Source organism: Quercus lobata, chromosome 10 (assembly GCF_001633185.2).
Source record: "Quercus lobata isolate SW786 chromosome 10, ValleyOak3.0 Primary Assembly, whole genome shotgun sequence".
Lineage (NCBI taxonomy): Eukaryota > Viridiplantae > Streptophyta > Magnoliopsida > Fagales > Fagaceae > Quercus > Quercus lobata.
In genome coordinates this window covers 46,516,509-46,588,597 of record NC_044913.1, presented here as the reverse complement: position 1 = coordinate 46,588,597, position 72,089 = coordinate 46,516,509, and the positions used below count along the sequence as shown (strand labels likewise).

The 72,089-nt window shown below is 34.1% G+C and overlaps 3 protein-coding genes across 10 annotated transcripts in view; all 3 read right to left on the bottom strand.

Annotated features, from left to right (window-relative positions):
• Nucleotides 1–14,803: 14,803 nt before the first annotated feature.
• LOC115963574 (sn1-specific diacylglycerol lipase beta) lies at nt 14,804–39,579 on the bottom strand. 6 transcript variants are annotated; one of them, XM_031082626.1, is made up of 14 exons: nt 39,074–39,579; nt 38,833–38,982; nt 34,660–34,796; nt 34,448–34,548; nt 31,168–31,289; nt 31,000–31,091; nt 30,629–30,734; nt 25,758–25,912; nt 24,048–24,175; nt 18,979–19,100; nt 16,788–16,885; nt 16,411–16,685; nt 15,690–16,062; nt 14,804–15,581 (listed from the first exon to the last, which is right to left on the bottom strand). In XM_031082626.1, the coding sequence occupies exons 1-14, from the start codon at nt 39,341–39,343 to the stop codon at nt 15,527–15,529; spliced, it is 2,184 nt and encodes a 727-aa protein (XP_030938486.1). In that variant the 5' UTR covers nt 39,344–39,579; the 3' UTR covers nt 14,804–15,526. The 6 variants fall into 6 exon arrangements, with proteins under 6 accessions (XP_030938486.1, XP_030938484.1, XP_030938485.1 ...); XM_031082624.1 differs by having other exon boundaries at nt 34,660–34,879; nt 38,838–38,982; XM_031082625.1 differs by having other exon boundaries at nt 18,979–19,094; nt 34,660–34,879; nt 38,838–38,982.
• A 10,560-nt stretch (nt 39,580–50,139) lies between these two features.
• On the bottom strand, nt 50,140–51,661 carry LOC115964010. Its single transcript, XM_031083297.1, has 2 exons — nt 51,145–51,661; nt 50,140–50,775 (listed from the first exon to the last, which is right to left on the bottom strand). The coding sequence occupies exons 1-2, from the start codon at nt 51,355–51,357 to the stop codon at nt 50,434–50,436; spliced, it is 555 nt and encodes a 184-aa protein (XP_030939157.1). The 5' UTR covers nt 51,358–51,661; the 3' UTR covers nt 50,140–50,433.
• Nucleotides 51,662–68,015: 16,354 nt separating this feature from the next.
• The window catches only part of LOC115965491 (vesicle transport protein GOT1), a 6,407-nt gene continuing 2,333 nt past the window's right edge, over nt 68,016–72,089 (bottom strand). For 2 of the 3 annotated variants that reach the window (XM_031084727.1, XM_031084728.1), the window contains exons 3-7: nt 70,204–70,295; nt 70,035–70,115; nt 69,012–69,109; nt 68,850–68,925; nt 68,016–68,378 (exon numbers count right to left, since the gene is read on the bottom strand). In XM_031084727.1, coding sequence (XP_030940587.1) covers nt 68,346–68,378; nt 68,850–68,925; nt 69,012–69,109; nt 70,035–70,115; nt 70,204–70,295 — 380 coding nt within the window. In that variant the 3' untranslated portion in view covers nt 68,016–68,345. The remainder of the gene's footprint in view (nt 68,379–68,849; nt 68,926–69,011; nt 69,110–70,034; nt 70,116–70,203; nt 70,296–72,089) is intronic. The other variant, XM_031084729.1, reaches the window with a different exon arrangement.

Genomic DNA, 72,089 nt, shown 5'->3' with positions numbered 1-72,089 from the left:
ATTTTTGTAAAGGGCTTTTCTTTGTAAACTTTGAGCTTTTAGTTGTGTTTTGTCATGGATTGCCAAAAGGGGAGTTTGTTAGGTTCTAAAAACTTAGGATTTTATGTATTTTGAACTCTAATGTGTATTGTTGGCAAATCATGATCAAAACAAGTTGGTTATTCGTGTTTAGACTTGCTCAAAGTTGGTTCATTTATGTGAAGTTGGAATAAGCTGATACAGAATTTATTTATGCTTCTTGGCCTAGTTCGATCAATCGAAGCTTAGGCTCGATCAATCAAAAATCGGGTCAGATGTGTTTTTCTACAGAATTCCAACTCAGTCCTAGTTTGTTTTAAAACATTTAGGGTTTTCTAATTTTCCCTAGGTATAAAAGGCAAACCCTAGCCACGTTTTAATGTTGTTCATATTGCTGTTTGTGTAAATCTCTTGTGAGATCTGTGAAGAGCTTTCCTTTACACAAGTTTAGGATTATCAAGAATGAGATTTCTTTAAGAGCTTGATGATCATTCAGTTGCTGCCATAAGAACTTAAAGAAACACAAGTGGGTGTGCTTGCACTTGCTGGAGAATCCAAGAAAGAAAGAGTCTGTGGTTTCGGAGCTTGCACATGGTCATGTCAGTAAGTTTCTACTAGTAGGTAGTGATAGAATGTTAGTGGTCTAAGTCCTGTTGAACAATTTCGATTCTTTCATAGTGGTTCAGGTTTATCTTGAAGATAGTTAGGTTAAATCCTCTCTAGGTTTTTACTGGTTTGGTTTCCTGGATGATCATATTTTTATGTTATTTATCTTTCCACTACTTTGCATGATATGATTGTTTTGATTGTGATAACCTAGATTTGTTAATTTGGACTAAGTAACAACTTGGCTAATTACCTAGGTTAATCCAATTGTGTTTTTAAGGGGTCTAAAACCTATCACAAAGTTTTCTAAACTTTGTATCATTTATAACTTAGATGAGCATCTCTATGCACAACTAAGCAAGTGAGCTTTGTAGCTCTTGTTAGTGATGAGTAAGATTAAGTTATCCCTTGTACTTAACACTCGTATCACTCTTTTTGACAGGAATGACTAAAAAATCGTGAGAGAAAGGCATTAATAACCATCTTACCACAGTTGCCCGCTAATCATAATATGACACATGTATGCTTCGGCATAGCAAAAGTGCAGTGTCAATGACATTAATGTGTTTAGGCATAGCAAAATTGGAATATCAAATATCATTGGGTATTTCTTTTCTCTCTCTAATATGCCCATGTATGATATGCTTAAAAGAAAAATATGCATAAGAAAAATCAAAAGCAAAAAGATTAAAAATGTTTTAACAATGATTGCAAGTGTGTATTCTAAGAGATGTGGGAGTTATAGGATGTACCTCAAATGTGATAGTACCCATCAATCAGTTATGATTGTGTGTGAATTAAAGTGATTTTCTCATATCTCAAATCGTCATAACTTGTATACACGTATGCAATCTTACGATGTTTTTCACATACAACACTCAATATTCTTTGCTATTCTTGATACATGTGCAGGTTCAATGTGATTTGGCCATCACGAGGTTTTACATGTGTAAATGTATGCTCACTAAACTGTCTTGACTTGTTTTTGAAAAATAAAATTGGTTAGATTTGTTTAGTGTGTGTGTGTGTGTGTGTGTGTTTTAGGATCCATGTGCTTAAAATTTTTATTGAGAGATGATTTTGAGAGCTTAATATGTTGATTGGATCACTGGTTGAGTTGCATGTTGGATTGCATCCATATCTGTGTTTTTCACATTTGGAAAAACTAGTTTTAAAAGCTTCCTTGACACCTCCTCAATACCTCCTCGATACCTTGCTGTCTATTGAGCTTCTTCAGCTTTTTCCTATCGCAATCCCGACAACTCCTTGACACCTGGTGGATCGATCGAGAATGCTTCTGCCTCCTCGATAGCTTCTCGACACCTGCTAGATCAATCGAGATTCTGATCTGGTATCTGATGATGTGTTTGTCGACACCTCCTTGATACCTGTATCTGTCGATGACCATTTCCTCGACACCTTCCTCAACAGATGTCTTGACACCTCTAGACACCTTCATTTGTCGAGATTTACTGGTACTCTATTTAAGCTCCCTATACAATCCGGAACTCATTTCACTCGATCTCTCTCTTAATACTTCTCTGATTTCTCTCCCAAACTCTCTCATCTCACTCCAATAATTGTTCCTTAAGGTTTCTTCAAGCTTTTTCAAGTTTTTCTTCACTTGGTAAGCTTCTAATCCTCTCACATTCATACATTTCATGTTTTGAAACCTAGGTTTTGGTTTTTTAAAAAAATTTTGGGGTTTTTATTGAAATTTTGGGGTTTTCACTTAAATGAGTTTAAAACCTCATACATTGCATCATATTAGCATTATAATAGTATTGTCATGCATTTAGATATCTGCTATCTGTTTGTGTGCTGATAGGTTTGGATTGGGCTGAGCCCATGATGAAGTTTCTTTTGCATGTCACATGTTCATGCATTTCCCATGTATACATACTCTCTTTTCAATATAATTGTTATATTTGATATTGCTTGGGACTTTTCTGATTGTCTTTCTTTTTCTCCCTCTCTTTCTATTTACGTTAGTCATGTCTATGGCACATCGATGTAAATCCACTCTAGCCCGGAACCCTTTTCGTTCCGAAGCTTCTTCATCCTCTGATCCTACTCTATCTCATATTTGGTTCCATGATGATGATGCCTTCAAGGCATTTTGGAGAATTTTTCTAGACGAGGCATTCATTCGGAACGCCAAGTCATTCTGTCAGACTTTGCCAACACCGACCTTCCCTTTGTCATTCATAGTAGGGGATAAGAGTCATTATGTGATGTCTTGGTTACCTGTCTACGGAGTTGAATCAGGTGAATGTTCGTGTTGGTCGTATTGCACGGCGACAGGTGTCCATGGGTGGTTTTGCTCTAGAGGCTACTCCTTCACCACCTTCTCCTGTGGCTTCTGATTCTGAGAATGAGGATGAGGATGATGATGATGGTGATGACGATGATGCTTCTGCTGATGGAGATGCTAGCTTTACCGATGAAATGTCTACTTGACACTCTTACCCTTTATCACTCATGACAAAAAAGGGAAGTAGTTTTGATATGAGAGTAGTCATTCTTAGGGGGAGAGTTAATATAGGACCATTTTGTTAGGGGGAGTGTTGATATTTTTTGAGGGATGTAGTGAAGATAGTATGTATCTTTTCTTTTCTTTCTTTTTAGATACATTATTCTTGTACATGAGGTCTTGTAACCATTTATTGACATACGTTGTACTTTACTCCTATTTATATTGATGTATGTTTTTTTCTTTCACCTACCCTTCATGTGTTGTTTCTTTTCTCCCTTTATACACATGCTTCTTATTACTTGTATGCAATCTATTATTTCTGTTTCACACAAAGATGCCTTGATAAGTTTTGTTTAAAGTGTTTCAGAAATACAGGTTGTCAAAGTCTACTTGCCATAAGCTCTCTTCTTGCAAAGTTTTTCAAGAGTTTGTGTTAGGATAGATTTTATTGTATTCAACAAGTGAATATGAGTTGAGTGATTTATGACTTCTCTCATATGTTCATTTGTTTGTTGTGGTTTTGTCACGGATTGCCAAAGGAGGAGATTGTTAAGACATATGTGTTTCACTTGTTAGGAACACATATCACTACTTTACGTAATTGGCTTATCCTTTGACAAAACGCATTTTACTTGTATTTGGGTAGAATTAGAATGTGTTTAAATATTTCAAGAAACCATGTTTCAAGTTGATAGTGCAAATTCATTAAAGCTCGGCAGCTGCATCTATCGAGCTTAAGAAATCTGTTCAAAGACTGGTGTGCTCAACACCTACTCGACAACTGCTCGACACCTTCTATCTGTCGAGGTTTAAGAATTTCAGAATTCAAATATGATTTTCTTGGGATCCGTGAATATGTTTTTGGGCCATCTTTTCTTCTAACCCTAGACATATAAAATGATTGTTTTAAGGGCCGTCAAACAATTCACAAATTGCACAAGCATTGAGCAAACTCTGTTCAAGCAAATTGTGACCGGAGACGAAGTTCTTGCCATAGTTCATCTCTTTCTCTTGAAGAAGTTGCTGTGTATATGCACCATAGGGTTTTGTGACCAAGCATCTTCTTGTTCTTCATCGTGTGGATGAACTGAAGAACTTTGCAACCAACAACCTTCTTAGTTGGTGATTGAAGTCGTGTACTGGAATCCACGCAATTTGTTAGTCACATACTTGGAAGTCGTGCATCAGAAAGGGGAACTATCACTACAGAACAAGTCCAATTAGATATTGGGGTAAAGGTTCAACTGTAGGTTGGTAGGGTACTTGGGATTCCTTTACTTGTAACCGCTTGTTGTGATAATAATGGAGTTTCGAGAGTGGTGACCTGAAAATCACCCGATGGGGTTTTTGCCGTTAGATTTTCTCCATTCGTAAACAAATCACTGTGTTTTTTATTTTTCGCTGCATAATTAGTTTATTGGTGATTTGTTTGTACTACCACGCGTTTTCATGATAAATTGATTAATTAATAACTTGGCTAATTAATTAATTAATTTCTATCACAATGGGTCATTCAGTTTGTGGCTTATCAAATTTATGGTAAGACCCGCAATTCATATGAGAGGGAGGAGTACGCATTTATGATACTACCGTAGTATTCAATAATTTTCCCTTTATTGAGTACTCTCGGAGTACAATAAATGCATACTCCCCCCTCTCACATAACTGTAGATCTCACTAATTAAATTTATGATAAGACCCACAATTTATGTGAGAGAAAGGAGTACGCATTTATGGTACTGCCAGAGTATTCAATAATTTTCCATGATTGTATTAGAATCAGAAAATATTGTTTCAGTTATGAAATTTAATAGTGAGATCTAAAGGGATATTTCTAATGTGATTTTATATATACGACTCAACTAACACTTGTTTTAATTTTAGAAATCAATTACCTTGCGGAAAAATCAGTTACATAAATTTGACTTATTTGTCATGAGATTTAATTTGGCCAAGCAGATAACATAATTAAATACTATCATAATTCATAATCAAAAGCATCTATTCACATGATTTAACCATAGTGCCATCTATTCAACTTTTAAAATTTGAGGTATGTAATGCCATTTTAACTTTTAAAATTTGAGGTCGAGAAGGGAAATGAATTTCTCATTAAGACATACTGAAAGTTCAATAAGTGTACAAAACACCTTAAATGTCTAGACCCCCAATTTACAAATTACCAATTCAAGCTTAATATCAAACAATTAATGTGCGGAAAATAAACGTAAGCTTAATATAGAATTGATAAACAATTTAAACCAAATAAATTCACATTCACAACAAAAATTAAATGGAAAAGATTAAGGGAAGAGAGATGCAAACACAAGGACAACACTCGATGTATTATCGAAGAGGAAACCGAAGCCCTCGGCGTAAAACCTCTCCACCGCCCTCCAAGTGATAAACAATCCACTAAAGAATGTAGTTGTGATACATGAACAATAGAAGACCTTCTAAGTCTAATCTATCCAATGTACCTAAGCCCTCCAAGCTCCTACTCCAACGAGGTTACGCCGAACCTATTTCTTCTTTAGCTTGCTGAATTCCGCTACTTGACCATAGCATCTAGCAATATGAAATTGGTCCCTTCTTAACTACTTCCCAAACACCAAATGGCCTCCTCACAGATATGGTTATGGTGAGAAAAGGTTTTGGTAATGTACCTCTCAAGGATATGACAATGGAGAGGAAGAGAGTAGAGGAATTTGAAGAGTCTCTATGTGAAGATTGTAAATGAATCAATTTTGTTTTTCTCTAGAGTTTCTCTCTCAAAATTCTCTCTGGAACCTCTCTGAATAGCGTGGGTATAAAGGTATATATATAGTAGGTTGGGCGAGTTCAAGCAGCGAGCTAACGGCTTGGCCAGTCTAGGACTTTTGTCCTGTATTGCAACAGCTGGTGCGACTCTTTAGCTTCTGGCATGCTTGACACGTGTGCACCTTTTTAGCGTCTTGCAAGCCACGAGCCACCCGCGAGATCCAATTATGAGTCCTTGCTTCTTTGCACAATCTTGAGCATTTCTTCACACTCTCTCACACACTACCCTTACATGATTCCCACCTAAATACAGGGTTACTAATTGCTAAAATACAAGTAAATTTAGCACGGAATAAAGCCAACAAGATGGTTGATAAAATTCAACCTTACACATACAACTAATAAAATTCAATATGGCTAAATAGATGGCAAATTTTAAACAAATTTATATTTGAATGCAAGTTTTCATATGATTTTATTTGACTTGGGCAATAACTGTTTCAGTTTTTGAAATAATGACCAAGTAGTTATACGTTTTTGAATGAAAATGGTATTGCTGCCATTAAAGGTTGTCTTAGGCAATAACGATTACACATAAATGCTATTTTTTAACACAAATACAACCAATATTAATTGGAAAAATATATAATGTGTAAATTTAGTGTTTATAGAGAAAATGTATTCATAGTTGCGGTTTGGATCCGACTTTTTGAGAGTCTGCATTTTAAAATCACGTTTCGTTTTTTTTTTTTTTAAGCCGCAACATATGACTTTTCTCTAGTGAACAATGCACCTATGCACTATTTGCAGGAAAAATATATAATGTGTAAATTTAGTGTTTATAGAGAAAATGTATTCATAGTTGCGGTTTGGATCCGACTTTTTGAGAGTCTGCGTTTTAAAATCACGTTTCGTTTTTTTTTTTTTAAGCCGCAACATATGACTTTTCTCTAGTGAACAGTGCACCTATGCACTATTTGCAGGTTCCACAAACTTCACTTTTTAACCACTTTTTCATTAAAAATGGGTTCCACAGTACTATTCACACGTTTAAAAATTATTTTACTACAATGTTTTCAGTTTCAATTTTCAATTTCAATAAAATAAATTATATCCAAATAGACCCAATAATAATTTAATTAATAATGCAGAGGAGCCCCTAAAGCAGCATCAGCATTTGCTCATCATAGAGTGGACGCACGCGTGGGAAGGGCCCCCTTTTGCGCTAAAAACCAAGAATATAGCTTCACGTTTTCAAACATGAATGGAGTGTTCCATTCAATTATCTTGGCCCGCACGTTTGAAAACCCCAGTGGAAAGAAGCAGCTTTGTTATGTTAGAGTACAACAAAATGAAAGCAACTTCTGTAAACAAAATATTAGTTCATTTACCAATTAGTTTACAAAGTAGAAGAAAATATTATAGAATTAAAGAAAGAAAAAATTTAAAACATATCAAATTCCATATTTTCATCTATCTTTTTTTTTCTATATATAATTTATTAAACCTGATGATGCCGAAAAATCAACAATAAGTCACACGATCCTCACATGTTCGAACAACACCTACGCAACACAAAAAGAGAAGACCTAGCAGAAAGCACCGGTGTGATGCCGGCCAAATATCTTCTGAATGTCAAGTTAGAACTTCTCACAACTTTAGAGTGCCAAAGCTGGGATGAATTATATGTACCTTGGTTTATGAGGATTTTGGGGTTTTTATAGTAGTAGAGGGTTGATCTCTCTTCCTTGGTTTAGAATTCCTTTCCTTATAGGAGTCTTTATGAGGGATTTTTACAGAACTCCTTTCCTTGTAGGAGTCTTTTTGGATTAACATGGAACATGAGCCTCAAGATATTTCCTTATATATGCAAACGTGGAAACTAAGCTAGGCTATGCTAGGCTCGTCAGCTTCGCCTGCTCCCTTCAGCTTTATTGGCATCAACTACACATCCTCTTAGGTATTCTTGTCAGCTTCAAGGCACACTTTGCCATCATCATATCGTCGTCACTTGCCAATGGATGCCGACGGATTCGTTTGTGTCGTCGCTTCATGCCTTTGTTTGGGTAAGTATTAACGTTATAATTTTATCCTTACTAAAACCTATAAAAGAAAGGGAAAAAAATCCAAAACATATCAGATTCACATTTCCAAGTGTAATAGATAATAAAATAAACAAACACTTTTTTAATTCCCCCAAAAAGCAATCGCTCTTCATGTGGACCCCTTCTTGATAAGTAGTAGTAGTAGTAGTAGTAGTAGTATGAGTGTGAGTTTGGATAGCATCCTGCGGTAGGCATTTACATTTTTCCTAGATCCCGCGCACTGTTCACGAGACCCATAAATATGGAAAACGCAAAACTGTTCACAGGACCTATAAGTACGGAAAACGCAAAAAAAAAAAAAGCAATAAATTTGGGTCACACGAATACTATTCATAGTTTAAAAATTATTTTACTACAATATTTTCAATAATAAATTTTTAATTTTCAATAATAACCTATATTTAAATAGACCCTCATGCCACCATATTCGGCGGGCTATAAGCCCTACACGAACGGACCCCAAAAATAAAAGACCAAGTAAACACTCCAAAAGTAACAAAGTCAAACCACTGCTGCTACTATTGCGGCTAAATTTTAAATGGGATAGAGAGGGTGGGCTTTGTGGTCCGAGGTTGTAGTTATAGAGCGGGAGACTCAAAGACTCAAACTAATAAGACAGTGAGCGAGTGTGAGAGATAATAATAACTGGACCTCTTCAAAAAGTCCAATACCCAAAAAAAAAAAATCTCAGGTTCACATTTTCAAGTGGTAGATAAAATAAAGAGAAAAATAAAATTAAAAAAAAAAAAAAAAAAAACCCCAACAACATATTAGATTCCACGTCTTCATGTATCTTTTTTAAATATTTTTTAATCAAAATTATCAAACCCGTAAAATAAAGAAGATAAAGAAAAGATAAAAACCAAAACATATCACATTCACGTTCAATTATCTTGGCCCAAAGTATTCATGCCTCTACTTAGAGCCTATACCTTATCAAATAATACTGAGAACTCATAAATAATTTTTTTGATATTTTTTGTTAGTAAAGGAGGACAAATATTTACCTTGTGGATTTGTAATTTTAAATAGATATGACACATATTAAGTATAGAATCTAAAAAATAGTCTCAAAAATGAGGGGATAAAGTCAAATTTGTGAGACCGAAATCAATTTGATTACAAAATGAAAATGAAAATTTTGAGTTTTAGTTTAATATCAAGATAACATTAAAAAGAAACATAACTCAAGCTCCTTCCTAATAGACTTGTGTTTGGGTTGACATTTTTCGGCCCTATTTACCCGGACAAAGATGGACCATATGATATTTGGGGTGTTCATTATGTGTTTTTTTTTTCTACCACATAGACCTAATTGGTCTCCCAAAGTAACCAAATACACTGCCTTGTACTATATACTGTACTGAGTTGCATTGAGCATTAAATCTTTGGGGTGGTTGCTTTGTTTGTTCGGCTTTCGAAAAAGAAATTTTTGCGCGTCTAAGATAGGGAGAGAAGTTAGCAATGGGTGATAATTAACTACTACTAGAGGGAAAGCTAAATAGTCAAGTCCACAGTTTGTTTAATTTGGATTTGGTTTTCTTTTTTCCTTTTATGGCTAAATTAAGGCAATCCTGTTTGGGTCATTTGATATAAGTTTTTTTTTTTTTTTAAATTAATGTTTTTTATTAAATGTTAGCTAAAGGACCAAGTCTTCATTTTATTCTAAGCCTTTTCTATACAAGTTAAAAACTCCAAAGTTGGAAAATTAGAAGGAAAAAAAATACCCTGATGTTAATTAACAAGATCAATATTGTGATTTATTCTTTGTCCCCTTTTTTTAGTCCTTTTCTTTCTTTAAGTAGAACAAAAATGTCGTTGGTGTACCTGATAACATGTTAGATTTTATGAAAGTATGGAAAAAGAGAGTATGGAGAGAAGAAAGAGAACACGAGGATTACGTGATTCGACTTAATGGTCTATATCCACAGAGGCAGAGCCTTGACAGCTACCTCTTCAATACAATCGCAATTCATACTTACAATGAAGCCAATATAGGATATTTATAATAGGCTAAACCCTAAAATAGTTATACAATGACCATGGTTAATTTATAGTACAAATAGTATTCTTGGCTTGAACATCAAAGATTGAGCTTGGACCTAAACTATACTTGGGCTTATGCTCTAACATTGGTAATATAGTAATACTTGCCCACAAGAAGAAGTTAAAATATACTTGGTCCAAACACACTAGCATTACAATAGTTGATAAAACTTCGATTAATACATTCATGTTATGGGTATGGTTTTACATTGGCTGTCAATCTACTAGTACTACTACCCTGAACCCTCATCCTTAAGCTAATTTAAAGACTGTCAAGTAGAGAATATGGTATGTGACATGCACCATAGGAAGAGTTCAACACAAATTAAACCAAAGAGTAAAGATTGTAAAGTGATTAATTAATAGCTTCTCCTAAGGTGCTTGATGAAGACCAAGAAGTTTTCCTGGAACATCTTCCAACCAAAGGACTTACGTTGAACTTTTCGCTTCCCCATAAATGCCCAAATGGTAATGCAAGGAATTATGAGAAAACCACACCCAAAGAAGAAGAGGAATTTCCGCTCGGATGAGAAATGTTGCCTGAAAAGAAGGCAATGGGCATTGTGTAATGCCCATGCTTATTACTAGCCTCAGTATACTCCAATATCTTCCAATGCCAATCAATGCCTAAGTGTCTGATGTCGACCTTGTTGATGCGAGTGTTCACAATTGAGAATATAATTTCTTCATATATAAATTCCGCAATATCGATCTACACCATACCAAAGGGCTAAGACAACTACCACTTGAGCAAAACTGACATGAGAGTTGAGACAGAAAGCGTTGTAGTTCAAGCTGTGCCAATATCGTTCAAACCACCTGAAGATTTTGAAACCAATAATATAACAGTGAATACGGTAGACTATTACACAAATCTTCCTCTAAATTTATAATTTATGTTTTTTAGTTTAGATTGTTTGACATAAAAATTTATCTTCGTCCTGGTATTTCTAAATGAGACATTTAGAATTCAAATTCCCCAACCTCAACTATTAAATTATCATAAAAGCCTGTTAAATTTTGGGTGCATAGCATTAAAGTTGGAAATTCCACCAAAAGTTTCAAATTCACCTCCCCCCCCCCGCCCTCCGACCCTGCCACTCGGGTAAATCATATCCTCTTCCTTCCCATATGAAAGTAAAATGAGTTATCATTCCTTATTTTAAAAAATAAAGAACGTTAGTTTTTTTTAAATGATGTGACACTATATTTACCTTTAGATTTGTTAACTATCAAATGTCTACCATTTACAGATGATTGAGATTCCTTTTTTGCGGGGTGGGGGGGACTTAATACTCATCTGAGTTTTAATAATGGTCCAAACCCAACATAGGAAAAAAGAATGCCAAATCATATGGACCACATTGTTAAAATAAATAAAGAAAAAGAAAAGGAAGAAGTAGATATTAATGGATTCTTGAGATGGCATATATTTATGTTCTAATTAATTTCTTAGCAAATCAAGATCTATTCAAAATACTAAATAATGTATGAATTAAGAAATTGTGATAATAGTTTGTGTAAAAATAACCTCAGGGGCAGGGGAGGATCGGTTAAATGCTTTGAGTTTTTAGAGCATCCTTCTAAACCCTTCTTTTTCCCATACCATCAATTTCTAAAAGTGAAAGAGCAATCTTAAGCAACCTTAACTTGTCTTCATCCTCTTGATCGTCATCCATGAGGGATGAAAAGCTTTAAACAAGTGTATCACCTTCTTGCATTTCAGAAGAAGACTTGGAAGGTATATATAGAAAAGTCGGGCAATAAAACCGACCATGGAAATTAAAGAATAGTAAAACGAAAAGGATATTTATGTCATTTTATATGACTCACCTAATATTTGTTTCTAATTTTGAAATCAATGGCCATGTGGAGAAATCAGTAATACAAATTTGACTTATTTTTTATGAGATTCAAAAACAAATAGCAAAATTAATTACTATGAAAATCCAAAAGCGTCTATTCATGTGATTTCATCATACTCATGTAACGCCTATTCAAATTTTAAAATTTGAGGCATATAACGCCTATTTAACTTTTTTAATTTAAGGAATGTAACACCTATTCAACTTTTAAAAGTTGAGGCATGTAATGTAACATCTATTGAACTTTTAAAATTTGAGACATGTAATGCCTATATAACTTTTAAAATTTGAAATATGTTACACGCTTATTCAACTTTTTAAAATTGAGACATGTACTACCGCATACTCTTGGTGCGATGGTCACTTCACAAGTATAAGTGCTTGTGGAGTGTAGGGGGCAAGGGCTAAGGTTCAAGTCTCTAGAATGGAATTTCACACACATATACACTTAGATAAAGTTAAAGTATAAATTTTATCTTGTATCCAAAAAAAAAAAAAAAAAACTTGAGACATGTAACGTCTTTTCAACTCTTAAAATTTGAGGTTGAGAATGGAAACCAATTGAACATTAAACAACATTTAATGTGGCAAAATTCATAGTAGATCTAAAATAGACTGATATTTGAAAGCATCTTTTCATGTGATTTTATTTGAATCATGCAATAATTGTTTTGGTTATAGATATTAATACCAAGATAAGAAACGATGTTTTTTACGTGATTTTATATTTATATGACTCACCTAACATTAGCAAGGGGCCGGGGTTCAAGTCTCTAGGGGGGAACTTCACACACATATACACTTAAATTATGTTAAAGTAAAAATTTTATCTTATATCCAAAAAAAAAAAAAAAAAAAAAACTTGAGACATGTAACGTCTATTCAACTTTTAAAATTTGAGGCTGAGAATGGAAACCAATTTAACATTAAACAACATTTAATGTGGCAAAATTGATAGTAGATCTGAAAAAGATTGAAATTTGAAAGCATCTTTTCATGTGATTTTATTTGAATCATGCAATAATTGTTTTGGTTATAGATATAATACCAAGATAAGAAATGATTTTTTTACGTGATTTTATATTTATATGACTCACCTAACATTTGTTTCAATTTTACAAATCGATGATCACGTAGACAAATCAATTATACAAATTTGACTTATTAGAATGAGATTCAATTTGGCAGAGTAAATAAAATAATTAAATGGTAAATACTATCAAAATTTGGAAGCATCTATTCACATGATTACATCATACCAATGTAATGCCTTTGGGAGTCGAGTTCAGACATGAAACTTGGCTGATTAAATTGAACCAACTAACAACCAGAATAATGTAATGCCTTTTCAACTCTTAAAACTTGAACCATTACGCACACTCAATGTGATAGTCACTCTACAAATATAAAATTTAGCAAGAGGGGCAAAAGTCTGGGTCCAAGTGGTGTAAAGAGAGAGGAGAGTAAAGTCCGGAGTTTAAATCTCTAGAAGAGAGTTTTATACACATATACACTTAGATTAAATTAGAGTAAAAAAAAAAAATATATATATATATATATTGTGGGGCCCGGCCCAGAAATAATGGGCCAAATCCAAATTCAGGCCCGTCCGAGGAGCGTCCTGTCCGAAGAGAAGCCACGTATGAAACATTACTCAACCCCAATAAACGCTAAGGAAGCCTGTCCGAGGAGTAATTCCTCCTCGGACATCACGAAACCTAGACGAGGAGCTCTCCCAGCCACTTCAGTTCATCCTCCCAACATATAAAATAAATAAAATCCAAAATATCTCATAGAGAACTGCCACCACATTAATTGCGCCCCAACCACCCTCTTGACCGCATTAATGAGGAAATGACCCCTGAACAATACCGCCTTGGCCTCTGCAACTCACAAAGGGAGAGATGAGGGCGTCTGATGGGACAGGTACTCAAGTAGATGCTTGGATGATCAACAAATGTAAGGTTGGGATGAGAGGAGAGGAACTATATAATGTAGTGGAGTCCTACAAAGAAGGGGACAAAAAATACTATATGAGGAACTAAAGAAATAGAAATATACGTGAGAGATCCATTCTTGTGCTTGGGTTTTCTGCAACAATGTTGTCCATGTATCAAACTGAATAAGCTCACTGAAACTAAGTTCTTTGACCCATCCTCTACAAATATTTATTGTGGGTTGCGCTTTGGGCCAGGGCCTGATCAATAGAACTTGGGCCAGGAAAATCGTGCAACTACATATATATATATATATATATATATATATATATATATATATAATAAAATAACTCTTAAAATTTGTGGCATGTAATGTCAATTCAACTTTTAAAATTGAGGCCAAGAAGGGAAATCAATTCTCTTTAAAACATACATCTAATAATTTTCCATGTGGCAAAACTGATAGCAGATTTGAAACATATTGATATTTAAAAAGCAACTTTTTATATAATTTTATTTGACATAAGACCGATGGCAGATCTGAAACAAATTGAAATTCAGTATGCAAATTTTTATATGTAACTAGAAACAGAAGGTAGAAAATTGAATCACTACCTTCTTTTTTTTTTTTTAATATGACGTAATATGTTGAAAAAATCCATCAGAGTGCTATTGGATTGGAGAATCATAGTATTGTGAGTTTCAGACAACAATTGATACATTATTCCTAATTAACCTGTCCTCAGAATTTCATCCTAATAGAATTAAAACTTAAATTCTTAAAGAGCATGCCCGATAGAATTAATATTTAAAAAGGGTAGCAGGCTATCTACTTAAATGCCTCCTTTATTTTCTTATCAAGTTAACATTTGCAGTCCAAGATATATTATGAAGTAATATATCACTAGCAGAAAAATATGAGCTCTATGATCCAAACATCTACCAAGAAAATCAACCACATCTCACTTACATGGGAAAACTTGACTATCATTTCAGAAAGGAGAATTTACACATTATACAGATAATTGGGACAAATCCTACCAGTTTAACAAAAAAGCACAAAATGTGTCACAACTCACCAGCCAAAATTTCATAGAGGAATTAATCCAACTATTGCACTTTTGCTTTAAGATTTTCTTTGCAGAATCGTATTTCAAATCAGGTACTAATAACCTACCGCAATGAAGCTCCATAGCTTTCAATTTAGTAATTGAAAACATGAAAATTGATATTCGACCAATAGGGAAGATTGGATGCTGCAGCTGTAATCGCAGCCAACTATGAAACCCATGAAAATGTGCTCCCTAACACCATTGAATTTAACTACTAGCAGAGCCTGCCTGCAGGGTCTAGGGTTGATTGTGGTGGCACAGCTTCAAGAACTTAGGCATGTGGAAGATGTTTCTACAAATTAATTCTAAAAGGTCACAATTGCAACCTTTTGAAAACTTTGGAATTACAGATTGTTGACCAACTATAGGCATGTACAAGAATAACATAAGGAATGCCCCCTTTTTTTCGGTAGTTGAGTGTCAACTGTCAAGTAATCACAGGAGATGCCATTTCTGAACTAGTTTCGTTCATTTATCCACATATCTAGGTTTCAGACATGCAACACCATCCCCAAACCACAGAAGGGGGGGGGGGGGAATTCTGCTCTGTCAAATATATGCTGAAGTTTCCAAATTGACTTACACTTAAACAGAATGAGATTCAGACAGCTTGGGCACCTTGAGCTTCCAATACTTTTTGTATTGCATAATGACATCTGAAAAGTATTAATTCAGTTGAGTACATGGTATCAGACCAACTTCTCAGACATTTCATATTATGTACAGAGATTATACTAAAGTATCCAAGAATTCACTAGTATTACCTCCAAGGGAGATGGTCAAGAAACATAGATGGTGACACAATAATATCTTTGAAGCTTTCTCTGTTTGCTATGTAAGCTTTATAACTTTGTGCCTTCTCTAGCACAGTACAGCATTTCCACAGAGACGTATGTGAGCTTCTTTGCTGTGGTACCATGTGAATTATAAGGCCTGGCAGATACAATTCGGGGGGATCCCCAGCTGACCCATTTTCAGATCTTGGGACGGTTTCCATAAACTGAGATATGGGGTCATCACGTGTATTTACAGTGGTTGCAATAGGATTGGTGAATTCACCATCATCGATTTCAATAATAGAATCATTATTGTCAGCCTCATTCCAGAGGGAAAACCCTTGATGCTGTCCCTCGCTTACTGCAGTGGAAGTGGGAATTGCTCAAATAAAAAGATTATGCTCCCTAGTTACAATAGGTACACCCATGAATGCTATATGATCCCAGTAATTGATGGCAAAAGTAATAATTATGAATCTTACAGCATAAAATAAAAAATAACCAAAAAAAACCCTCCCCCCATCCCATTTTATTTGTGAAGTATTCCATTTTTGGCTGCATCAAAATATAGAGAATTTTGAAAAAATTGAATATATTTTCCTTCAAGAGACAATATTAAATGATGGTCCCTTAAAAAAATTGATTTTTTTAAATTGGACAAATATAATGAGATAGAGGGAGTATCATATTAGAAATAAAACAGGGATACCTGGAGAATCATTCTGATTCTGAATCTGACTTCCATTGATGTGGTGGTTGAAATCTTCAGCTGTGATGGCCCCAGAATAAAAATCTGAAGCAGGATCTTTTACCTCAGTCCTGTTTCTCTGATAGTTGCTCACATACAAAAATCGGCGTGCAAGTTGAAAAATCATGGTGGTGTCAGTCTTGTTATCTTGCGACAGTGCTGTAATTGCAGCTGCACGAAGCCTCAGGATGGATCCAATTGAAAGGTGAGCTGAAAATTCATTGTTGCATACAGTGCTGCAGAAGGTTCAAAGACTTAAAACATACTGAGAAAAACCTACAACAATAGAATCACTTGCCTTGAAACTATGAGCGGCATGGTGTAGGAATTATATGTACCTTGTAACAAAGTCTGAACAAGCATTTGCAACAACTGAATCCACACACGGAAGGGGCCCATACGCATAGACATGTAAATTTGGGTATCGGCTATAAAGCTGTGCACAAAAGATAGGATATTTAGACAAACAAAAAAAGATTTCAAAGCAATCAGAACAAGTTCAGAAAAAGAGAAGGGGGAAAAAACATTAATATTAGCCCTTGTCTGATTGAATGTCTAAGTAGTATAGACTTTTGATTGATCTTATATAACAAAGTGGGAGCATCCAATCATTTTCCTTAACAATGGATATCAAGAATTCTTCCATCGCCAGCTGCTACAGAGCCTAGACCTTTTGATATCTAATCTTGTGTTTGTCATCCTATTCATAACTTTTATCATTCTTATCACTTGTAACATATTTTCCATCCATTCATTTGTATTTTCTCCTCTATTTCCATTCCTTGTTCTTATGTGCAAGCCTCACCTTCAGTTAGGTCAAAGACTCCAATGTATGAATGATAATTGGAAACTAACTTGTCCAATTCCAAGCAAACACAGTTGAGTGCCACAGGTCATATTAGCACAAATTATCCTAATAGTACCATTGAGCACCAAAAAGGTTGTTTAGTCACTAGGAGCAATACTCATATGTTTGGTGTGGATTAATTTTAAGCATTTTCTCCTATGGCAAGACTCAATTCTGTTTGAGTATTATTTATAGAGTGGCCTGAATATTAATTAGATATTAAGAATACTTGTTACCTAGTTATGTGCTTAGAGGAAGGCAAACTAAACAAGGTTTGCATGTTGAAGAAAGCAATTTATTGTCTTAAGAGGTACACTAGGTTTTGGGTCTTTATGGAGTACTTGGGGCTATTTGATAAATGGATGGTTTAGGGTTTTGAAGTTTTGGATTTATGGGTTTAAAAGGTGACAAACCAATGTGTGTTTGCAAGGTTTTCAGGATTCTAGGAATTTAAGCAAGGATTAGAAAAAAAATAAACTTCTAGGCATCACACCTAGGATTTCCCTGGCATCATGCCTCGGAGCAGGTTGTATCACAAGGGCCTCAAAAAAAGCTCCATAGCTTCAGAAAAAATAGAAATCTTATTCTTCTCCTTCAATAGAAACTATTAAATCCATATAAATAAATTGACTAATACCTCATCCAAGTGGAACATGGACTTCTCAAAACTCCTAAAAAGAGCTCGACGTGGACTCTGTGGGCTTTTACTACTAAACTCCTAGGACTTATGCTACTAAGTCCAAACTAAATAATTAAACTCATATAAAACCAAAATACGACCCAATGGACTAATAGAAACCAGAAAATTACATATCCACAACTAGTACATAAAATTAAATTAAAATTAAATTGGCTAGACGCTGCCTGCGTCACATTTAGACAGTTTGCTGCAAAAGATGAGTACAAGATTATGATCCATATAGCATGTGGGATGTTATGGGTGACATCTCTCCTAGGAAAGGTAGGCTTTTCTAATCTTTAAAAAATAATAATAATAATAGAGAAAGATAATAATTTTTTAAAATATATATATACACACACACATATATATATACACATGTTACATGATAACTAAGCAGCAATGTATATGCCATTTTGTCTGAATTATGGTTATGATAAAGCAAAATGCAACATCCTATTTCAAGCTTTGCAATCAATTAGAATTTAAAAGGTAATTTTTGTAAGACATTAAGGAAGAATAATTTTTTAACTTCATAATATGCCAGCATGATAGACTTCCATGATCCAGCTTGCAGGGGGGAGTGTCAAGAAAATTACGTGAATGAGGCAAATCTTGTACTTTTACAACAACATATACAGAGACAATAACATCATGTCTTTCTTAATCTTAGAATTTCATAATAGTCATGAAAAAGAATATTAGAATCCTTTTCATTTGCTTTTAAGTAATAAAGGTCAACTCAAGGTTAAAATATAATTTTGATAAATCTAAAGGTCATGTGCCATGTCATTTAAAATCTCAATGTACTAAATAAGGAATGATAACTGATGGTGACTCAATTTAAATGATCTAGCACTAAGTACACCTTTAGATTTGTAAAAATCAAATCTTCACCAAGAATTGACCTTTTTCATTATCAAAAGCAAATAGAGAGAATCCTCATCCAAGATTAGCATACATGCCGAACTAAACAAATACATTCTTTCAAGAAAGGCCATACTTTGATTCCTAGCAATGCACCAATTGAACCTCCAAGGGAATGCCCCACTATGCGAACATTATACCCATCACACTCACATCTAGCTCCAAGCAATGAGGAAAGGTAGCCACTTGACTCTGCATCTCAATTTACATCACGTTGTCCAAAGCGAAAAAGTAGTTAGGCAGAATGCAATTTGCGGTAAAATTATGTCAAAAACAGAAAATTTCAGAGTGAAACAATTATAAAGGACTTGATGAAATGAAAGCAACCCCTATTTCACAAACTTAGGAGTAACAAGGTTTTTAACTAGAAAATATAAGAAAACTCATAATATGAGCACTTATATCACAAAATAATTCATATAAGACATCCTATATCATCATTAATAAAGATGCCAGCAGCTTAAACTTTGCAGTTACATTGAACTTCTTCAGATTAGAACGTTACGATCTGCAACCCAGGCATTCGCATTGCTTGGACAGAGGTTGTAACCCAGGCATTCACATTACTTGGACCCGGTCTAGGGTGGTCATTTTTATCAGAGGTTGTACACTGAGTCAGTTTCTTGGCACCCTTCTATGGACGGTTTAGAGTTTGCTAGAACTGAGGAGGATGAGCAGCTTGAATTAGAGAGGGATTTTTCTAAGGAGGAAGTGGTAAAGGTTCTTCATGAGATGGAGGGTGATAAAGCCCCAAGTCCTAACAGTTTCACTATGGCATTTTTTCAAAAATACTGGAGTGTAGTGGAAGTAGATGTTATGATATTCTTTGATCATTTCCATAGGAGCTCAGAGTTTGAACGGTCTCTAAATGCTTCTTTCTTATCTCTGATCCCCAAAAAAAATAATGCTGTAAATATCAAAGATTTTAGGCCTATCAGTCTAGTGGGCAGTGTGTATAAGTTGTTGTCTAAGGTTTTAGCTAACAGATTGAGGCGGGTGCTGGATAAACTTATTTCGGAGTCACAGAATTCTTTTGTTGGTGGCAGACAGATTTTGGAGTCGGTGCTTATTGCTAATGAATGTCTAGACAGTAGACTGAAATGTCATACTCTGGGGGTGGTGTGTAAGCTAGACATTGAGAAAGCATACGATCATGTGAATTGGGATGCTTTGTTTTATCTGTTGGAGAGAATGGGCTTTGGGGATAGATGGAGGAGATGGCTAAAGACTTTGTGTCTCTACCGTTCACTTCTCAGTTCCGGTTAATGGATCTCCTACTGGTTTCTTTGGTAGCTCTAGAGGTCTCAGACAAGGCGATCCTTTGTCTCCCCTTCTCTTTCTGTTGATCATGGAAGTTTTAAATCGTGTCCTGAAGAAAACTGAGGAAGGGGGTTTCATTCAAGGTTTTCATGTGGGTCCTGTTAATTCTACTGGTATCCGGCTTTCTCACCTCCTATTTGCTAATGATACCATTCTGTACTGTGATGCCTCTAGAGAGCAGATTCTTTCTATTAGGCTAGTTTTGACTTGTTTCCAAGCTTTTACTGGTCTAAAGGTGAATGTGGGAAAAAGTGAAATTGTCCCTATTGAGGAAGTGCGTAACATTCAGCATTTGGCTAATATCCTTCAATGCAGGGTGAGCAGTTTGCCTATGATTTACTTGGGTATGCCATTGGGTACTTCGTACAAAACAGCCTCTATTTGGAATCTGATCCTTGAGAGGATGGAAAAGAAGCTTTCAGGCTGGAAGCGGCTTTATTTGTCAAAGGGTGGTAGACTCACCTTGCTGAAGAGTACCCTTTCAAGCCTTCCAACATGTTACCTTTCACTTTTTACCATCCCTAAAGCTGTGGTGACTAGATTGGAATGCATCCAAAGGAACTTTTTGTGGGGTTCATCAGTTGAGTGTTTCAAATATTCTTTGGTGGCTTGGGAAAAGGTTTGCTTACCGCGTGAGTTGGGTGGTTTAGGAATTCGAAAGTTGGTGCCTTTTAATTAGGCCCTATTAGGGAAATGGCTTTGGAGGTATGGCCATGAAACCTCGCATATGTGGCGAAGGGTCATTGCCATGAAATATGGGGAAAAAAAAGGGGGTTGGTGCACTAAAGCTTGTAGTAAGGCCCGTGGTTGTGGGTTATGGCGGAGTATTAGTGAAGGGTGAGAAACTTTCTCTAAGCATTTCTCTTTTGTGGTGGGGGATGATTCTCGTATTCTTTTTTGACATGATAAGTGGACTGGTGATGTTTCTCTCAAAATTCTTTATCCTCAGTTATTTCTGTGTTCAGCTAATAAGAAGGCTTGTATTTCTGAGGTGTTAAGCCCTCCTGTGGGTGATATTGACAGAGTGTGGAGTTTAAGTTTTCATAGGGACTTCAACGATTGGGAGTTGGCGGCTTCCTACTCCTTTTTTCATTTCATCCAAACCCGAATTCCTAGGGAAGGAGGGCGTGATAGGCTTTGTTGGGATCTTAATTGGCAGTGGGAAGTTTGATACTCGGTCCTTTTATCATAATATTCGAAATGTAGCTCCTTCCACTTTCCCTTGGAAAGGAATTTGGAAAGTTAAGGTTCCTAAAAGGGTGGCTTTTTTTATGTGGACAGCAGCTCATGGTCAGATTCTAACTTTGGATAACCTTATACTTCATGGTCGCCCTTTGGCGAATCGTTGTTGTTTGTGTTGTTGTAATGCGGAATCTGTGGATTACCTGTTACTTTTTTGTCCGATAGCTCATTCTTTGTGGATTTATATACTTCGGTTGTTTGGGATGGAATAGGTCATGCCAGGTTCAATTGTGAACTTATTATTTTGCTGGTATCATTGGCTTGGGAAGCATAGCTCAGATATTTGGGATTTGGTTCCAGGATGTTTAATGTGGACTATTTGGACTAAACGGAATCGTAGGTCTTTTAAGGATGAGGAGAAAACGGTGGTTCGGTTATTAGAGCATTGCCAGCGGACCCTCTTCGATTGGTCTTGTTGTTGGGGCTATTCGGATTGTTCTACCCTTTTGGATTTTCTTTCCTCTATTAGTATAGATTAGGTGCTGCTTCTGTCTTTTTGTTTCTTTCTTCCTTTGTTCACTACTGTGAACTTTGTGTGCTTTTCTTGCTATTCTTTTATTAATAATATTCTCTCCTTACTTATCAAAAAAAAAAAAAAAAAACACTTCCCATTATAAAATCTTTAGAACAAGCTAAGTTCTCCCCTCATAAAAATTTTGAAGAATAATGCATCAAAAGGGTTACAAATTCATACATACAAAATATGTAATATTTTCCTCTTTCCAAGGTCTAAGCTTCAATATTCATCAAGCCACTGTTACAAGGTGTATGGTGAATTGATGTGGACACCAAATCAAACCTATTAATGTTGATTGATATTATTGGACCTATTTGACTGAATGTAATTGATGTTGATGAATGTTGATACGTTTTGGGATTTAATTTTCTTCTATTCTCACATTTAATGTAATTGATTACAAGTTATTTTCTTTCCTTGTTAAGATTGAAATTAATTTTCTTTCCTTCGATGATGTAATTTAGGCGAACTATTTTAAGGCCCCGAAATGCAATGTTTATGCAGCTAATCATGGATTTATAATATTTGGTTTAGGAATTTTCTTCCAGTGCTTGGTGCAAATTCCAAGCAAAATCATGTGCTCATCCTTAGGTTCAAATCATGATTGGTACTTATCAATGTTGGTAAAAGCACGAGCCACACTTAGGTGCAAAGGCCTCTTGGAGCCTAGGCGTAAAGCACAAGGCACGCACTTGGAGTAAAGCACAAAGCACAAGTGTGTGCCAAATTGAAGTGAAGTGTACATTTAAAAATAATAATTTAAAATTTTTAAAAATAATTATTAATGAGAAACAATCAAACAATCATATTATCATATAAATTGATATAAAACATTTTATATAATTCATATAACATTTATATAAGCCCTACTTTTGCAATTTTAACACGAAAATTGCAAGTCAAGTCATTTTAAATTTTTGGATCAGCTGACATGAGTACTTCAATGTAACACCCATTCTTAAATCTCCAATAGCCATAATGCCCTATGACTAATCATTAATATTAGTTAATAATTTAATCACTTATGGACCATAAGTATTTAAGAATTAGTATTTTAAGTTCAACAACAAATACTAAAGTAACTAAACAATTACCACGAATATATTATATCATACTTTTTTTTTTCATGAATGAGCTAAAGAATATGAAGACATAGCAGTACTGTAATTGGTATGAAGTAGATATTCAAAAGCAAAAAAACAGAATAAGAGGAAGAAGCAGAAGCTGGGTGGGTAATTGTTTCGGGGAGGTAAAACCAAGAACAAATAAAAATAAAAATAGAGAAGAACTATATGTCTTTTTGATAAGTTAGGACAAGTTATGCTCAAATTTATGTCTTTTTGATAATTAAGTTACACTAAATATATGCCAAATCAATGGTTTAATATCAATAATGTCAAGATCCTAAAGTTTTAATTCAGTTTTGGTTTTTTTTTTTTTTTTAAATATAAAAAAAGCAATAAAGCGTGCTTCTTTGAGTGCGCCTCACTTTACAGGCAAAAAGCGCTAGAGCCTTGGGGCATTGCTCTTTGCACTTAAGTGCACTTTTACCAACACTAGTACTTATTCCAAGCAGTCCCAAGTGCTGATGCCTAGGTCATATCTATTTTTCTATTTTAACACTTGATGCTAATTTCAAGCAAACCCTAGGTGCCGATTCCTAAGTCCTATCCCTTTCTATTGTTCTTCTTTTATTTCCCAAAAAAACACAATCACCTCTTAAGAATCTATTGTCCTGCATCATAGATATTTTGCATGTTAGCTCAAATTTGAATGAGAAGAGAAACTTTAATGAAGCTTAATCACATGTAATTTTTTCTTTCTTCAAATAATTTTATTCCATTGGTGTTAATACCATTTTCCATTTTGAGAATATACACAACTAACCCAAGTATATATGAATTTATATATAAGCCAAATTTAAAAATAAATTGTAATTTTGTTGAAGCAAAGAAATAAACAACAGTCAGAATCTCAGGATGACTCAAAGAATTCAAAAAATTCATATTAAAATGGTCAGTAAAACAAAGCTCAATAAGTTTGAAGGAAAAAGGTCATAAGTTTACCATGGTCAAAAGCAGTCCCATCAATTTGCATGAAAAGATCCTGTGCAGCCTCAACTATACCTGAGTGACCATAGTGTGGGAAAGATGAGTCCACGCTGCACTTCACAACAGGATCAATATCACTTGAACTGCAAACAATAATGCAGAAGTTTCAAAACCAGCGGAACTGTTCAGAAGAACAAAAACCCACCACAAATAAAGGCTTTTATTTTATAGTTACAATGGCGGAGAGGGGATTTAAATTATGGAAGTTTATGTTGGAAACACCAGGCCTATTGGACAAAAACTAATCACAAATAAAGCCATTTAAGCAGATTAACACAAATTTTCAGAAAATCAGGAATCTAGAAGAGAACAATTATGCAATAAATCAAATTAGAGAATTTTGAATTATTTGACTTTGGTCCCACCAACTTAACTGCAAAACCCACAGCATGAAGAAAAGAAGATGCTTTGGCAGCAGAAACTAGCCCCTTCCTCCAAATGCGTCTCCTTCAACATTATTTTGCAATTCAAGACCTGCTCTCCTTTTCTATCTTTATCTCAAAAAAAAAAAAAAAAAAAAAAGAGACCTGCTCTCCTCTTCTCTTCTTCTAAAGGCTAAAAGTCAGACTGTAAAAAATGTAACGGATCTTCATATTGCCAGATGTTGAAAGATTGAATTAAGTTCAAAGACCATGTAAATGTGATGAAATACAAATCCAAATTTTGAAACTTCTGATTTGTAGGGTCAATGTTTGAGAGATTCCATGACCATTTTTTTTAATCAACAGATATGGAAATTGCAATAGTAGATTAGTGTCAGAACCAAAGTACAATATTGACTACAATTTTTTTATCCCATTTCTTTATATTCAGATCTGCCTTGTTTGATGTTGGCAAGTGGACCCAGCTAAATCTCGATTTCCATGGATGTAGAAACAATCTATAACAGTCAAAGACCGTGGAAACTATTGGAGTACACGTCCCTAGTTTCAACTCATTAGCGTTGAGGCCCTAGTTTGGAGTACACCCCTAATTTTCAATCAAGTTGTGATAATATGTTTAAAAATTAGCTAAATTTCAATAGTTTTTTTTTTTTTTTGGATAGCGTAGAGAACCTTTCAAAAGAAGAGTTCTTTGGGCCCGCCTATGATCAATAAAACTTACAAGTAACTGATCCCACCCACCATTCAGTAGATATTTTTTAATCAAGGTTACTAATTTTTACAAATTTATTATGATAATATTGAATTAATTATGGCATCACCTCTGTTGAACCTGCAGCAGTTCAACCCCAAAACCTTGAACCTCTCCATTTCATGGTTCTTTAAAAAGTCCAGTCTTTAAAACATTGCAACAGGCCCGGCTAAAAAGGAGTAACTTATTCAGACAAGATTTATTTTAAAATTTTTTTTTTAAAAGCCTTAGTAGGATGTAAAATTGTACATTATAGAAAGTTACAGACTCTCACTGCGAGATTTTTTTTTTTTTTTTTTTTTTTCCTTAAGTATTAGAAATTTAGAACATACCCATATTTTGTCTAGATGTAACTTAGACGGAAATTTGACAATACAAGTTCTAAGAAAGGACATTAACTAACCTACTGTGGAATGTTAAAATGCTGAAGCTTTTTTAAGGATCACCTAAGCAATGATTCATCATACACTCACCCATAAAAATACACAAAAATACATAGAGAGAGAGAGAGAGAAAGAGAGAGAGAGATACTTCATCAATCCATCCAAGTCATCTACAGAAAGGGCACACTCCTTACATAAACCATCAGTTATGAGATCTTCAGCAGTCTCAGTTCCTCTTATAGCAATTACTACCGATCTCAAATGATGCAGAACCACAATGAAGTATGCAGCTTCACATTTTGCCTGGAATACAAGGTAAAGAAAAAGAACCAAATTGAAATTATATGTTGCTGGTAAAGCATAACATAACAAATCAGAACATGGCATGCTTAAAAACAAAGGAAAGAATATAGACATACTAGACACTGAAAAAGGCACTTTCAGGATTCCGAAAACCACAAACATCAAAAAAAATTCAGCCATTTAAGACCACAAAGTCACGAAACTCTCAATTACAGATGTAGGTATATGCATGCATGTGCACGTATTATTATAGTGCTCCTAGAAATTCCATAAGACTTTCTCTTCTTTTTTTTTTCTTTTTTTAAATTTGATTGAGGTAGGAGAAATGTTTTAGAACTTGGAACATTCAATGAATTCAAAATATGAGAGGATCAAGGGTTGGAAATCCAAAAAATCAAGCAAACCAATGTCTGACCATGACATCATAAATACTTTAAAAAATTTACTATAATAGAAATAAAAACTAGGTTTTTTATCTATATAAGTAACACAATTAATACCAGGAGAAGCTTTGGCCTGAAAGTTAGGCAGCAAAATAATCATAAAGTTTGGGGTTCAAGTCATAGCATTTATTTTATGTTAATTTTTATAGTAGAGTACATTTAGTGCTAACCATACAAAATATTAAAATGGTCTAATGGTAAGTACCTTGCATATCTATCACTTCATTTGAGACTCTAATCTTGCCATTATCAATATACACATTTTTTCAATAAAAATCCAGAGGATACACTCACAAGCATGACCGGGCAGTTCGTGATTGGGCAGTTCGTGATTTGGAGGTTTCAACTAGTCAGCCGTCAGACAAAGTCTCAATATTCGGTTTTGACCTAGATATAAAAATGTGTAACCAGACAGGAAAGCAGACCAGCTCCTGGTTTAATTGTCCACCAGCTAGTCCAGTTTCCAAAACACTGAGTAGAGAAATAGCAACATGCACAAAAGAAGAAAAAAAAAAAAATATATATATATATATATATTTGTGTGTGTGAAATTGGTTGACCATTTTCTATTGCATTATCTGGCAGTTAAGGAGTTCTCAATTATGTTGATGGGAGATTCCTAGAAGTCACAAATTAACTTCCTTGAATATGTTCAGAGATAGCAGTAGATGGTTAGTCTTAAAAGTCTGCCTCTGTGCTTAACATGAAGCATGTAGAAGCAGACGAGTACTATATACTTCCAAGGGAACTAGCATGCCTATAACAAACTCAAGTATATTTATCATAAAAATATTTACTCAAAGCCTCTGTCACTATTACAAATAATAACAGAGATAACGACCTCCTTGCCTCAACCCCCTCTAGCTACCAAAAAAAAAAAACCATCTGGACTTAAATTAAAATAAAAAACGAACTGTGAAGACAAAATATTATCCATGATCTCCATTTCTTGCCAAATCCAAACAGCTCCAGCAAATACAGTAGGAAAAGCCAATTGACATGATCATAGGCTTTCTCCCAGTCCAACTTGCATGACAGTCTGAGTAGTCAAGCCTCCAATCTACTATCAAGACATTCATTTGCAATGAACATTGAATCGAGAATATGCCTTCCTTTAATAATTGTATTTTGAGATTGGTAAAGAAGCTTCACTTGGACAACCTTCAATCTATTAGCGAGCAACTCCACCTACAAACTTCTATATTTTTATGCTTTTAGATGATTTTATTTATCAAAAAAAATGTATAAACTTTCAACTAAGCTAATGGGTCTAAAATCCTTAACGTCTGAGGCTCCTAGCTTCAGAATAGGAGCAATAAATGTTGCATTTAGACTTCTCTCAAGCAACCTGGATTCATGAAACTCCCTTGAGTGTATTCACAAACCACTTCCCAAAAATTTTGAAAGAAAGCAATCACGACACCACCTGGACCCAGTGCTTTGTCCCCATTCAACAGTATAATCGTATTTGTATCTACCGCCTCATCTACAGGTAATTCTCTCTCCAGCCACATAACATCTTTGTTCTCTAGGAATATGAAAGATAAACCTTCTAGCGAAGGCCTCCATGACTCAGTTCTAAATACACACCTTATAAAAGTATACAATGGCATCCTATATCTCTTCCTGAGTATCCCAAGTACTCTCCCTACAGGAAGATTACTCCACATGCTAATCTTCTGATGAATATTCCTGTGATGAGAGTTCACAAGGCAATGGAAATATTTCATGATTTTGTCCCCCTCCTTTAACCACATAGCACCCCAACTTCTGTCACTGAGATTTCAGATTTCCTCTAAAAGCTATTTTTTCTAACCCAATTCTCCATTGAGAGAGTCCCACTATCTTCTCTTCCTTCCAAGATTCACATCTCATTTAATACCTATTTTTCCCATATTCCCATATCTCCCAATACCTCCTTATTCCATTTCTGTTAATCCTTCTTCAAAGCTCTCAGCTTACTTGTCAAGATATAACTAGGAGTTTCTTGGCTTGTTTTCAAACTTAAAGTGAGATTTCATTGAAACCTCCATTACCAAGCACTATTGCACAATGAGCAGAGAGAATCAGGGGCAACACATTTTGGTTATATCTGGGAAGTGCTCATCCCACTCAGCCGATAGCAAACAACTACCTAACCTAGATTTGGAATGAGGCTCTTGGTTAATGGACCAGTTGTACTTTATTTGCAGAAGAGGCAAATCCACCAAACCCAATTCCAATATAAAATCTGAGAACCCCCACATGGTTGTTGTATGTCCTCCCAGCCCCAACCCCCCCCCCCCTCTCTCCCAATCTCTCACTAGGAAAATGCACCACATTAAAATCGGTTCCTACATATTCTAGCAATTTCCACCAAGCACCCCCACCAGTTGTCATGAGAATCTTCTATCAGTATACTAATTAGGGCCATAAACATCAGAGAAAGCCCAATCAAACTAGTCTATAAGACACCAGAACTTGCAAGAAATTGCGTGCTAACCTTTGACGCAGTCCAGAATTTCAATTGCCCAATTGTCCCACATCAGTAATAACCCCGCAGTCCCTTCTGCTTCCAAAATCACCCATTCAACAAACCTATTCCCCCATAGACTCCTCACCAATTCTCCATTGATTACCTCCATTAGTTTCTTGCAAACAAATTAGCCTCGCCATTTCAAGAGCATTTCTACTGCAAGCTCTTCTGCTTATTCAGGCCACTGACAATCAATTAGATGATTTAGATTCATTAAGACAGTGTTAGACACCTTGATCTGCAAGCACCTGCCACCAGATAAATTCCTTATCTCTCAAAACTAACCAAAGATGTCAAATTCCTTAACTCTCTACACCCCTTGACTGGCCTCTGATGCTGCTTCACCTTCAACCCATTTTTCCCCTTTGGCCTCCACCTAGCCTCAATGGCCTCAAAGGAATAGATAACAACTCTCAGAACAGTGGCAGATGCACAAATCATTTAATCCCTTTAAAGAACTTACCTATATTGTTCCAACTTTAGTTCCATTCAAAGATTAACGGATAAAGAACGCTCATGGGGAAAGATGAAATAAATAATGAGAAAATAAAATGAGATAATTAAACATTAGATTTTGTACTTCTCTCCTTTCTGCTGGTCATTTATACTAGAAGCCACCATGCAAAGGCTTCCCAATCTCCCCAAAATCGGACCATGCTTAGTTGTAAAGGAACAACAAATCAAAAACTGATTCCATGATTCCTTGTAGGAAGAACATCTTTATTGTGATAGTTAGGGTCTGTAAGAGAAATAGAAAGATGATATTATGGGTTGTACTCTTTTGTTGAATGAGCAGTACCCTTCTAGAAGGGTCTAGAAGTTTCTAGTGATGATGTTTCCCTAGCTGTCTCATTCAAGAATATTCCTTGTCCTATTGTAACCACCTTTTCCTATATAACAAATGGAGAGTAAGAGGGTTGGGAATCAAGAATTTCCAGCACCTCCTTTCAATAAATATCATTCTTATTGTTTTCTTAAATCCTCCCTTTCAACAGGTTTGAAATTTTTTTTGCATTGATCATCATCATAAAATATCAAACATGGAACTTGTTTAATTATTTCTTGATTTACGAGCAAGAATCAAGATAGCAACCCATAATCAAGATTTAAATTGAAGTTTTATACACATAAAGAAACAATTGGTATAAATCAAATTTGCACCCTAGTTTAGAAATTTTACGGCACTAAATAAGTAATGTTTGATCTACAAACCCAGTCTGCCATTTTTTTTTGGGGGGGATAAGCACAAACCCAATCTGCCATGGACCACATAAACAAGGAAACAACAGAAAAACAATAATATTTATGAGCAAACCAACTAAGTATATGATTACATAAAAATTTTCATAAGAGCTCTCTGTTAATATGCATGGATTGAAACAATGGCTTAATGACAGCTTGTATTCAGCAAAGTTAACTTTTGAGTTTTGACCCTTTAATGAACGAACATGCTCCTCACCTGCAATATTTTTCTTTTCTTTTCTTTTTGAATAAGTAATTTCTCACCTACAATCCTAAGAAGTGGAATGATGTGATATGTACATGGATAATGACGTTAATGGCCCCAGACATGGCAAATACTTAATCTTTGAAATGTCCTTTACATAACAACTAAATCAATGAGAATTAATGCTGAGTGTAAAAATGTTTTTTTTTTTTTTTTGATAAGTAGTGTAAAAATGAATTATGATATAAAGCCACATCTGTTTAAGCTATTGCTGTCATGCATGGAAACATAAGACCATTAAAATAAATCACCTGGTTAACACGCCCATGTCTAAGTACTTCTGGGGATAAATTAACATATTTTAAAAAGGCTGCTGCATGGCCTCGCCACCAGTTGTCACCATCAATTTTGGGCCGCCTAAGAAGAAGAAATAGAATCATAAGTACCAAAAGATGCAAGACAGTATTTTTCTAAAAGATCAAGGTCTAAGAATGCTTCTATATTTAAAAAATAAATAAACCTGAAAAATTTTAAAAATTTTAAAAAAATTTAAAAAAAAAAAAAAAAAAAAAAAGAGTAAAAAGACCAAAATAATGAACTCAAGCACCTACAGTTTCTTTAATCATGTCTAAATTATAATGTCACAAATGCATTTAAGCAAGATACCCGATGGATTAATGACCTGTTACGAGTCCAGGGCGTCAAAATCCCTTGCCTATAAAGCCATGCACAAGGAAAAAATAAAGGATTTCTTCCAATATCAAGTAAAGGACCCTGCACCATGTAACACTTTCAATAAATTAAAAAGATAAACTCAAAAGGCTGATATAATAAAATTTTAATGCAATACCGTGTAAGCAGCTACAGCAAATTTATGAAGAGCTGCAGCCTCCTTAAGGCGTTCTTCAGGTGCCTCAACGACATCATCAAGTGATTTTAAGGAATGACTATGCCTCTGCAATAAGGCTAGACCTGGACAGGAATGCTCTCTGATGTCATGGAACGTAATGCCAGTGAAATGAAATGTTGTACAACCAGTTTGAGGTATGACATACATAGATGGAAAGTGAACAAGGAAAAATTGATGATAATGAAAGGAAAAAAAGAAAAAAACAAACTTCCATAATAGACTAAACTCAATCAACAGTAAGAATCAGTGGGTGACCTCTCTAAAGTCTTTAGCCACTGAGACCTATAGAAATATTCCTAAGGTCTCAAGTGAAATGAAACCTTTCTGAACCAAATGTTCTTCGAAGGAAACACTAAATAAATTACATTGAAAAACCATTTAGTTTACCTTCAGAGAAATGCAGCATCACTAGCAAAATATAGCTTAAATACTAGAGAAAGAATTTGAATACCTCCTTTTATTTGGTATTGTAGAAATTACAATTCTGTGAAGATGAAAATAAACTAAGAATACAGCTATCTCATTAAAGAGTAAAAAAACAAAAACCCACAGATTTCAATAAAAATTGCCACCTATAAACAAGAAATATACAGACAAAACTGTGTGTGTGTGTGTGTGTGTGTGTGTGTGTGTGTGTGTTTCACTCACAAATTACCATGAACTATGCAAACCCAAAACCACACATCTAATAATGAGAAAAACTCACTGCATATATATTATATACTCTCTTCTTACTGTAAATAAACTAAACTCGACCACAGTTATGATTCAGCAGGTGATCTCTAAACTCTTTAGAAACTCACACCTAAAAGAATATTCATAAGGTCACCAGTGAAGAAAAACCCTGTCCACAAGGCCTCTAGAACCATGGTCGTCTTAAATTGACATGAAGTACCTAGCACCAGGTTTCCTTAGTAGCTTTTCCTCTCTCTTTTTTTTCCAGGTTCATTTGGCCTAATTATTGTAATGGAAGAAGATGATCAAATAACCATCCACAAACCAACACAGGAGAATATTTGATACAGTAATAATACAAAGAAAGTTGCTTGTTTCTTATGGGCAACAGCTTTGGGAAAATCTTTGACAGCTGATAATCTTATTAAACAGATATTACTTTGGTAAACTGGTGTTTTATGTGCAAATCTAGCAGTGGAAATCAGCAGATTTGAATCCTCATTTGTTTTTTATTTGCTGAAAACAAAAATGAGTCTATTCTCTCTTTCCTTGAACTCAATAGGGGAGGATGGGCCCCATTTCTAAAATCTATGATTAATGATTCATCCGAGCTTTTCATGATTAGGAATAGGAATTTGTTGTTGATTCTTTTATGGATTTTAAGTACTCTAATATTACAATTACAGGTGGAACTGATCATATGATATGAGTGTTGAACCATAATGATAAGTTCAGCATTCATTCTTAAAACAAAAGTTTATGTGATTCTAAGATGAGAAAATTATCATGGAAGAGTACTTGGCTAATGTTCCTAAGAAAGTTGCATTCGTTGCATAGAAAGTTACTTCGGGTAAAGTTCTGACTTTGGATAATCTTATCAAGCATAATGTTGTCATTGTCAATTGATGTTGCATGTGTTGTAATGAATCCTTGGATCTTGCTACATTGCTCATTCATGAGAGATTTTTGGTCGTTTATATTTTTTGCTTTTGGGATTCATTGGGTGATACCATAGAAGGTGATAGATGTCTACTCTAGTTGGCAATGGATCAGCATAAGAATAGCCTCATTCTTGGAATGCAACTTCTCATTGCCTAATGTGGACAATTTGGAGAGACTGGAAAATTTGAACATTTGGAGGTGTCAATAAATCTTTATTGAGATCAAATCTGCTTTGTTCCATCCTTTTGCATAGTTTAGTATTGTTATATCCAAGAAATCTTGTGCTTCCTTCATTAATTATGTGGATCTCTTAAACCTTAGATTATAATTCTCAACAAGACTCTCATGTACTTTAGAGAAATGCTATGTCCACAATATTTTCACAACATTTTCACAACAAATCCTAAATGGTAGGTTGTTATTAGTTGTTATGAGTGGGTAAAAAAGTAATTTTAAGTTGTGGATTCAAATTAAAACCAATAATTACTTGTCACATATGATTTGTTGTGAAAATGTTGTGGATGTAGCACCTCTCTATACTTTATGAGGTTTGAGTTCTTTCATTAATAAAATTCTTTATTACTTAATAATTAATGCAAATGTATTGAAAGTCGGTACAAACAACTAACATTCCATAAAAAATAAAAAATAAAATAAAAAAAGTAGATGAATAACACTATCATGTATCAACTGATTGTGATAATTTTCTGAAAATTTTCAGGAATTATGTCTCAGCTTTAAAGTGAATCCACCACTAATTCTCTTGTAAATTGATTCTTCTTGTTAACTACTCATTTCTTGGAAACTTAAGACTTGATTGTAGAGGAACAACTGAAAAAATGCATGGAGTTCAAGACAGATGTGAGGACAAATCCAAAGCTCTAACGAAAGTTCAAGACTGACAATCTGGGGTAATTCCTAAAACATAGCATGTTCAATGCTTACAAAGTGCCCACTACTAGAAACTGCATTCTTCATCTCTAATACCTACACGACCCACCAGATTAGGAGAGTAACGGTTTCTAATTATGAGGGAATCCACATTCTTGGTTCCGTAGGATTACTCTCATAATTGTTTCAGAGGTTTCCTAGCATAACAGGAAAAAGGAAAAAAAAAAGGACCAACTATATAGGAATCAACAGTAGTTCGAAGTCACCAAGAGCCTTATAGCTCAACTGATTGGCACCTCCTAGTGTTTCCAATAAAGACATCTAGGATTCAGATCATCCCACCCCAACTATCAGATTATCACCAAAAATAAATAAATAAATAAATAAAAAGTAGTTCAAAAGTCACAGGTATAAAAGTTCTCTCCCTTCCTTTCCAATTCACTATATTATCTGTTTTTTGTGTACCTCTTCATACAAGCAGCAATTTGGCAACCACTGGTAAATCACCAAAGCTCAAGTAACAAAGAATTTCTAATCACAAATTAGCCAACTCAATTAATAGAGAAGCACTAATAATAAAGCACATTTTATGTACAAAGAATAGATGGAGCACAGATGCCTGCCTTAAAAATATATAAGATATGACTTGTAGCAACCATGAAACACCATACAAGCATAACATGGTATGGAACAGCATGATTTCAGAACAAACCTGCCAAGAGTTCCAGATGCCCAGTTCCTGAAGCACGATAAGCAACAAGGTCACCCAATAGTCTTGCTACAGAATAAATTTCATCTTCCTCTGACATACTCCTTAACAGATGAGAATGAAATGTAAAAGATTAAAAATTTAATACACACTAACATCAGAAAGTTAATATAGATTAGAATTCCGTAGCTCAACCAAAATGCAGATAAGCCTACAAGTATTTGCCACGTCCCAGACAGCACAAAGCCTCACGCATGCCATTATCGAATACTTCCCGATAGTGAGCTTTCCATGCATTATCTTGGGTTGCATAAAAAGATCTCCACTTTAGAATATCTGGTCCCGTAAAACACTGCACTAGTCCAACAAAGCACACCATAATCATAAAAAAAACCAGTAACTTTTGCCCCCAGCTGCTCCTGTTTGAAATCATCCCTGCATTATGAAATATTTAGTTTAAATAACAAAGAAATTTTACTAGAAAAAAGGAAAGACCTTAAGCATACAGGAAGTATACAAACGGCTCACCTAGAGTACATGGAAGCACCCTTATCTATTGCCAATCTAAACAAATCAGGCAACAAATATTTAAAACAAGAATCTTCACACCATAGATCATACCAAAACCTAACACATGTACGTTCCCCAACAACAAATTTCATAGATCTAGAAAATTCATCCCAACCTTATCTAACGCTTTTCCATATATTTATTAAAATCTATAAAAATAAATAAATAAAATAAATAAAAAGCATTAAACTAAAGTTTACTCTCTCCACAAATCAATCAAGCCACATAAATAATCAATCTATAATTACAAAAACAGAAAAAAATGCAAAAACATCCTCTGAACTTCACGTCAAACTCAAACTAACTCCGTGTTCTTTTAATTTGAATAAGAAGTCCCTGAATGTTAGGAAATGTCTAAATCAATCCTTGTTACTATTTCGTGAATTGGGTGGATGGTGGATGGAAGATGCTAGCACATGACTTATGGTGGTTCCTTTTTCCTACAGGAACCACCACCACCACAAACTTTGCCAAAGCTACACCATCCCAGCCTACTGTTCCCCTTAATAATGCGGCAACACCATTGCACAGCCACATGCACACAACAAGAAGCAAACAATCCACTTGAAACCCAGCCATCAATGCCCCTTCACAACTAAACCAAGCCCCAGCCACAATTTACGTGTTACCCACACTCATCATCCAAACCATAAATTTCCTCAATCCCAAGCAGCCCAACCCACAAAGAAAGCATAACACCTCTCCTCCATTGAGAATAAACTGACCCCAAAAGGCAACACATCCTCATCTTGTAACCTTCAAACCAAGACCCAAATCCTAAACATTCATTGACAACACCACACTGCTAATACAACCGAATGCCTGCAACCAAACCCATCCTCTTCACACCCAATCAAACCCCCACCTAGGAAGGTTCAAGATCCTCACCTAAATAGACCCAAAACCCATTGCCACCGAATATCTAAGCCACCTCCATTAGTGGCCCCACACAGCAACCCATTCCAAAGCTCTATACATGTAAATTTTAGGTTTTTTTTTTTGTGGTTGTGGACCTTGTGGTGGTCAAGTGGTGCTTGGTTTCCAAACAGAGGGGGGATGAAGATTAGAGAGAAGAAAAAGGGGAAAATGAGTTCAATAATGAATTTTTTATATAAAATGAATTATTATTAGCAAAAAGATTAATTTAGACATTTATCAAAGTTCAAGGGCTTCTAATTTCAAATTAGAAGAATAAGGGGTCAGTTTGATTTTGACCCAAAATTCAAGGGGTTTTTATGCATATTTTCAAAGCTAATCAATATTTCTTTTTCCTTTTTTTTTTTAATAACATGGAGAACCTTTCTAAAAAAGAGTCATTTCGACTCGCCTCTAGCCACTAAAACCTATGGACAACTGACCCCACCGCCAAAACTAGTTGTCGGCTAATCCATGGGCATTCACCCCCAACGGGCTAAGTACGTTATGCTCATGTCAAGGAGCAACAAAGATAATCACTTATACTTGCAAAACTAATCAATGAAAGTTGTTTATCCTAGTTTTAAAGTTTTTATGTGAATTCATGTTATATTATTGTTATCTTTTACCACTCTATTTTATTTAAGTTTTTCGAGAGAGTACTATCAGTGTTTTCAACAAAAATTAAAATATCTAAGATACATCAAGTTTATCTTCTACAGTGATATGTTGGCGGAAAAAAAGAAAGTAATCCTTAAAAGTTCCTAGAAATAAGTCAAATATGAGAATCTCATATTTTCTTGAATCTTGTCAAACCAAACATCCATCATTACATTCTCAGGTAATCAAATTCCCAAGCATCACACTCTTAGCAATCTAGATGCCAAAGGGTATAATGTTATCCCCAAACCAGATGCCATGTAAAAGAGAGCCTCATGTCACATGAGATAGATGAATTGAAACCCGAGAGAACAAGGCATTGAGAAATCAAACTTTTTATCTCCCAAAAGATAGTTACCTTCCTTCAACTGCCCACCTATTCCTCTCAAACCGAATGTTCCATCAAACAAGAAGGTACAACTCTCCAATCAACAAGACACATTCCACTATAAAATTACATATTCCAAGAAGCCAGCAAATCAACTAACTAGCAAGGCATAAGTGCATAACCCATTATTATACCAAAAAGGAAAAGAAAATCAAGGTCTAAAGCTCCCAATCCACCAAAAATGAAGAATGAAATGGCCTATTGTTTCCCCATCACATTGCCACATGTAACACCAACTAAAAAAATAAACAATTGAAAAATCCTTCACTTTCATAAATATTAGCTATCAAATTATGACTCAAGTTTCCCCTCCACCCAAAGTATTCCATTTTAGTTGGAGCAATTACATGCCAAACACTCTTCCAAAGAAACCTCATATCTTCTATCACAGGAAAGTCCCATTTAGAAACTTTTCACCTGAAACATGCAGCTTATACTTGGTCTCCAACACATCCCATATTCAACTGAACAAACCTGAATATTATAAGAAGGCTGAGAAAGGGCATTAGTTGACTCAATTACAAAGTCCTGAACATGCCAAAAGAAAACATCAAATTTCAAAGCAACACAACATCTGACCAACCTACACAGTTAGCAACAGTTGCCCTCTCATTCACATCAATAGAGAATAAATAAAGAAATAACTTCTCAAAGGCACTTCTCCACACCACAGATGACAGATCCCATTAAGAAAACATATCATCGTACACCACATTAAGGAAATATTCTCTTCAATCTCAACCCACCCACTCATATACATTTGTTTTACAGCTACCACCCTCCTCCAACCAAGCATCCCTTTCCACAACAAACCTCCATGACTCCGTCGCCACTTACCTAAGAAACTTGATAGAAATCACACAAGCACCTAAGCCCCCTTCACCAAATTATATCTAAACTCATCACCCTTCCCAATGCAAAGGAGATTCCATTGAATTTTACAAGTCTATCAATCACTGAAGCCATAATATAAGAATGGAGATTAAATAAGTTAAGATGCTAGACAGCACCTAAGCCCCCCTTCAGATAAGTACCACCCCTTCTAACTAATGAGTGCTCTCTTAATATAGTTGTGCTTATATAATTCCAATATCCAATATTAGCTATTAGCATATATTCTGTAAATAACTGTAAAACCATAACATTTAGACAACATAATATCGACATTTCATAAACCTTCTTCACAATGCCCACACACACACACACACACACACACAGACATATTGGTCAAATCAAAACTACTTATTATCACCAAAATAGACTTAGTTGGCATGTATGTGTAACATAAAGATAACTAGAAGAATACAAACTGCAGAAGCAAGGTGAAGCAGTATGAGTACGAGAGTTGTATGTTATAAATCTCCCAATAAAAGAAGGGGCCAAAATACATTGCTAGTCTCTAAATTTTAGTACATGAGAGATTTTAGTCCCTGAAATTTAAAGTAATAGTCCCTAACAAACTTAAAGGAATCGCTTTCAGTCCCTAAAAAACTATAAAGTGAGTGATTTTAGTTCCTAATAAACTTAAATTGATTGCTTTTAGTCCTTATGGAATGATACCATGTCAGTTTGTAGTTTGACCATGCCATCTACTGGACTCAAAGTGATCACTTTAAACTTGAGGAACTATAATCATTTTTAGTCCCTAACAAACTTAAAAGGAATTGCTCTTAGTCCCTAAAAGACTTAAAAGTGATTGATTTTAGTCCCTACGCGTCAGTTTTTAGTTTCGCCGCATCCTCTAAAGGACTAAATGCAATCATTCACAACCCATGTACTAAACTTTAAAGACCCAACAATGTATTTAAGCCATGAAAATAAATAAAAACAAAGAATTTTAGAAGAAGGAACCCACCTTACCTAAAACACAGTCCTTAAACTTTCCATCGTCAAACTGAGATTTATGTTTGGCAACATGGAACACAAGATAAATTGCACCCACAAACTGCAACACAGTAATCACCAATGCAAACCGACTCCACCGTATCCATGTCTTATACCTCCTCTGTTCAATCAACAAATAGACTCAATCAAAACACAAATTTCACATTTTTTTCATCTGGGTCATGATAGATTTCATGGTTCATAGTTCACACCCGTCTGTCGACAATGGCAGAGGAAGGAGAGTCAAGAATCGTCTGGGCAGTGGCATATTGGGCGAGTCCACACTGCACCATAACCACGAGTCTAAACCCAGAACCCAAAGAAACAGCCACAAAGGGAACCAAGTATTGGAAATCGCAAGACGAGCGAGCAAGAATCACGATCAACACACCCAAAAGAACCACCACCATGTTTGAAGTTCCCAATATTATGGTTGTCCGTCTTAGCTTTTTCAGCGATGGCTTACACACCCGCATTTCCATTTTGACTTTGGTTTTGAATTGAGAATCAAGATCGAATTCAAAAATGGCAACGTGGGGTGTGACTTGTTTGCGGCGTATATCTGTGTAAATTCTCAGGTGCCTTGGGCTTGGGAATTAACAGCAGGTGGGAATTTGATTTTGTTTTCTGGGAAAATGGAAAATGGAATCTTTTTGAAATGGGGAAAGGAAGCGGTTTCTTACAAGTTCTAATACATGGGGATACTTTGAAGTTGCGGTTCGCACCACATGACTGAATAATCACATTGTCTTTTGTGACTTTTTTGTTTTTTCTGAAATTCACTTTTCAGTAATTAAATATTTAAATGAGAGTCGAATATTACAGTTCCACACTAGTATGTATGAAATAGATGCGCCACGTCAATTGAAATTATTTTTCAATTAAATTGTGAAATTTTATTTTTAGAAAATGATTTCATAATTTCAAAATTAAAACTAAAATCATGTTCTAAAGTTGTTTACGAAGGTGTGTGTTGAGAGGAAAATTTTGATGTTTCCAAATAAAATATGAAGTAGGCAAGCCAAAACTTGTCGATGGGCCCTTGAAATAAAGCCCAAAGGCTATCGGTGTGATGTAAGTCCGCCCAGGTAAGAGATAGAGGCTGCACCCTAACAAGAAGACAACAATAAAGCCCAATAAACATGTTAGTGTTGTTAGTTTGTTATATTATTAGTCATTTTATAACATCATAGTTCAAATTAGTCCTTTAGCGGTACGGTATTATCTCCAGCAGTAGAGTAATTTCAGGTTAATAAATGTGGTTACATGGTAAAAATCATATGTTTTCCTTATTATTATTGAGTCAAAATAAGGGAAAATTTTCATAGTATCCAAAACATTATGGCCTTCATCATAATAATAATAAACAAGAATTAAAAGCTTCATAGTTACAAATAAAGGAGGAAAAATATGATGGAATGAAGGGAGAGAAAGATCCCTACCTCAGTGCAGCAAGTATTAAAATAAGATTTTGATGAGTGTGTATTTATAAGGCATGAATGAGATAAATGTGAGCTATTTTTGAGTGAATGGGATGGGATTAATACTGAGATTGAAGCTTTTTGTAAGTAACGGGCTGTTTGTGACTAGTTGGAGGACATTTTTGAGCTGTGATTGTGTAAAGGGGGGAGAAAAATATTTGGGATTAAATGAGTGTAGGCTAAAGATGATGAGTGGTGAGCTTAAGGAAAGCTAAACCACCGGCAAAAATGGCCAACGAATCCCCAAAGTCTTAGAGGGGGGTGGCTAAAGATGATAAGTGATGAGTTTAAGGAAAGCTAAACCACCAGCAAAAATGGCCAACGAATCCCTAAAGTCTCAAAGGGGGGTGACTAGCTGTTTTTTGGTTAGTTGCTTGTGTTTTTATAATGGAGCTTTAGAGAAGCATTAATTGACAAAAATCCAAAAATCGCAAGACTAATCAGAGGTGATGGATCAAGACCAATCTTCCTGAAATTTTTTGCCAGAAGTAGGAGATTTACTTTAGGGGCTGCCTTACTTCTTTGGGTAATGATAGGATTTTAAAGTGCTTTGCATTTAATGCCAAGATTTCTGGGGCTGAGTTGAATCAATATGATTAAGGCGTGTATCAAGAACGAATCCTAATACTACAACCGAGATTTGGACCTTCAAGAAGTAAGATTTAACACCCCAAGCTAAGTGTCAAGCTTTAAACCTACTTCAGGAGGTTCCGCTAGAGATCCCTTTATGCCCTCCAAACCACATGTTCGCAATTTTCCCCTTTAGGATTCATGGGCTTGGTACATGAATCATGTCTTGAACGTTTTTAACATTTATAGCATCAATTTGTTGGAGTTTGGATAATTTGGTTTCAGTTCCCCTCCCGCTGGAGGTGCAGTCTTAAGGAAGATGATGGAGTTCCATCATTCTTTAGACTTCAGCTGATATGACAGCCCTTGGGCACTATTCACGTCAGGCAGAGGGTAGCAGAAAACTGATGGAACAGCCCCTGGTTCATCCTCAAAGGCTTGGTTCTCTTGTAAGGGTCTCGAGTTGTTTTTTGGTTAGGGATGAACAAGAGCTGGTTGCCCACTTTCAAGCCTCTTGCTGGGGACCTTTTTAGGCTGGAACTTTGCTTCATTTCAGCACTCTTAATTGGGCCACATGGCCCTTTCTTTGCTTGGACTTGTTCCCTACTTCATGAGATTCTTGATCTTACAAAATGGACATTAAAGACATGCTTTGCCATGGGTTTTTTACTCCTTATGGGCTTTAGTTGTTAGTAGAAATAAAATGAATCCATGAGTTTTAATAAATATTTATGATAGATTTTGGGTATTAATTTCCATGGGATTTAAATAACAACTTGTATAGTTTCTCATAATTTTTGCTATGGATTACTTTATAAATGATATTTTCTTTGGGGCTTTTTAAATAATGAATTCCAATATTTTTCTTGAGAATAATATTTACCATGAGTTTTAAATAAATATGGTAACAAACAATATAATGGAATAATGTGATGTTCTCTTGAGTTTCTTTATAGATAATCATAATGGACATGTAGGATGAATAATTACCATGAGTTTTGGTAATAAATATTATGAATGTTGTGATGTAAGATAAATAGTGACCATGAGTTCTTATATAAATTTCATGGGTTTATATTATGGTTGAAATAAATAAATGTCATAGGTCCAAAATAAATAATCATAACTTTCCATGGGCTTTTATATTAATAACATAAATTCATAATTCTCCATGGGTGTGATATATGTTTGCCATAGGTTTTGGAAAAATGAAAAGTGTCACGTAACATAAATACTTACCATGGGTTTATAATATGGTATGAAATAAATAAATATTATGGGTTTAAAATAAATCATAACTTTCCATGGGTTTTTATATTAGTAACACAAATTCATAATTCTCTATGGGCTTGATATATGTTTGTCATGGGTTTTAGAAAAATGAATAGTGCCACGTAACATAAATGGTTATCATAGGTTTTATAAGATAGATTTCATAAGCTTGTAATATTGTAGTAATAGGTTTAAGAATCTAAAATATTGTTCATTATTGGACTTTTAAGTGAAATAACTATGATATAGTATTTTTGCCAAGTATTAATAATCCTGAGCTTTTGATAAAATAGTGTCAAGTAGTTAGTTTGGGCTCTTTAGTGCCAACGTAAGTTGGGTTTTTGATATTGCCAATGAGAATTGGGCTTTGATATCATCAATAAGAATTGAGTTTTAAATATTGCCAGTGAGAACTGAGTTTTGATTTTGCCAATGAGAATTGGGATTTGATGTTGCCAATGAAAATTGGAATTTGATGTTGCCAATGAAAATTGGGTTTTGAATAAATAAATTGCCATAGGTTTAAATCATGGGCTTTGATCATGAATTTGAATTTCATTGATAAAATTGTTTTTCCATAGACTTGAATCATAGACTTTTCAAATATTGCCAAGTATAAGTATTCTTGGGCTTTAAATAGAATAAGATGTGTTTATTGGGTTCATAGGGCCGATTTTGGGCTTAGCTAAATAATGATAATAAAACTGGATAAAATATGAGTTTTTGGGCTTTTTGTGATATTTTATATCATAATCCAATTTAGATAATGAGATATGAAACATTTGTGATTAACATAATAATAGAGCAAAATATATTTGAAAAAACCCAATAACTTATTAGCAGTATAAATAAGTGGTACTCAAATAAAATTAGGTGTAAAAAAAAGTACCCTCATAGTGTGCAACAAACATTAATTTATTTAAAATAAAATTATTCGGTATTCTCAAAATATACACCCAAAATAATAATCCTTTATTCTCTCATATCAATTTTTTTTTTACCCATAAATTCACTTTTTCATAGTTATATTTACAATAAATTATTTGATAAGGTAGAGTGAATTATAAAATGCATCCGAAATATATATATATATATATATATATATCTACAGAGAGAGAGAGAGAGAGAAGTGTATTCATGTTATTCATTGTGAGGAAAGAATACCAAGGAATTGTATTCATGTTAGTCATTGTGTTTTCATAAGTTCAATTTTTAGTCTTTGAGATTCTGGATAACGTTTTATTTTGGTTCTTATCGTCATCTCACTTAATCTGGTAACTAATAGAATGCTAACATGACACGATTAAAAATGATGTAACTTAAAAAATTATAAAAATATTTAATTAGTATTTAAAAAGCTACATCAAGATCTTAATAAATAAAAAATCTGTGTAAAATTTTTGTTTTTTTAAAACTCCATATCCAATTTCTCTTCTTTCACTTTCTTGACAATTAAACACAGCACACACACAATTACCCCTAGTGATGCACAATAGTCTAAAGAAATGACAATTTCAAGGCTGTATATGAATTAGTGAACCTAACTTGGCCTAATGACTTAAATTATCTTACAATCATGCATTGCAAATTGGGAGAATGATGAGCTAGATAAGAGTATTAGCATCAAGTGTGCTAAGTGCTAACTTTTTAGCATTTAGTGTGCATTTGGCATTGGCTTAAAAAACTAGTTTTTTTTTTACTATTAAGCTTATTTTTGCTATTATTCATGAGTCCTATTGCACTTTTTGGTACTATTTATAAGTCCAACTGTACTATTTCAACTACCTTTTAGTTTTATCTACAGTATTTTTAGCAAAAAAAAATTAGTTTCAGCTAAATAAGCTGTTTCCAAATAGACAGTTAGCATACATGTAAAGTTGTGATTTACAACTATATTTTATGTCGGCTTTATTCCATGACAAAAAGTATTGTAATTGCTTTAATTTTGTTAATTGTATTTTGTGGGATTTTATTGTATTGGGTTTAGTATTAAGTTGGTGAAGACTCAAGCTTAATTGAAGATCAAGTGGATTTCACGAAGAGCTCGCAAGAAGCTAACCCGCGAAGTAGCCATATGAGAAGCACATGACTGGAAGCTGAAAAGTCATGCCAGGTTATCAATTTCACGAGTGTCTCGTAAGTAAGGCTTTCCAGTGAGATAGTCACGAAACATTCTGCCTGGAGGATTTTTTAAGTATGACTTTCTTACCCTTCACCCATATTATATATACCCTCATTATCCATAAATGTAAAGGAGGCTATTCTAAGAGTAAAACCCTAAATAAGTTTTCTACAACACACACACCCATCTTTTAGAGAGAGAGCTATCCATCCTTAGTAAGAAATCATTGTAGCATCTTCTCCATCCTTCTCCCATTGTCATACCTTGAGAGGAGATTTGTACCCAAACACAACCCACACCTTTTTTAGAGTGTAGAGAGTGTTTTGAAACTTGGGAAGCTTTGGGGATTTTCCAAAAGAAGCCGGCAAGGCTTGACGGATGCAATCGGGCGTATTATAGGATCCGAAAAGCTAGACAAGACATGGTTCCGAGAAGCCTTGTTGGAGTAGAAGCTTGGAGGGCTTAGGTGCATTTGGTAGATTAGGCTTGGAGGGTCTCTTGCTATTCGTGTACCCCAACTTATTGTCTAGTGGATCAATTTATCGTTTAGAGGGTGGCAGAGAGGTTTTTCGCCGAGTTCTTCGATTTCCTCTTCGATAACACATCGACGTGTTATCTTGTGTTTGCATTCTTCTTCCCTACTCTTTAAGCTTTCATTTTACTGCTGTGTTTTAATGAATATGGCTTAGAGTAATTTTATTGTTTATTCGCTCGCATTTACTCTTTCTGCACTTAGTTTAAATTAGAGTAAAATCAACCGAGCCGTAATCTTTTAATTAGGGGTCTAAACAAACTCTTGTGTTTTCACACAAATTCGAGCTTTCAATACCAAATACCAAAAAACTACCTAAATCAGATGTGTAAATCTCAAAAAATTTGGCATAAAGCTATAGTAATATTCTAAAAATGAGACGATATGGCATATATGCTAATTTTTTTTATTATTCATCTCTCTCTCTTTCTCTTTTACCTTTGTCTTCTCTCTATCCTCTACCTCTCTAAGCAATGTTGGTGGTGTGGTAATCTTCGCCAATCATGTTGCTTCCCTTGTGTTGCTCCACTACTGACTAATCTCTTTGTTTTTGCTTCTCAATCCAGGGTTTGGGTGATGGCTTATGGTGGCACTGGTTTTGGTGGTGTTGTGAGGTGTAGGCTTGGGCTCAAACTATAAAAGGGGAAGAAGGGAATTTTTTTTTTTGGCTCCGGCTGTCTCAAAGATGACAATGTTGTTTTTAGGTGGTTGTGGGGATTTTGGGGCCCGGGTAGGGGTATGTGGTTTAATCATTTGGGGTGTCTCTAGAAGCCATAGGGGTTGGGTTTTTGGGTAGTGTCTCATGGCGGAGTGGCTTTATGGCAATTGGGTTGTGTGGGGTTAAGATGATTGGGTGGTTTTAGATGTGGGTGGAGGTGGGATATGGGTTTATGGTGGTGGTGGTGGTGGTGGACTTATCAATGATTGGGTTGCAATTTTAGTTTGTGGGGTTATGGTGGTGGAGGGTTATGGATTTGTGGCTATTGCTATGGAGAGAGAGAGAGAGAGAGAGAGAGAGGGAGATGAATATAAAAAAAAATGAATAGAAATGAAAAATGAATAGAAATGAAAAATAAGAGATGTAATGCAATGTGAGTTGTAAAATGGTGTGTTATAATAGAAAATGTAACTTTTTGATGTGTCAAATGCTAAATTTTGTAGAAGAGTTGATGCTCGTGCTTTAAAGTTCTAACTATGAAGGAGGTCAGGGAAATACTTTAAGGAATGCATCCACTTGAAGCACTTGGTGCCCTTAGTCCAATTGGGATGTACATGCTATTCTTTAGAACATTGGGAGTTAGTTAATAAGGTAACATAAACAGTAAAAAAAAAAATCTTTGAGTGGATTTTTTTTTTTTTTTTGGCTGAGATCATTGAGTCCCTATATACATAGGGAACTTAATCAGACACGTATCACTGTAATTCTTGACATGTTAGGACCTAATAGTTTTGAACTTAATTATTGAACTTTTGAAGCCCTTTTCGAACTAATCGGTGGCATTGTTCTCTAAGGTGGATGAAAACTCGAGAGAGAAGATATGACATATATTTCCTATTATACAATTTTTGCTTTTAGAGCATCAGTATCCGGTCTTCTATATGGTATAATATGCTATATTTTAGCATCAAATCACAAAAAGAGCCAATTACCCGATCTTCCAATTCTAAAAATATTTACAATTGCATTACAGTACCATCCTAAATTTATGATGGTACTGTAGCAAGATTGTAAACTTATTTAATAGTTTACATTTATCTTTTTTTTTTCTCTCTTCCTATCACTTTTTCTTCTCTCCTTTTTTTAGTTTCTGACTCTCTCATTCAACCCCTCTCTTTTGTTCACTCCCTTTCCATTGCCGCTCTTAGATCATACGGTGGTGTAGGTGGTGAAGTGGCGTGGGTCTGGTGGTGCAACAACGTGGGTAGGTGTTGCAACGGCATGGGTTTGGTGGTGTAGTAGGTTGGGCAAACTCTTCCCTCTTCATTTCTATCTAATCTCTCTTCCCTTTCTTTCTTTCTCTCACCTCTTTTTTCTGCCTCTCTCTCCCCTTGAATCAATACTTCATAGGTCTCATAGGGTGGTGGAGCTTATGGGTTTGATGTCATAGATGTGGCAGATTAGGGTGGTGGATCAGTGGGTGGTGTTTATGTTGTTAATGGTGGATCAGGGTGGTGCTGTAGTGGTGGATTGGTGGGTGGTGATTGGAAAGTTTTGGGTTTGAGTGGTGGTTGTGTTGTTGATGGTAGATTGGTGGGTGGTGCTTGTGTTGTTAATGGTAGATCAGTGGGTGGTGGTGTTGATGGTGGATCAGTGGGTGGTGATTGGAAACTTTTAGGTGGATCAGTGGGTGGTTATGTTGTTGATGGTTGGGTTGATTTGGGTTTGGGAGGTGGTTGTGTTATTGATGGTTAGGTTGAGTTTCTGTGTTGGGGATTTATTTAGGGTTTGTTTGAATTTCTGTGTTGGGGATTTGGGTCTTCACGATGGTGATGGAGGTGACAAGTGGAGAGAGAGAGAGAGAGAGAATATATATTTTATTGCGTAGATATAATATTTTAATGTGTTGTATAGGAAAATAAAAGTTAGAATGTTGGGTGTTTTATAAAGTGGAATGGTATAATCAAGGACAGACCTAGGTGGGCGCCTAAGGGGGCCCGGGCCCCCCTCTAGGTCCAATTTCTTTTTAGTTATTATATATTTAATTTTTGTAGTTGGGCCCCTCTTCCAAAACCTTAGGTCCCCCTTCTCCTCAATAAGCCTAGCCAGCTTCATCTGTAAATTTGTAATTTACAACTATGTTTTATGTTGGCTTTAATTCTATATCAAATTTGATTGTAATTCTATTTATTCATTTCCTTGTATTTTTTGTGGGATTTAATGTAAGGGTTGTGTGTGAAAATTTGGTGAAGATTCTGTAAAGATGAAGATTTCGCAATTAGCTCACGACTGGATCGCGAGTGCCAACCCACAAAATAGGCCATATGAGAAGCACACGCTGGAATTTGAAGAGTTTTTGACAGACTGAATTTCGCGAGTCATTCGTGACTCAGGCCAAGTCATGAGTGACTTGCGAAACTCTCTGCCTCACTGATTTTAAGTGTGACATTTCCTCTTCTTCACCCTACTATATATTCTCTCATTGACCACAAAATTGTAAGGATACTATACAGAAGAAAACCCTAGAGAGGTTTCTACAACACACCTAGCATCTTAAAGAGAGCTATTCATCCTTGAGTAAGAATTCCTTAGTAGTCTCTTCTCCTTTCCCCCTCATATTGTTATACCTTGAGAGGAAATTTATACCCAAATATAACTCACACATATTCAGAGTGTAGAAAGTGTTTTGGAGTTTGGGAAGCATTGGGGATTTGTCAAAATAAGCCGGTGAGGCTTGGTGAATGCAATCAGGCCCTCTTTGATAACATGTCTCAGTGTTATCTTGTGTTTATATCTCTCTTCCCTTACTCTTTAAGCTTTATATTTATTGTTGCTTGCTTGTGGTTATGGCTTAGAGAGTAGTTACAGTTATTGTGTATCATTTACCTTTATTCCGCACTTAGAAAAGTTAGACTAAAAGCAATTAAGTTGTGTTTTTTAAAATTTGGGGTCTAAACAAGCATTAGTTTTCTACACTAATTGAGCTTTCATCATCCAAATAGCAACTATCCAACCCAAAAACTTAACAAAAAAAATAAAAACATTCACAATGGTGACTATATTTTAGCCAAAAAAAAAACTATTGTACCACCAAAGAACCAAAAATCATATGTTATTGGAGAAGCTAAAGCTAAATTTTTTGCAACTACAGTAAACTGGTATAAATACCAACTGATTGTAGCAAGTTGTTAAAAATAAAATATAATATTTTATTAAGATTATATCTCTTCCTTCAATTAAAAAACTCAAATTCTCTATATTCTTTTATTATTTCAATGAGTTGTTTATATTATCTTAGATGAAGTGATAAAAAAATAGAACATTTGATATTTGATGTATTGTAAAGTGAGGTGATAAAATAGATAAAGTAGCTTTTAAGATGGTAAAATGAGATATTTTGTAAAAACCGGATGTTAATGCTCTATCATCGTATAAATTTTTAGGGATATGGTATTGTTTTATGGGCAATTTCTATCGCACATAAATGTGTCGTACACACATTGCGTACAACAATTGAAAAATATTGTTTTCAAAGTCATGATTTCAAACTTAAAACACATGACTTGAAGTCAAGATTTCAATTGTTTGCACTACATACTGTGTGCAACAATTACTACCTTTATTTTATTTTGTTGTTTTTTCTTTTGCCTTTGCTATATGCATTTTTCACCAAAATACATTTCAATTTTTATCAATATAACCAATATTATGCTGTAAAGTGTAAGATTAAATTTTAGAAAAATGCAATATGAAAAGAAGTTTGAAAAATTCATAATAACAAATTTGTTTTTATTTATTTACATTATTAAATAATTATTTATAATATTATGGTCTGATCTCAATCGGATTAGAGAACTAAAACCCACCCTTTTTTTTTTATAAAGAAATCAGCTTTTAAGTAAAAAATTAAATTAATTTTTTTTTTTTTAAAAAAAAAAGGCAAACTTGGAAGGTGAATGGTATAAATGGTAATGTCACTGCTGAGCATATAGCATTTATTCATATGGATTGAGATAAGGTGCAATTACTCAATTTTCACTCATAATTTTTATTTTTCCATTCTCACTTTTTAATTTTAGTTTTTGAATTATTATTATTATTTTTATTCACTAGTTAAGACTAAAAGTTATTTTTTTAACTTACAATCTCAACCATTAAAAAATATTATGGGCTCGTTTAGTAAAAAATTTCTAGTAACGTAGTTTAAATATTTTGAAAATACATATAAATAAAAAAGTATTATAAAAATACATATTCTGTTATTTATATAACAATATCAAACATGTCCTAATTCTCTCAATCTGTTCACGTAGCAACATTCACAAAGCCCAAAAATACACAGATCCCAATGCAAGAATTTGGATTTTGGACCAATGCCTTACTGCTACTTCAGGCATTCACAGCTTCTTCAGTGAGATCACAAAAGGTTCACAAATGCCAATGGCACACCTTCAATTTTGCTTTGGAAACTGAACAAGATATACTACTAATACCAGTCTTCTCAATAGTGATTTTGTCTTGGAAAGGTGATCCCCCAGACTCTGTATCTGTAAAGATATGAATCTGAAAGGTCATCATTTATCCATTTGTTGTACTAACTCAACATGAACTAAAAAATGTAGTGAAAAAGGGGGACAGGCATGGGCCACAACAATATTGCTGATTCATGCATTACATTTGTCTAATTGATTGTGTAGTACTTAACTTTTGAGCGGAAATGTATTGCAGCCCATCATTGTTCTTACAAAGTCTCACTCATCACCAAGGATTACCAAATGAGACTATTCTATAACAAGTAAAACATAAGAAAGGCTTCCCATAGATTTTTACATTTTCTACTTCAAATAAGACATCATAAACCAGCTTAGCATGGTTACACCAAAATGTTGATTCCACTGATCAATTTCTCCAATGCATGATTTTCTATTTTCCACAGCTCAATTTAAGAGGCTTAAGGTGTTGAGGGACTTGACAACTGGGACTTTGGCTTGTGGGGTCTGTTGGGATGGGAGTGAATGGACATACTTGCAGTTGGGACAAGATGGAGAGGATTTGGAGAGAATGACTAGGAGATGGCAATTCAAGCAAGCCAAAGCAATCATGTTACTTGAGGAGTATTTCTTCTTGGAGTCCTCAAGTGTAACAGAGCTGCCACTGCTGTACTGCTCAGAACAAGTTGAGTTTGTTGAGATGTTGAGTTCAAGGTCTAGCTTTTGATCCTTGGGCCACTCCCAACTCTTCCTCAAGGTCTTCCTGTTCAGATAATACATTCTACCTGACTGCAAACAGCAATACACAAGAATCAAAGATATGAATTGACAAGAGAATAGTATTATTAATAATGCTAAAAGATGAAATTCTATTGAGCAGTGTTAAAAATACAACATTTTTCATAATATTTTTTAAATATATTTCATAATTGATAATATGATTCATTGTCACGTGGGGAATGTTCCAAGTCCACCGATATGACACAACTTTTATCATGTACAAATCACGATAAAACCAAAAGTTATGAAAAATATTACAAAACAAATTCCCAAAGTTCATTAGTCATTGGAATAAGATCCCATTTTTACATTTACCAAAGAAAAATCTGACAGAGGCTATGTTAATATAATCAAAGAATAAGAGAGAGAGAGAGTTACTTCAAGATCAAGGCATTGCTCCCAGCCTATTGGCAGTGGATCTTTCAGTTGAAGATCAACACTAGTGTGAACTGCTTGGTCAGTCTTAATCGAGTGATCATTGAAAAACTTCCTCTTCCGGGAAGTGTTGCCGTCAGATTCTGGAGATGAACAAATACTGCTCTTATTCACAACAAACTGTGTTGGAGCCAAAGAGAGCTCCGGAAACTCCATTTCTTCTCACAAAGTTCTCTTCTTTATAAACCAATATTTATATATGTAATCAAAGAAGCAGCTTCTAGCTAGCCTCCTATATGCAATCTTGCTTTGCTCCTTTCCCCACCAAAATATAACTATGCTCTACTATTCCTAAGCAGTAGAAGAAAAAGAAAGAAGAACCCGATTGAGGAAACTTTGGGAGCAAACAAAAAGTAGAGGCAGAGGACACCCAAAATTTCCTCACCTTTGGATTGCAAGAGAAGAGAGTCATGCAAAGAGGACTTGTCTACTAAAGAGGTTTCTTAAATTTCCTTTCATCAAACCTATTAAAAGGAGGGCAGGCCAAGCATTTAAGGTGGCAAGTAGGTCTCACTTTAATGACTCAAAATCCTACTCTCCTTCACAGCATTTAAGACCAATCTACACATGACCACCTCAAAATCCAACTCAATGCGCCTACTAAATTCTCAAAAATTCTTACCAAATTCTCTCTCTTTTCTTTCTTTTTCATGAATGAATGGTTTTGATTTGACACTTTCCTCTTCACTTAACATGCACTAATACATATCTAACTACTAATTAATAAGTCTTACTGGTATTTGATTACAAGCTTAGATTCATTATTTAAGGGACTAAATTTGTGGGGGAGAGCTAGCTATTGATGTCACCATCTTGGGCTGATATATATTTGTGAATAAACAGTGAAAGCATACGTATATGCAATTATGCATGGCATCTATATAGTTCTGCTATATAATATACTTTAAATGTATCACCCATGGTCCCCCCATAAGTAACTAATGTGGTTACCATCTCCTGCTTCTGAAGCTATCGATACGGATGTAACTTCATACAATGATGTTAGGTGATTCCCAAGAATGATATAAATGAAAAAATTACACGTTTTACAATTTCAAAAAATATATATTACCTTTGAATATATGGAACTTGCTAACCTACCAATGGGACTTCCGTATCCGGTAGTTTACCCTACACTACCCCTGTAGGGTTCCAATCAACCACATATTATCAAATTTCAACCAACTGCAAATTGGAAAAGAAAGATAGTATTTGATCGATACGACAGATTTTCAAAATATGGTGTTTGCTTTGTAATGATTGTTATCTATTATCAGATCAAGACACCAATTGATTTTTAATATAGGCAAGATTCAAACTTCAAATCTCTTATTTGACGATTAGGAATGATAATACAATTCTGAGTCTTACAAGACTACTTGCAGAAATCAAGACCTTAATTAGAACTTGTACAACAGGGTATCTCTTAATGCATTTTGTTAAGCTTTTTCCACAATCAAACTGTTGAGACGCGATTCCAGTTTCCAAAAATGAAGAAAGCCCAGTTTATATTATGAATCCTACGTGTTTGTACCACAATTAGTAACCGAAAGTAATGTGGCCTTGATATATTAGCAAAGACACAAGGAAAGATTATAAATTCAGAGTGATAATGAACCTGGCTCCCTTTTTGCTTTCTTTTACTCTTTAGCGTCATGGTGACGATTATAAATTATATACAAGTGTTAGATTTCTTTGGACTTTCGCATGGGTTGTCAATGCTCATAAATATAAGCTTTTGATATATCAAAATGAGCAATAAATTATAGTACGAAATAGTTTTAGGTTAATTGAAACAAATTAAAACCCATGTATCACAATTTTTGTTAGAATATAAAACAATCAAGTACTGAACAAATTTTAATTAAATTATGTTTGATCTATTTTAGACAAATCAGATTAAATTACGTTTAGTCCTCTCTACATATTCTTTGATTTGGCTTTTTTTTTTTTTTTGGTATAAACATTGTTTTGGTGTCTATCTTATTGTTGTTGGTAATCAGCTCTAATCTTCTTTAGGAATGGATTTAGTTTGTATTCTTATTATTTTTTTTAATTTTATAATTAAATGTATGCTGGTACATGGATTGAAAAAGTATCGTCTATTTATAGTTTAAGTTTGATAATCTAATTTTTTTTTAAGTAAATGAGGAATGAATGTTTTTCTGAGTACAGAGGCATGCATGCACTTGCGTTTCAATGTTGATTATATTCTCACATTACCTTTTGAATTCTAGTGAAACTAAGATAGTGACAGGTAAAGGAGATTGAATGATTTTTTCTTTTTCTTTTTTTTTTTCTTTTTTTGTCATAGCTAGACAATGAAAAAATCATTTCCTCTATAATATGATGATCAAATGTAAAGAAATATATTTTTCTGGTTTCTTGTATGATTTTGTTTTTGATTTTAATTAGAGAGTTATAATGGGAAGGAAAGACTTGAACCCTAGATATTTTGTTAAAAACACTAAAAAATATCAGTTGAGTTATAAAATTCTTAGCATTTTATAGTGCATATCTTTTAAATGACATTATATTACCATTCTGAGAGAATTACAACAAGAAAGCTTAATAAATATATATATATATACACACACTTCTTGTATTACATTTTCAGTGCATGGCATTCTCTTACGCACCGTGATTTTACCACGTACATCACTGTGATAATATTTTTAATTTTCACATGATCGACTCACCGTGCATGGGTTGTTTCTTTATTTTATTTTATTTTTCTTTAATTTTTTAGGTTTAATTAATAAAAAGCTAAAAAATAAACTTTATGCACTATTTATATTATTCCAGTTAAAACGCTATTATCAAAATTCTAAGGAAATCGAAACACTAAGTAGTTAAACCATGGTTAAAAAAAATGCAGCTTTCATAATTGAAAAAATACAAACTTTATAATAAAAAGATAATTTACTCCAATTAAAACTATTATTAAAAAAAAAATTCTTAAAATGAAGTCCTACTTATATTATTAGACCACAATCCACATGGGAAGAGCTATATTAGACGATCATGTCAGCTCGGGTATCTCCGGTGGCCTCGAGTTTGTTGAAGAGTATTCATATGTGTGTGTATATATCTCTCCATTTCATCTAAATATTGATGTGGAAAGACTATGGAAACAACAATCTTGTTAAATTGATCAAGACAGAAATCAAAGGTTGTGTGACACCACTATATATTTAATATGGTTCTTATTATTGGGTATCTTTAGTGCAATTGTTAATAAACAATTTTATAAAAAATTTAACACAATTTTTACGAGAAATATAAAAAGTCAAAAAAAAAATTCTCATAATAATTAAGTTTCAAAACCATTGCCCTTAACAAATGCCCTTAGAACATCCATCAACTTTTTCATTTAATATAGTGTTTACACTGTTTCAAGTTAAATATTTCTTGATTTCCTTTAACTTTTTTGTAGATGACTGGATGGATGGAAAAGTGGTGATAACCAAGATTGGAATGGAAGAAGCATTTCTACTAACGTTATCTGCATATTATTAGTGCCATTTTGAGCTCATTGTGGCAAAGGTAAGGATGAATTCTAATGGGAATGGAGTTATATATTATTATTATTTGGCAGATTATATTCCCAGATTAAGTGTTCAAACTTGGCAGATTATGAACTCAATGCAATATTGTTAATGACTCTTCCTAATTAATATTGCCTTTGATCGTAACAAGGTGTGTCAGTTCACGCCTAACCCCGCATAAGAACATTGGTCTATACAAAGTCAAACTCATTCTCAGATATTTCAAACAAACTACCCCATGTTGTGTCATTGAGTGCATAAACTGCCAAGTTTGAACACTTGATTTTTGAAATAAAATTAAATGAATCAAATCTTGAATTTAAAAATGGCTCCATTTATCTCATTTATAACCCTATTTCTACTATAACTATAAATATATATATATATATATACATATATATGCATGTGTATATATATATATATATATATGTATATACTTCTTCTTTCTTCGACTTATGAACCCATTCAGATTGTACACATACATATCTTTTGTCCACTACTAGTTTATTTTTAATAGGCTTAAACGGCATATACTTAAAACCAATTACATAAAAATATAAAGGGATATATAATTTGAGTAGCTTAAATAAAAGTTTGAGCAAAATATTTCCTGCATGGCTTATTTAAACAAGACACGCTTCTGTCTCTCACAAATTTGGATTGAAAATGCTATCAATTTAACTACATAAACCTTACAAATACATTCACATTAGCTAACAAATTACCACATCAATATCTTAATAAAGTTTTATATATATTGTTGTGTTAAAAAAGAAGGGGACAGATAGAATTCATTTCACAGTCAACATTTAGTATTTCATAAATTTTAATGTAAAATAGTGTTACATCAATTAAAATCAATCATACCTTTTTTTTTTTCTTTTTTCTTTTTTTGCAAAATCTTATCCATTAGTTGCAACAAGTATCATTGACCAAATCGCTAACATCAATGTGAATGAGACCTCCATCTACATGACCCTTATTCCACATCAAAACCGATCAATTGATACATCTAAAACTAATTGAAGGAAAGAAAGGTATATATCCAACTTGAATAATCTGGTTATTCAGTCGGTGATATCTATCTAATTTGTGATCACCTCCATTTATAAAGCTAATTTCTACTAAAAAATTATAGAATTTTCAAGAACACTAGGACAAATTAAATTTTGTTCGAAAATGCCTAGGCACTATACAATCGGACAATAACATACATGATGAAGTTAGTATATTCAACTTCTAATACCATATGGTGTATTTATAACCTGGTAGAGTGGTTTTCTTTTTTTTTTTTTCTGATGGAATGGTAGAGTGGTTTTCTATCAATTAGGCTAGCTAAGTGTAAATTTCTGCATGAGGGTCTTATTTATATATATTTTTATCACATCTTACTTATCACGGTGTTCATGTTGCTGCTGGTCAACTTCCTGAAAATCTTACAACTGCAATAAAGGAGAAAAGGTTTAAAGCAGTCGAAAACAAAAAGAATAACATATATATAAAACAAGAACTGAATACGTAAATTGTTGGCTATATATAATGCAAACTGCAAAGCACCCTTGATTTTCTTAGTTCATGGCTTTTGTCACAAGATACAACCTTATTAATTGTGAAAGTAAATTCTTGCAGTACTTCGAAAGTAAGGATATCACTTTGGTTTGACAAGTGTCCCACAATGTGTCAGAGATTATGGTTACAATAAATTATAAGCAATTATCAATTTGTTTGTTTATATATCTTCGTTACAAAATAGAAGACAGATGTATCAGATTCACGATCTTCTTGATGATCTCTCTGGACTCTGGCCGATGATCTACTGCCAAGAACTTTGGTATCTAGGACACTAGGGGCCTATTAATGCAACAATTTATGAATTACTTGGTTCAACTACTTCGAAATTTTGCATTTTCCTTTCTGGGTGGTTGCATTCATGACTTTCAATCTAACTCTAATCTGTAGTAAATGAGGCACCAGGACATTGCATCCGAACTCCACACGTGTGAGCAGGAGCGCGCAGTATAACATAACAATAAGTCTAAAAACACAACATAATTTACAACAAATTATATAACCGGAGAAGTTCTTAATAAGGAATAGTAAAATAGTGTCAGTTGTAGGTGTATATAAATATTAATAATAATTTGTCAACTTAATAATTGTGAAATTTATTATAAAAACTATCATATCTCTGTATTGTTACTTTGTATGTAAACGTAAATTTCTTTTACTTGCACTGCATGCAATTAATCGGTACTGACGGATTTCTGTACATCTACCTCAAATCATACAACTCAGACTCTTTACTTTGCTTTTGAAGTATGCCAAAAATCAATTCAAAATTACAACAATTTAATCATCATAGAAGATTGATGTCAAACTGCATCTAATATGATATGCTGTACGAAGTAAGTAAATCATGAATTCCCCGCTCGTCTCATCCTTTTCTAAAACCTACCTCACTTCTTTCCCTCTCTTTTTATTGTCTTAAATGATCTAATTGGTGTTTATGACATGATAGGAATTTATTAACTACTCCAAGCTAGTACCACTGCGCTGGTTGTTATTGATGATCACTGAAGTGACACTATTTGCATTAAATTTTTTTTTCATTGGAAAATGTGAAAGTTTTGTTTATTACGTAAAACTTAAACACAGCCATGCTTACAAATTAATATGACAGGCAAGTTTTAACATGTTTTGAATCATTTTTGATAAATGGCAACACATCATTTTATAAATTTTATGTAATTAAATTTGTATTATTCCTAATATCATTCATATTTTAATTTTTTATTTTATTATACAAGAGACAAAGGTATGTAATTCAATGAATATCTCTTATTTTCATGTATTTTCAGTTTTTAAATAACATTAAATGTATTTTTATACACTTTTTCATCTATATGTATTTCCATAAATGTTTGCAAACAATAAAACACATATTTTTAAGTGTATGTACCAAACACCTCCTATAAGTTCCAACAATGGGCTTCCTTTGGAATGTCCCAAATTACAAAAAGCTAAAAAATAATAATTATAAAAGGTAATATAAAATAACAACTTATGGTATATATAACAACTTGTTTTGTTAAATGAACCTATTATTTATATATATATACACACACCGGGGTTGAACTTGAAGTTAATATTACCAAAAATTATTTGAAAATTATTTTAATAAACCATATTCTACCCCCTGAGACTTAAATTTATATAACAAATACACGTATGAGTTATGACCATTTATGTGTAATTACGAATTGAGTCAGAATAAATATTTTCAAATTAAAAAAAAAAAAAAAAATCATCTAGAATCATCTCAAAATAAAGCCCCAATTTTTTTTTTTCAAATTTCAAAGAAAATTGGTGTAATTTATATCCAAAAATAAATGGGAAATGCATGTACAACGAGCAGAAGTGATGAGAGGGCCTAAGTACACATCAATATTAATTCTCTCCCTCGCACAACAATTTGTAGAGAGAATAAATGTGGATGTTTTAAGGTCATTACCAGTGCCAACAACAACAATAAATTGGAGCGCCTCTCTCTTTGGTTTTTGTTGGGGCATGAACCCCCATTTATTGTATTTTAAATGTTTCTTACTGTTCTATACCGACACTCCTCTTCCTCTTCCAAAGTATTCAATACAAGCAATAGATTAATGACCTCGTATTTTGAGGCCTACTCCTTCTGCTGCATTCTCCATCTAACATACCCCAAAATATGTAATGCACTCTCCACTCCACCTAACTCTACACCGTAGTTATAATGCCAAAGACATTTCTAATTTAATGCTTCCAAATTTGGGAGCATTGCCCCACTCTCCAAACTTTGGTTGGCGATCATTAAAATTTGTAAATTTTAAAATGTTTGTGTTTGTATAACCGCATACCAATTGTAGTCATATATAAGTGAGTTTTAATTAGCTCAATTGATAAAATCTTTTGTTATTAAATAAGAGATTTGAGATTGGTGTCTTGGCTTTATGTTAAAGAACAATCATTATGAAACAAACGTCATATATATTGAAATTTTATCGTATCTATCAGAAAAATTATATATCTATAATGCTTATTTAAGTACAATTCATTAGACTTGACAGGTTGTGATACCTCTATAGTCAAGCTCCCATGCATAGGCTTAGATGGGAATCGGTTTAAGTAGCCATTATGGTAATAATTCTTCCAAACCCAAATGTCTGCAGCCTAACCTATTTTCTTCGAATTAAGTAGGAGTATTTAATATTAGGTTTGTACATAAACTTCAGTTGAACAATAAATGAAAGCCAAAAAAGAAAGGAAAAATAAATGAAACTAATAAATAAGACAAAGATGCTTTTATAATTTGAAGTAATCATAAATAAATAAATAAAATTGTTTGTTATTGTCTATGATTTATGATTCTAAAGCTTAAGACTTATATATTTAATTAGTTCCTTACTTGAACTGTGCAATTTATTAGAGATGAATTATGATGGATTCCATATCATCTCATTCAGGCCTAGAAGCACAAAAGATTGCTTCAGGATTAAAACTTTGTTGTTGATGTGTTATTAGTAATTTTTATACGTGAAAAATCAATTAGCTAGAGAATAAATAAACAGAAAATATAGGATCAGGAGAGGGGAAAAATGAAGAAGCAGGAATTTATTGGAGGTGTGCTGCATGTTCCTGGTACCATTAAGTTTCCCATGAACTTACTGTGTACTACTGATCACTCCTTCTGAGTTCTGGCGTCTTAGTTTGTTGGCCAATTTTTAAAAATCCAACGTTTCTACGGAACCACATTTAATGAGATACCTTTTACGTACACAAATATAAATTTCCAAAATTTCCCTTATTAATTTAAAAGAGGAATATGTTTAGGAAATCCCATAATGGAAGAGATGGCCAATAGAAAGAAAAAGAGGGAGTTGTATTTTCTCTATTTCACTTGAAATGGAGCGAGTCTATTTCACATTAATATAAATATATTTTTTTTGGATATGATAACCTATATAAATTGTGCAACATTGCTTAAATTTTATATATCATGGCATTTGATACCCCTTTAGATTTGTAATATTTTAAATGGATTTATTTCAAATAAAGAAGATTCTAGTACGAGATGGAGAGAGTATAAGGGTTTGTTGGGTAATAGGATTTGAAAACAGTTTTCTGTTTTTAGGCAGCATGTAGGCAGTATTTGTAATCACTTATCAAGAATCTCATGAAGAGAAGGCCATACAGGGTCTAATAACCATTGTACTGCAAATTGCCAAAGAAATTGGAGTCCAAATCTAATAGCCAATAATTTGTATTAAGATCCCAAGTGATTCAATCCCTTTAATTGGGTAATCTAAAGTATTGCACCTAAAAAATTGTACATAAGTTTTACTCTTTATTTTAACTGATGTGTGCGTCAGAGGAAGGAGGGGTGAGGGGTGGTCTTTCGAACCACCATTATTTGCTTGTTTGTTTATTTATTATTTTTAAACAAGGTTTTGGTTTGGATTTTGGCCAAGAGATAATTTTTCATTTTTAACGACATTGAATGTCTTGCAAGCCATAGGAGTCTCTATGACCCCAAAAAAAAAAAAAAAAAGTTCAAGGGATTCCAAGGTTATATCCTTTGGTCATCAAATTATTCCTGCACCCAATCGCTTAAATTGTTAATACATCTAAACAAGGGAAGGGATGACTATTCCCTCCCCCCTCCTACTCTTCTCTCTCTTTCTCCAAACATCTAAACAAACTATTTGAGACATGATTCCAAAGAGATGGTTACCATCTGAAATTGGATCTAGAATGTAGCTTGTCCTCCAAAAACAAAAACAAAAATATTTCTCTAGGAATGCATAAGTGACAAAATTGCATTGAAGACAATTATTTTACATCATTGTCCTCTGTCTCATCAAAATTGTCTAGCTGTAGACAACTTGAAACACTAAATCATATTTTACAAAACTATGAATGAGCCAAAATGTATGGATCACAACCCAGTTTTAATTCCTAATTTCTATGAATTAGTCTTAAGTCTAATAAGTTGGGGGAAGAGGAATAGATATCCCTCCCCTTTGTACGAATATTTTAAAAATTAGTAGGAAGAGAAGAAGGGAGACATATAGTCATATAAATTGTCAATTATAACCATATTTTACTATTTTTTAAAAATATATTTAGTTTATATCATAAAGGCATAATTGATAATTAGTTTTTTTTTTTTTTAATAAATATAATTGAAATTTTCCCCCTCTACTCCCCCTCCAAATTCCCCAATTTGGGGAATTAAAGATAAGGGGCTTGGAGGAGTAAAATAAAATACTCCTCCAAATCTCCTCAACCCTTCATTCAAATAAGTTTCATTAAACTCACCCTCCTCTTCCTCTTACTCCCCCTCCATCCAAACACAGTATAAGAGTGCAAATAGTTAAGACTAATTTGATTGAACACAAACCTATATTGGATAAGCTGTTGATTATAATTAGGGATTCCAGATGATAACTTACTAAAATCTCACTGTCCTCCTGTTAATAAACGTTCGACCTACTAAAAAAACAAAATAAAATGTCCAATACTTGATGCTATACTCTTTGTTCCAAAGGGACCAACAATATTTGCTAGGAAAGTAGTGTTGATTCGAGCAGGACGCGAATGCCCAATGACTAGGTTTGGATCTAGTGACTACTTCCCAAGCAACAAGTGAGTATGTGATTTGCAATTTTCTTATGTACTAGGTTCATGACATGTGATGTGGGTTTCATCTTAATGTAAACAAGTTCAGATTTTATTTTATATTAAAGGATTGAGCTATTAGGAACAATAATGAGACTATCAGTCTATCACATATAAGAAGGTATCTTCTGCACCGGGCTCATGCGCCCTATGTGAGACTAATATGTGGCAAACTGATAGTTTTACATAAGGCTCATGAGCTCGACACATGAGATATCTTTTTGTATGTGATACACTGATAGTCTTATTGTTGAGAAAGTATACCATATTTCGGTAATACCGACTCAGTATCTGTTTTGGTATTTCTTACCCAATAAATGAGTGATATCTATTTTAAAAAACCACATCAAATTATCCCAATAAATGATTAATTTATCTTTCCGATAGTATAGAAGATTGTGATTAATTTATTTAAGTAGTCTGATATGGTTTTTTGAAACGAGTGTCACTCATTTATTGAATAAAAAATACCAAAATAGATGGTGAGTTGGTATTACCGAAACATGATATACTTTCTCCTCATTGTTGTTCCTAATAGCTCAATTCTTGTCCCCCCAAAAAAAAATCTAGATTTTTTTACATTAAATTCGATTTAAATTTGCAACAACATATTCGGTAATATTAACTTCAAGTTCAACCCCTGAATTAATTAAGCCGAATATCGTTAATGCTTATTGATCAATGTATACGGAGTCCAAGGACATGTCCATGCTAGTCAGTGACTCAGTAGTCACATCCTGATCTTTTGAAAAAACAAAAAACAAAAAATTAAACATCAAATGGGACCTTGTTAAATTAATAATTTTCTTTTTTGAGAATCCAGTTAAATTAATAATTAAAATAGCATCAACTGCATTTCCGATATTGAATGCTTCCTTACAAATGCATAATATATTTCCTACAATACCTTTAGTACATTACACTACGATACCTCCATTTGTTTGGAGAGATAAAAAAGTGATAGGATAGAAAATTGAGAAAAAATAAAACAGTGAGAAGATAGAAGGTATTTTAATTTCTCTTATTTGTGTTTGGTTGGAAGTGAAAAAGGAGAGAAATGGAGAAAATAAGTTTATATAAATTTATTTATCTACCATTGTTAAAAAATGATGCCTTATAAAAACCAAAAAAGTGGCAAACAAGTCCTTTTTAAAAAAAAATAATAATAATAATAAAAATAAAGGGCAATCACCCAAAATTTTTTTTTTTTTAAATCATGCTCAGAAAAAAAAAAAAAAAAATCACATCTAGTTAAACCAAAAATTTGAAAAAAAAAAAAAAGAAAGAAAGAAAAGAGAAGCAAAACAAAGGAAAGCACCATCATGCCCACAGCGGAGGAAAGCAAAGCCAAAAAAGAAAAGAAAAAAAAGACCCAAGACTAAAAGAAGGAAAGGGTAGTTTAGACATTAAATGTAACTATTCATCTCCTCTCTATTTTTTGTTATGATCGTACTATCTCACATGGATTAAGTATAAACTTAATCATGTGTTTATAAGCTTTTGAACATCTTCCTGTTACAAGCCGGTTTTTAAGGGTGAGTTCTATCCATGAGTTTATAACATTTGATATCAGAACTAACTACCACCTCGATTAATCGGGCGTAGCTCATTAAGTATTGGATCAAATGAGTTATGGCTTTGTATTCGGATCCTGGAAGAAGTGACCTAGAGGCTAGATTAAAATTACTGATAGGTGAGTGGAGCCACCAAAAAGAGAAAGGCCTATCATCAGGTCAGTGTTGCTAGAGTGAACTGTTGTGGACGTCGGCTGCAGAGCATGGTGGTATATTATGATCCTAGTGTCCCATATGGATTAAGTATAAGTTTAGCCATGTGTTTATAAGGTCTTGGGCATCCTCCTCTTACAAGTTGATTTTCAAGGGTGAGTTCTACCCATAAGTTTGTAATATTTTCTCTCCAAATTGGGGAGATACAATTTTGCTGGGCTAGAGAAGAAAACATCTGGACCCCACCAACTTTCTATCATTCCTTTTTCTTCAACCAAACACTCATAAAATCAGTTTTCTCTCCACTTTTCTCTCCCTTATTTTCTATCCTCCTTGTTTCACTCCAACCAAACGGACCCTAATAGTACATTAGATTCCTCAATAAAATAAGGGTCTTGTTAACGGGTGCCCTTAGAACATTTATTAATAGACAATTTTAGAAAAGTTTTAATATCACTTTCATGGGAAAAATAAAAAAATAAAAGGTCTGATTAACAAGTGCTCTTAAGGTATTTGTTAATTTATCATTTTAGGAAAGTTTTAATACCACTTTCATTGGAAATATAAAAAACTGTAAAAAAAAAAATCACTTGCTAATTTCTTTTCCCATAATAGTTTTTTTTTTTTTTAAATAATTGTTAAACCAATACTTTAATGGCATTTGTTAACTTTTCTCCAAAAATAAATTAATTTTTCCTTTTTCCATAACAAAATTTTAAAACTATTTTATAAACTAATGCCCTTACGGCATCAATTAACTTTTCCCATAAAATAATTTAAATTCAAATATCGTGGTGTATTAACCAATAAAACACAAACAATGTTATCATTTTCAAGGACAATTAAATTCAATACAACTATGATAATCTGAAAAACCATTTTAAGATGCAGCCTGGAACAAGCATTGTAACTATCCAATGTTCATAGCAGAAATATACATAATGTTTGCATGTTTGCCCACATATAAAAATTGCAAGTTCAAGCTACATGCTATTTAAAGCTACTGAGATTTTGATGGAGTTCAAAACAAGTTATGGATCAATTCACCGGAGAAAACACTTATAGTCCCTTATTATCTATCCTCAAGTATTGTTTTCTCAGCTGCTAAAGTGGCTAATATGATCACACTAAGGTGAGGTTTGAATCACAAATATGGAACACCACTAAGGATGCCATTACCATTAGACTTTCGCATGAACTGCAAAGTTTTCACAATTGACAGTCTCATTTACAATTTGCTTTTAATCAAAAAAAAATTTTCAAGCTTTACAGTTTATACAATATGAAAGAATTTAGAATATATTATTCTTTTTGCTCATTTAAGTTCTAAGGTTATTTTCATTTTGTTCTTTTAAGTTTAAAATTTTACCTTAAGTTCATACTTTTGAGTTTGTTTTTGAATGGTCCCCCGTCCATCTTCATGAGAGATCTAGCCGTTAAGTACCAAGTTAGCGTATGAGTCATGACACATGCCTAGTCATATGACACGTCACCCATCTTTTGTCCAAATGTCCTAGAATGCCGTATCCCTCGAATAAGTGTAAGGGAAAAAAATAGAGCAAGAAAGAAACAACCCCATATGAGAGAGATAAAAGAGGCTTGGTTATTACATTTCTGAAACCTCTTTCTCCATAGACTAGTTAGCCACCACCATTTGCCTTTAGCTCTAACTAGGGTTTTTTGGTGCTTCTTTTCCAAGTTCTAATAAAACCCTAATGAGGGTCTGTTTAGAATCCACTTATTTTAGTAAAATTGAAATTTTTTTACTGAAAGTACTGTAAATAAAAGTAAAAGCTAGCTGAAATAGTATAATAGGACCTATGAATAATACCAAAAAGTGTAGTGAGACTTATGAATAGTAGCAAAAAAAGTTGAATAGTAAAATAAGTTGGCAAAATTAATCATGGCAAATGGACACTAAGTATCATTCATCTCTACCCCCTTACTCTACCTTTATTTCTTCCCTTTTCCATCACCTCCTTCAAAATCTTCACACTTTTCACCCCCCAAAACTTTAGCTAGAGTGAAGAAAGCTTAGTGTAGCTCAACGCATGGTGAACCCATATGACTAAATCATCAATGATGAAAGCTTCAACTAGAGCAGCAAACTCGTATGGTGGCTAAAGATTGAGGAACTAATAAATCAAGTTTGATCATGATGACAATTGAGAACTTCTTGATAAACATGTCGTTGATGCTGTTGGATATAATTCAACAATTTACTTTTGTGATAAAGCAAATAAGTACAACATACAGATCTAATTATAAGTAATAATACAAATAGATGTGGTAAGCAAAAATAATAAATAGATACTATATATATAAGGAGAAATTTGCAATATAATTAAAAACTCATAGACAAAATGCGTGAAAGATGAATAATACATATCAAGTTTTGTGTTTAATACAATCTCCTTAAAGCATATTTCGTACCTCACACAATCTATGATGCTTTAAGACTCATGGATATTTGCCTCCTAAAATAAAATGATTTACAGTACGGAAAAGAAGCACATAAGGTCTATGCATTGCGAACTAAACTATGTCTCTTTCTCTCTTAGACTCAAATGCTAATGTACAAAATATTCTCTCTCTGAGAGTTTCTTTAATAGTTATTTTTATGAAAAAGGGACGACGAATATATATATATTAGTAAACAGACTTATTGACTAAAAAAATAACTATTGTGCACAGACTTACTGACTCAAAAAATAAAATAATAAAATATTATTATTTAGACAAGAAGGCCCAATCCACCCATGTCAAAGTCCAGCCTATGAGCATATAAACTAAAATATTATCCCTTTCCTTTCTTAAGTGGGACTCAAGGAATTTCACTACTTTAATACAAATAAAAAGAAAGAAGCAAAATCTATACTTAGACTTAAAGAAGCAAAATAAAAATAACCCCAGAATGGGGAAAAAATGTAATTTAGTCAAGAATTTATTTAAGAAGACTCTTTATCAATGATTTTAGTAAAAAAATAATAATTATAAACTACCTTGTTTAATATTTTGGAACGGGAGCTTAACACTTCGGCAAAACAATAGAATTACTTGACCTACAAATCATCTTCTTTCATAGATATTGTCAATTTTAAAACATCAAGTAGGTAAATGGTAACTAACTGCTCTCCACTATAGGGGTTCACATCCTAATATCTTATCCAATAGTTATGGCCCTGTTAGGTTCCATCGAGCACTTGTGTTTTGTTTGATTTCTAAGAGCATTCACATCCGGGTGGCTCAAAAAGTTCTATTTTACACCCTAAAAATTTATTTTATCTATTTTACCAACTCATTTTACAACTCACTCTATATCCCAGTTTTTATTTTTACATACAACCCAATAAAATAATATAAACTACTTAATAAAAAAAAAAAAACTAATTTCTCTCTCTTCTCCCATCTCACTCTTTCCTCTCTCCAGCAACCACTAAAAAGATTAGCTTAGCCACCCACCACCACCACCACCACACACACACACACACACACACACCCACAGCATCCACCAAAAAAAAAAAAAAAACCCAGAAACCCCACAGTCCCCACCACTGACACATACCACCACACCACCACACACGCCCCCAATAACCACAACAAAAAACAAAAAACCAACAACCCCACAGTCCCCACCATCGATACACACACCACCACCACCACCTCTAACACCCACCCACCACCCCATCACCACACACACCCCCCAGCAACCACCAAAAAAAGAAAAAAAACCAACAAACCTAATCCCCACTACCAATACACACACCACCACCACCTCTAACACCCACCACCACCCCACCACCACACCCCCCCCCCTAACAATCACCCAAAAAAAAAAAAAAAACCCAACAACCTAGTCCCCACCACTTCTAAGTTCTAACACACAAAATCCCACAACCGCTAATTTACACAAAGCAAGGTCAGACCTCCACCATGCCAACCCACACCTCACCACCACAGCAACACCCCACCACCACGGCAACACCATATGCATAGGAACCCACAAAAAAATCAAAGGAAAATCCACGCAAAACCCACAAGCACCGAGCAAGCAGAGAGTTGAGAGAGGAGAGTTTCAGAAAGAAGAGAGTTTCAAAGAGTTGAGAGGGTCAGAGAAAAAGTGAGAGAGAGAGAGAGAGAGAGAGAGAGAGAGAAAATGAATAAATTAATATTATTTCATTTTACAAACTTGTGAACAGTAGGTTCTAAATATAAGTATCTACTGTTCACAAGTTCTAAAATTTTTAGAATTTGCATACCGGGTTGGAGCATATTTTTAGGTTCTCAGTGGCTAAAAGAGCAACTGGGGGTGTTTTACACCCCCAGATGCGAATGCTATAAAAAGTGCATACATTTTCTGAATCTGAAACTAGTATAAAAGATCCCATTTTCACTTGTGCTTTTGTTTGGCACCAGTTTTGAGAACAAGAAACACTAGATACCCCCATTTGGCACTTGGTTCTTATTTTTGAAAAAAACCACTTTTCTCACTAACAGGACTGTTCTAATCAGGAAAAATATTCAACTAATATCATAAAATCATAACCCAACCGCAAACCCATCACCACCAAAAACAGTTCCTCTGCAAGCATACACAAAAATAATAACCTAGCAATGATCCAAAATCAGCAAGACGCATTCAAAAATCATCACCCAAAGGAGACAGAAAATCTCAAACAATTGAATGTTTGCTTGATGGGTTTTGGTCGTATGTAGTGAGAAAGGGTTGGATAGAGAGGGAAGATGAAGTCAGGGAGAGATATATCTGCGATTTGTATCATGAAGGAAAAAAAAAAAAACACATTTGGTGGTGGGCCCACTTGAGTTGAGTTTTTGAAAAATATGCAACTGAACTCATTTTCCTGAATCCAAAAATGTAGAAAAGTTGTTCTCATATTTTGTTTTCATATCCACATTTCAATACTGAGAACAAAACACAAACCCAAACAAGTTTTTGGGTGATGGGGCCCATAGAAAACAGGAAATGAAAAAAAAAATACAGCCCGTTTTCAGTGGAACCAACATGGCCTATACCTTCGCTTTTACACATCTGACAATGGATTGCAATCAGCTGTCAAACCTTCAGATGCCGATTTGTATTAGGTAAGCATAAATTGGCATACTTCAAAAGCAGTCATCAGAACCCAACAGGTTTTCAACTAGAGCCCCTCAGGCGATCAAGAAGCTGCTAGCCATAAGAAGATAGCATAAGTTCTCAGTCAGTCCAGTCAAATTATCTGACATAACAAGCCTGTAGCATAAGTGGATTTTGGGGGGGGGGGGGGGGTGGAACTTCTGAATTTGATAGAGATGTCGGAAAAATCTAGATACAAAGTACAATTAGTTATAAAAGGCAGTGTCTGCTTCATGAGGAAGGCCTTCTAGGATTGTTTTATACCAGAAAATAAGGTTCCGCATAGTAGGAAATAGGAATTATTGATAAATGACATGCCAAAATTTTTTATGGAGTTTACTTCATACACATAACAGGAAAGTTTTGGGGTCTTAAAAGTGTGTGTGCGCATGCACGCATGTGTGTTGGAGTAACTAGTTTCTAAAAAGAAGAAGAATTCTTTGAAGAAACATGAGAGATAGAGAGAGAGAAGTATGAAGGCCTCAAGAGTATTATTAGCATTGAAACATCATAAACTAAACTCACCAGAACAGGATACTGTATAATCCATCCTAAAACTGGAATCTGATAGAGAAACACCTTGACAGATGGCCAAAAACCGCTGCATTTACATCAATGCAAAATCCATTAAAAGCCACACATGTAGATAATTCAGTTTAGAGCTTGGAGCTCAGACCAGGAACTAACCCAAAGAGAGCAATACAACCATATATTTGTAGGATTATACCAACTATTGGCCACCGAACAAAAAGAAAAAAGAGCCCTAGAAGAAAAGCTGCAGAACCCTGCAGAAGAGAATAGAAAATTAATCGAAGATCTATCTCCAAATAAATAATTTATTTATAGATGACATAATTCAGACACTATTTTCCCTTTTCATGCCCATAGCCTTGTAGCTCAACTGGCACCTCTTAGTGTTTCCAATGGAACCGCCTAGATTCAAAGCTCCCTCCCCCATTGTAAGTATCAAATTATCAACCACCAAAAAAAAAAAAAAAACAATTTTCCTTTATAATGCTCAAACATGAAGAGTCATTAAGTATAAAAACTCAATATTAAGGTTACACTCCCCCAGACTCTACAATTTGTTATTGAAAAGTTTAACTCTGATGTAAGGGGATTGATAGCAACCAACAGGACAACAAATATCGAAGGCCACTCCATACACAATGTAATTAATTCCTACAAGTGCATTCATGTGTCTGATAGAGACAAAGGCTTCAAGGAAGTTGAATGAAATTACAAAGATAAAGGAAGGTGGGCTGTAAGCCAATTTTACCCACTAGCAAGCAAGCCCTCAACAGGTATTTAAGGTAGGGATATAACCTATCAGCTGTAAATTTGGATCATAACGCAATTTGAGAATTTTCCTCTGCTATCACATATCAAACATGCATTCAGATTTCTTGATTTGCCATAGAGACAGGCCCTAGGTCCATTAAAGTGAGCCAGTTGAAATGCTATGCCTGCTGTTTAGCTCAAACAGCAAAGCCTTAGCTGTCCAGGAGAAATTATATTGGAAGAATAGGAGTACTTCTGTCTGACAATCTCATGTATTCTGTATTTGGTTTTGATTTTATCCCTTTGCTTTTTCACAAGCACCTTGAACACATTATGTGCTCACAACTTCACATATTAACCCCCTCGCCCACAGGAAAAATGAGAACGATTGTTTCAAAATATTTAGCACAAGAATTTTCTTAGCCATACCTTGTAGTTTGCTCTGTTAGTGAAAAGGTTCCACGTTGAACGCCAACCAAGCAAAAGGGCTACCCCAGTCAAGCAAAATATCTGATAACAGAATTATCAAAAGGTATACAAAATCATGGCCTCTTCCAGTGCACTGACTCAAAAAGATTTAAGTTATAAAAGGTCTTACATTTGAAAGGGCAAGTAAACCCCTGTCGAAGAATAGAACTACACCAAGAAATGTAAAAACGATACCAAAACCAATGAGACCCAAACCAATCTCTGCAGGTTTCAGCCAAATTTTCAAGGTTACAAAAAAAATACCGGTTATGACATAATTTGCAGGGAAAACCACAGAAACTTTCTTCCAATAGCCATCTCATTAAAAAATTTCAATCAACAAAATCAGATATAGAAATCATATTCTTAAAATCCCTACTACAACCATGTTAAACAAAAAAGGACCAGAACTTTTATTTTAGAAACTAAAGGTTATGCTCACACTTGAACCTCAACACTTTTTATAAAGCTTATAGGCATACAGATACTGCAAATGCCACCCTTCAGCTTTGAACAAGACCACCAAGTTCAGCTCATGTTTAAATTCAATGATAACACATGAAAATTCCCGAGACTTGTAAACAACCAGTTTATTTGTAGCTATGCATATGGATTAGGTGACATTCCCAATTGATAGTCAAAAGCATGGAGCTTGGCATGAGCAGAGACAGGAGAAAGAGTGGAGAATGCAGATATATTGTGCTGATGTTACAAACAAAACCAACTAGTCAAGTGAAATAAGAAAATCCAAGGGCACTAAAATTTGTTAGCCATAAAAATGTTATTTCCCTTTGAATTCTAAGTTTTGCAAGACCAGTTACGTATAAGTATTTGAGTATTTAAATCCAACTGTGCTTTCTGGGTTATTATATCTAATCTAAAAGAAATATTAATGCTACTATGAAGTTTTCGTTTGGACATGTTATCAATCTATGTTGTTATCTTTTATCTATTATTTCAGAGTAGATACTTTATCTCAAAAACATATAAATAAATATGTTTGTGTGCATGTACATACATATATCTTTACACGCACACACACACGTAACAAAAAAAAAAGAGTTGCAAAGCCAGGAGAATGGAAGAATGTTGTAAGATGACAAAAAGGCTAGTGTTGCTACATCCTGCTCTGCAGTAGAGTAAAACCATAAAAATAATAATAAAAAAATTTAAAAAAACCAAGGACATTGTTACAGACATTCAGTCCAACATAAATGTGTTCTTAAGGTTGGGACGCATATATTCCTAATATATATGCCAAGGAGTGATTCTATATATATATATATATATATTTTTTATAAGTAACAAACTTTATTTAAGCAAAAACTTCCAAGTATACATACAAAGAAATCACCAACATCAGCCTCTCAAGTTACAAAACTCTAACAAATCTAGAAAAGAATCACAAGAGGAAAAAGGTAAAATTACTGTAATTTGTGCTAATCACGCATGAAATCAAGGTACATAATAATAATAACTGTTCACTAATTGCTGATGATGTGGTCCCTTCTACCCCAAAGCATTCTTTGCCTACACATATTAGTATAAGCTAAACATACAAGAGTGAAAATTATTTTTTACAAGTTTTATGGCATTATCATCCTTATTTCTTTCCCAGCTTTTTTAACACAATTTCTGTACAACACTACAGTCTTTCACAGACCAAGGTATGCATATTACATATAGGCATGGACAATTTCTTACCAATCAGCAAACTTATTTATAATAATTCTGAGTATCAACTACGGAACTTATAAATCTTAAAAAATTTGATCCAATTTAACAAAAAAGTGAAAAACTCCTTTATCTCTACCATTTTTTACACATACTAGATACATGTGTAACCACGCACACGTCCAAATCTGTATGACTTTGTGTATTTCTGAGAAGATAAGAGGTTATAAATTGTACGACTCATCTCCTATTTGAAGAATGGCGTGTTGAACACTTGAAACACTATACCTTGTGACTTGTACTTACCCATGTTTGACACTAGTTTAGAGAGTTAAGAACTCA

Coding starts and splice junctions, on each gene's coding strand:
- LOC115964010 (XM_031083297.1), bottom strand. CDS start 51,357: ATGGAGTTTCCGGAGCTCTCTTTGGCTCCAACACAGTTTGTTGTGAAT. Junction 50,776..51,144: donor AGCAATGCCTTGATCTTGAA/GTAACTCTCTCT, acceptor TGCTGTTTGCAG/TCAGGTAGAATGTATTATCT.
- LOC115963574 (XM_031082624.1), bottom strand. CDS start 39,343: ATGGAAATGCGGGTGTGTAAGCCATCGCTGAAAAAGCTAAGACGGACA. Junction 34,549..34,659: donor CTGGGACGTGGCAAATACTT/GTAGGCTTATCT, acceptor TCATCTGTTAAG/GAGTATGTCAGAGGAAGATG. Junction 16,686..16,787: donor TGTTCAGACTTTGTTACAAG/GTACATATAATT, acceptor AACCTTCTGCAG/CACTGTATGCAACAATGAAT.